General features: G+C 34.1%; 1 protein-coding gene across 2 annotated transcripts; it reads right to left on the minus strand.

Annotated features, from left to right (window-relative positions):
* Positions 1-6,238: 6,238 nt before the first annotated feature.
* LOC128982811 (thioredoxin reductase 1, cytoplasmic-like) lies at positions 6,239-53,687 on the minus strand. 2 transcript variants are annotated; one of them, XM_054401827.1, is made up of 10 exons: positions 53,583-53,687; positions 52,845-52,872; positions 46,478-46,701; positions 22,352-22,494; positions 20,571-20,827; positions 20,085-20,323; positions 19,381-19,563; positions 13,547-13,741; positions 12,206-12,414; positions 6,239-6,443 (listed from the first exon to the last, which is right to left on the minus strand). In XM_054401827.1, exons 1-10 carry the CDS (start codon positions 53,634-53,636, stop codon positions 6,314-6,316), a joined length of 1,662 nt encoding a protein of 553 aa, XP_054257802.1. In that variant the 5' UTR covers positions 53,637-53,687; the 3' UTR covers positions 6,239-6,313. The 2 variants fall into 2 exon arrangements, with proteins under 2 accessions (XP_054257802.1, XP_054257801.1); XM_054401826.1 differs by having other exon boundaries at positions 12,206-12,486.
* Positions 53,688-72,089: the final 18,402 nt, after the last annotated feature.

Raw genomic sequence — 72,089 nt, forward strand, 5'->3', positions numbered from 1 at the left:
TGACGCAAATACAACTGCAGAGGTAAATAGCACATGGCAACACCAGCCCTCAATTGTATCCAGGAATTCGTTTCAAGAGAAGTAGTCTGTGTTTAAGTTTGTAACGAGCCTCGGAACGACCTCGCATTGTATACAAGAGCAAACACTAACCTGCTTCATTACAATTTATCAACATTTCTTGTTTACGTCGAGGTACAAACATCCTTTGAAACAGACCGCTGCCTATTAACTAGTGTAAGACTGTTGGTTAGGGATATTTTACGTAATATTGATGTTATTCCTGTGCAAAGGATTTTTACCGGTGGAAACTGGAGTACACGTAAAACATACAATGAAAAAACATTAATTTAAAAAAAATAGGTAGCTATCGTGACCATATAAAATGTCTATCTATAGCGTATGCTACTCATAGTGCACACACAATATGCCGACTATTAAGTTTTATTTTCATAATTAAGTGTGTAAGGAACTGCATTATAACTGGACGGGCATAGTTAAATCAATTACAAGACCACATGCTATTCGGCTGTAATTGCCGGGAGTGGTGATTATGTTGTGGTAGATTACTAACATTCAATCCTCAGAGAACTGCAAATACAGTACCACAAACAATGTACCTCAACAACACATTTATAGGGGAATGTTTATCTAGCGTGCAATAGTGTTACACCAAATTATATTTAACCACGAATTTAGAATTGCATTTTACTTGTTTTTATAGTGTTGATAGTTCTTTAAATAATGCAAGTGTAAAGCACCTAAATTATCTCCAACACCTAAACACCATCAACACAACAAATCAGTACACAATACCTTTTTTTTCACGAGTCGAATTGAAAAATCTTAAAGGTGAACAATAATAAGTAAATTTCCTTATTCCGTTAAAAATAAAGTATTTCTTATTCTTTTGAAAGAAACATAGCATTCCATTTTCTTATTATAACCTTGCTTGATCCATAGTTAATGAATATCGTGTTTGGTTTCCTCTGTTCTAAACCTAATCATACTAAGAATAAAGAATGTCATCGTTTTTATTTAATACTTCTAGTAAAAATTATTTCATTTTGAATTATTAAAACAATTTTAACTAGAATTAAGATAAATTACGAAAGTTCAAAATAATTATAGTTTGCATATCTATAATATTAAAACGAAACAGGGTTTTTTTTTTATTTCACGATTCTGAATCAACCACTTGACGGATTTTCATGATTTTTGTGTTGAAAGAAAAATAATTTTGAGAACTAGGGAATGTCGAAGCCATAATTTTAGTTTAGGGTTTCAGTTTTTTTGAAATTAAGTTTTAATTTTTAAAAAGTCTAGCAGCCGACGCTAGCAATTTAAAGTATTTTCAACGCTGGTTTAACTAACAGCTGGTTTATAACTGGCATTAAAATGTTTATGTTACGAGTTGTTTGTTTACAAAAATATTGTTCGTTGGTGTTTGCCTACATACTATTTCACTTTAAAATGTAGGTAGTTTTCCCCTACCGTGAAGGATATGCGTTATCAGGAAATGTATTATTTTGAACTAAACATCTCAAACACTTGCATTTAATCAAGTTTTGTCGTAAATGCAATCTGTGTAAGTATTTAGTTTATGCATTGCAAATTTCAACTCATATTTGGGAAATATTTTTTCAGCAGTTATCGCTTAATTGTTTAAGATATAAGTGGTTTACGTGTTGATACTTCGTTTTCTGTATGTTTGAATGTGAGTATGTCGGCATACTACAATTTTGGTTAGTAATGAAAGCGTCAATCGGTGTATTAGGTCTCTATAAAACTGTCAAATAAACTGCAGGGTGCAGCAGAAACCAAAGTCGACTCATACCATACCAACTATCCCCGCAGTGCTGATGATTCAGAAACTTGGGCACTGACCAAAGAACCGAAAAACCTTAATGCCGGGTTAGATAATAAAGTGCAGAGAAAATATACAGACCAGTTCAAGATAACGGCCCGGAGGTCGAAATAAAAAAGAACAGAGAGCTAAGGGAAATGTGTTAACACCCAAATATAGGGATGCTTTCCAGAAGTAGGTAAAGCTTGGATGGACAGACTGTGCATAAACTTTTAAAAAGTATATTCCAAGGAGTACCACACGATAGACGGGAAATATCAAGTTATGAAATGCATCCTCAGACTGATCTAAGTTTTGAAGAGGCAGGTGATAGAAGATATACGGTAAGTACATAAGTAGTACAGTATGCAATTGGAGGTGGCATGTAACTACTCTACTCAAAACCAGCGTGAATCGGTCGCCAATCTCACTTCAAGATTTTTCAAATCGACACAAATGCTGTTTTATGGTAAAGTTATCGGATTTAAAATGCATATCGCCATATTTTAGGTCTATATTCGAATGGAATAAATAGGTGGTCAAGTTACATTTGTTTATAAGGTGATCTTCCCCATTAAAACTGCCAGAATTTGTGTCTATGCGTGTAAACTAGATGTTCTGAATTATTCCGTTTTAGTTGACAACTTGATTCCCGTACGTAGGACGGGCCACCAGCTCGTTTGTTATAAATTTAAACATTTTTAACAGCTGATCCTTCAGTTAAATGTTTAACCACAATTTGATTGTAAACAAGGGATAAAAAAGTTAATAAATTTAATTAAAAGCTGGACGTAGGTACTTGGTAGAGGTGTCTACAGAAGGGACTTGGTCTGTAAAGGTGTCATGAAAAGAGAAACTATGTCAATTCCCTTGGAGCTCTGCCCCAGCGGCCTTTAAGTTCCCTTCCCGTGTTATTCTTATGAAGAAAAGAAGCTCGTATTTTGTATACCCTAATTTGAGAGAATAGTTAGGCGTAAAAACTTGGTAGATGTGTCTAAACAAAGGTCTTGGTGTCAGACGTGTCATCAAAAGAAAAACTATGTCAATTCTCTTGAGGCTCTATCCCAGTGGCATTTGAATTTATCTTGCCACGTATCAAGCATTAAGTTTCTACTTAGCTCAAGGCAACAAACATTTTATTATAAGTTAAGGTAAATACTGGTTTACTAAATTTAGCTTTGGTCTTAATCTAAATTAGTGTAATTGTATCCCTTTTTACCAAATTTACGCTTATATTTATATTTCTGACCTACTTAAAAACTACTTTTAGAATAAGTTTATGTTATGGTATTCCTCTTGACGAAATGATTGATATGACATATATACCCTACTTTATTTTTATTCCCTGATTTTTAAAGAGTCGCCATTGAAGTTTTTTCACGTCGTACAAAATTATTTATTAAACAATACAATAACTGTAAAATGTTAAGATTAAGCAATGTACAAACCAATTTAGATTAAATCTTCAACATATGTTTATTTATATAAAAAGCACACCTTTTACATAAAATCTCGAATCGTTGATTATTCAGCCCATTGCATGTTGTACTTAGGGCAACAATAACATTCAAATGTAAAAAAAAAATTAAAGTAAAATAATTTAGTAAACATCGTGAACATTAAAATAAGCTATAACAAAGCAGAAATGTTTTAATATATTTTCACCCACAATTTCTTTTATTTCAGCCGTCTTCCATTATTGTACTAGAATACTTATCACACGCTTAATAAACTTACATAAAAATACACAAATTTGTAAATTGCTAAGTAAAAATATGATTGACATCAACACTCTAAGACAGAAAGAAAACGTCTCAATAATTGACAACGTTATCCCTGCTTATAATATAGTATAGAGTACATTGCAGACAATTGACTGACAAATAAGTCATCCAAATGTTAATATTGCGTACTGGCTGAATAACGATCAGTTGTATTAAAATATACAAAAATCAGCAGTAAATTTTTTCTAATGCTATTCTTGTGGTGAACATTTTTTGTTTTATATAAATTTGTGTTCACCATTTTTCCTGCCGTCGCAGGATAGAGACCTTTAATTTTAGCCCTTTCCCGTCGTTTCTACGACTTCCCAGTCGCCTACAATTTTGACGCAAACAATCGCCTTACGTAATCTTATCTTACAAATATTATAAATGTGAAAGTTTTTGTGTTTGTTTGATTGTTTGTTTGTTTGTTTGTTTGAAGTTCAATCACGCATTAACTACTGGACGGATTGGGCTGAAATTTAGGATGATGATAGCTCACATTCCCGATCAATAGGCATATTTTTACCTCAAACATTCTTTCGGGATTCGCCCCAGTGGCTCTGCAGTTCCCCATGTTAACCTTATGAGTATTCATATATAAAGGGAATTAACGAATTTAGTCAGCTGTTTCAAATAAAAATGTTGGTTCTATGATATGCAATGGAATTATAAGTTATAAGGTTTACCCACAGGGTGCAGCCCTATTATTTTTGCATTTATGAAATCAGATAGTTTGAACTAAGCAGCAACAAAAAACTGTGATGCACAGTAATAACTGTCAAAGTAAAATTGTTTACAGTTATGTTAATGTTTTTAATTTCATGAATTATTTGTGATATTTTCGAATTTTAAATCATTTATTTTTCTCTATTGTTTAAGTGAAGGGGTAAAACAAATACTATAGTAAAGGCTATGGTAGATAAAATGTATACCGTAAATTCAAAGAAGCAAATTTTATCAAACTGTGTCCTCCCCCATTGCAAATGAAAGAGTATAACTTGAAATAGTATAACTAAAAGCATTATTATCTCCTTTTATCTATGCTTATATGCCAACCCCGTACGAAGGACGGGTACTCTGCTAGTTTAATATATAGATTTTCTACTGCATATTATGTTTCGTAACAATTGTTTAATCTCAACCAACTTTGTGCTTCTAAAATCGAAGCCTCAACGCAACTAAGTAACAATATAATATTAAATCATTTAATATGCAAAATCTCAATTTCAAAGGAACATTTAAATAATCCTTATCAAGTTAACTTAATACATTTTTAAAGGTTTTAAGTACCTTTTTGACTACATTCATGTATTATTTATGACATTACAGAAAGATCATCGGGAAGATACTTGTCAATCGTATGTTACGAACATTGGGAAGAATATTTGATTTTGTTGTACAATAAAAAATCATGCGTTGCCTGTATGAGCTGTGTTCACATTGTTGGTGAACAAATGGCAATCTGATTGATCTTTATTAGAAGTTCTTCGTGGAGAACTTTATAGAATATAGATGTATTTATTTGGAAATTGGTTTTAGTTTGTCTCCACTAAATCGAGAGATAGTTGGGCGTAGGAACTTGGTTTAGGTGTATAAAGAAAGGTGTATAGGATGTGCCGTCAACAAAGAAATACGCTTTATTTCCCAGTGGCTCCCTTTAAAGTTCCTTTTCCATGTTGCTCTTATGGAACAAAGATTTGTTTATATTTTGACCTGATGGATAATTGTAGACCTACACTATACTTAATTTAACTGTACAAGTGTTAAGTGTGTGTGTGTGTGTGTGTGTGTGTGTGTGTGTGAGTGTCCGTCCGGACGATTACTTGAGTAATTTTTGTATGATTTTGATAAAATTTTGTTTTAAGGTGTAAGGTGGGATGAGCTTGAATGAGTTCGCGAAGCAGCATGATCGGACCATGGGAACGGGGTTTAACGGAGGATTTATCGGGTAAAAATTGGGTTTTCTCCCTTAAAACACAAACTTTTTTCTCCAGACCTTTTTAAAGAGCTTAAAAAACAAATAATGAAGTATATCAAAGTGTTTTTGTACGGTGATTGGTTACGGAGAAAAAAAAATCATTTAAAATTCCCATGTTATTCTTATGGAAAATATCGTAAAATGTTGTAGTTGGCTTCTTTATGTCTTTATATTTTGGTCAAACTTAGCGGATTTATTTATTTCATACTAAGCTATTGATATTTTAATTAAAAACACACTTTATTAGTTTCCCTGTAGCACCTAACCTAAGTACTCGTTAAACATAAATGTTAATTTAATAGATTAATTAAAAATCAATCCAGGCAAATGTAAATTCGCTTAGTTGGCAGGTTTGCTGCAGCGGGGGTATTTGTTTACGTATTGAGTTTATATGTTGAGAAATTACCAAAACTGTAACTATTGTTTCTATACTTCTGTGTAATTTTATGATATTAACATATTTTGGAATTTGCATATCAGTTGGATCTCTATCAAATAGAACACATTTCTTTAATAGAAGGCCACATTAAATTTAAACCTAATATCACTTTTCTATTGCTGTATTTGAACACTTCGGTATGAGCATATTTTTACACATATGTATAAAACCTGCATGTTTTAATGTAAACGGTATAAGCCAAAAATATAGCATTTCAGGCTGATTGTTATTGCTTTATTCTCTGATTTAATGCATAGTTAAGTAGCATGTATGAGTGCCCCATGGTTTCAACTGCAGCAACTAGGTGGGATTGGTGATATCTTTGATGATTTCGTGATGAAGACCCTAGTAAATTCCTCCGCTACCGTCGGATGAATGCCAACTGTTTCTTGCAGCTGCTTGAAGGTTAATCCAGCCCTAAAATAGTATTTTAAGATATAATAACTAGGACTAGTAGAGATTGATAATTTTAAAACTAAGATAAACAAATTTGCTAACTTAATGCAGATATAAGGAAAATTGATGTAACATCAAAAATATAAAGACTCTGGTGATATCTTACTAATATTATAAATGTGAAAGTTTGTGTGTTTGTTTGTTTGAAGTTCAATCACGCATTAACTACTGGACGGATTGGGCTAAAATTTGGCATGATGATAGCTCACATTCCCGATTAACATATAGGCATATTCTTATCTGAAAAATCATTTCGGGCTCCGCCCCAGTGGCTCTGTAGTTCCCCCTGTTAACCTTATGAGTATATATATTTAAAGAGAGTTAAAGAGTTTAGTCAGCTGTTTCAACTGAAAAAGTTGGTTCTATGATATGCAAAAGCATTAAAAAAATAATAATAAGAATTACCAACAGGATTCAGCACTATTATTTTTCTGTATTTATGTTAACAGCTAATGTAATACGCAATGAGAACTGTCAAAGTAGGATTGTTTACAGTTATGTTTATGTTTTTAATTTAATGAATAATTTGTGATATTTTGTGACTTTTTAATAATTTATTTGTCTCTATTGTTTAGGTGAATTGGTAGAAGATTATGGCTATGGTAGATGTGTAATACTATAGTATACCGTAAATTTAAGAAGCAAATTTTATCAAACTGTGTCCTTCCCCATTGCAAACGCTAAGCTTGAGTATAACTGCAATAAGCATTTTATACTTATATACCAACCCCGTACGAAGGACGGGTACTCTGCTAGTTTATTTATAAATTCAAAGAAAATAAGTTTTTTTGGTAATTTTATAGATACTCACCCACTTTTACTTTTACTACTTTTACACTTTTACTTTTTTATAGTTGTATGATTCCATGAATCTAAAGTAGTGAGCAACACACGTTAAATGAGATTATAGACTTTTGCTTTTCTTACAATGATAAACCAAATCATAAACAGTTTTGCTAGAAGAACAGAAAATGCCTCGAGCTCAAAGAAGAAATATTGAAAACAGGAGGAGGAGACGTCTAATAAAAGATCGTATGCCTATGTGGAGAGTAGAATAAGAGAGGGTTGGTCTGACAGTACGGAATCCAGATAAAAACACACACACTTGGTGATATAAATAGTATGTGCCAGTTCTGCTATGCAACTTATTTTGGAAGTGAAAAAATACATGAATAATAATACACAAAATATATAATTGGTCTCAAGTCGAGGTATTACCATAAGGCCTAAGCTAATAGCTAATTCCCTATATGGGAAATTTGCTAAAATAAAAAATGAATTTTGATGTTTATTTGTTTTCACGTCCAGTGCCTTTGGATGACTGAAATCTGTCATCGCATGCTGATTGGTTCCTGGAATCTGGAACCCAATTTCAGCTGTCTCTAGTAGACATTTCTGAATTTCGATATGACTAATCAAAGTCATTTTAAACTTAATTGAGGTATAATTAATAAATATACATAGTCTCTGTGAAAATTTTGAAAAGTAGGGCACTCTTGACATTGTGGATTGCTAAATTCTTCCACTGTCACACAGAGTTTGTAAAAGCGAGTCGAACGCTCGTACTGCCCAGTGAATGCTGGAATCTCGTAATGAACACGTTCCACGCAAATCACATTTACTGTTGTCTCATGGTGGTCTTCGGACCTATCCATGACTGAAGAGACTAAAATAAAGTCGAAACAACAGAGCACACTTCTAATCCTGAAAGATGGATTAGTCGTATTGGACATAGCGCAGGCTCAATCAAATTTCGAATCTACAAACCACACACGAACATGGATCGTACACACCCGAGACGGTACGTGTGACAATCTCAATGCTCGGAGAGGTTGAGATTTTGGTTTTGTAATTTGAAAGAACATTCAAAAGAATGTAATTGAAAATTGGCAAGGGATTCGTCCCATTTACCTTCAAAAAGATTAACCTGTAATGAAGCGCTTGTCTTATCCCCTCACAATAACGCGTAACCGGGTTTTAGACGTAGGGCAGATGCTGATCTTAATTGCAGCTATCAACCACGAAAGCTATATGCTGTGGGAACCCTCACGATCGCCGGACAGGCAGATGCCGCCCACACGAATTGTGTAGAAGAGCCTAAACGTGCTACTGTTTGATGATATCAGTGATTCTAAAATTGCAGTCTGATTGAGAAGACTGACCAGCTCCGCTGGATTTGCAACTACATCACCTGTCACAATCACTTTAACCAATTAATAATTTTGAGTGACTTGTAACATTAGGTGCAAGTGTTTGGCTTCGCAACCTTCTAAATTCTAAATTAATTTTGCAGGTTAGATGTATTGGTCACGAAACTCGTTCTTGGGGTTATACGTGCGAAAAGACGCCCTAGTGGCGGAATCACTCTTGCAACGTAAAAGGTGCGATTATACGCATAGCGATATCATCTGTTTCGGTCTCAGGGCTAAACAGCCCATACCTCATCAGGTGCACACTTTAGTGCACGACAGATTGAATTATAATATGTTGAGGACGGATTAAATTTTTCATCGTCCAACTGAAATTTTGAATTTTGATGTTTCTAAATTTTGAAAAGATGAAATTGTCAACTTAGAGTTGACCAGGCACACCTGAGTATTTACTCATTGTTCTTGAATTATTGTGGACGGACTCATCAATTTTGATGTTTATTTGTTTTCACGTCCAGTGCCTTTGGATGACTGAAATCTGTCATCGCATGCTGATTGGTTCCTGGAATCTGGAACCCAATTTCAGCTGTCTCTAGTAGACATTTCTGAATTTCGATATGACTAATCAAAGTCATTTTAAACTTAATTGAGGTATAATTAATAAATATACATAGTCTCTGTGAAAATTTTGAAAAGTAGGGCACTCTTGACATTGTGGATTGCTAAATTCTTCCACTGTCACACAGAGTTTGTAAAAGCGAGTCGAACGCTCGTACTGCCCAGTGAATGCTGGAATCTCGTAATGAACACGTTCCACGCAAATCACATTTACTGTTGTCTCATGGTGGTCTTCGGACCTATCCATGACTGAAGAGACTAAAATAAAGTCGAAACAACAGAGCACACTTCTAATCCTGAAAGATGGATTAGTCGTATTGGACATAGCGCAGGCTCAATCAAATTTCGAATCTACAAACCACACACGAACATGGATCGTACACACCCGAGACGGTACGTGTGACAATCTCAATGCTCGGAGAGGTTGAGATTTTGGTTTTGTAATTTGAAAGAACATTCAAAAGAATGTAATTGAAAATTGGCAAGGGATTCGTCCCATTTACCTTCAAAAAGATTAACCTGTAATGAAGCGCTTGTCTTATCCCCTCACAATAACGCGTAACCGGGTTTTAGACGTAGGGCAGATGCTGATCTTAATTGCAGCTATCAACCACGAAAGCTATATGCTGTGGGAACCCTCACGATCACCGGACAGGCAGATGCCGCCCACACGAATTGTGTAGAAGAGCCTAAACGTGCTACTGTTTGATGATATCAGTGATTCTAAAATTGCAGTCTGATTGAGAAGACTGACCAGCTCCGCTGGATTTGCAACTACATCACCTGTCACAATCACTTTAACCAATTAATAATTTTGAGTGACTTGTAACATTAGGTGCAAGTGTTTGGCTTCGCAACCTTCTAAATTCTAAATTAATTTTGCAGGTTAGATGTATTGGTCACGAAACTCGTTCTTGGGGTTATACGTGCAAACCATGTTCGTGTGTGGTTTGTAGATTCGAAATTTGATTGAGCCTGCGCTATGTCCAATACGACTAATCCATCTTTCAGGATTAGAAGTGTGCTCTGTTGTTTCGACTTTATTTTAGTCTCTTCAGTCATGGATAGGTCCGAAGACCACCATGAGACAACAGTAAATGTGATTTGCGTGGAACGTGTTCATTACGAGATTCCAGCATTCACTGGGCAGTACGAGCGTTCGACTCGCTTTTACAAACTCTGTGTGACAGTGGAAGAATTTAGCAATCCACAATGTCAAGAGTGCCCTACTTTTCAAAATTTTCACAGAGACTATGTATATTTATTAATTATACCTCAATTAAGTTTAAAATGACTTTGATTAGTCATATCGAAATTCAGAAATGTCTACTAGAGACAGCTGAAATTGGGTTCCAGATTCCAGGAACCAATCAGCATGCGATGACAGATTTCAGTCATCCAAAGGCACTGGACGTGAAAACAAATAAACATCAAAATTGATGAGTCCGTCCACAATAATTCAAGAACAATGAGTAAATACTCAGGTGTGCCTGGTCAACTCTAAGTTGACAATTTCATCTTTTCAAAATTTAGAAACATCAAAATTCAAAATTTCAGTTGGACGATGAAAAATTTAATCCGTCCTCAACATATTATAATTCAATCTGTCGTGCACTAAAGTGTGCACCTGATGAGGTATGGGCTGTTTAGCCCTGAGACCGAAACAGATGATATCGCTATGCGTATAATCGCACCTTTTACGTTGCAAGAGTGATTCCGCCACTAGGGCGTCTTTTCGCACGTATAACCCCAAGAACGAGTTTCGTGACCAATACATCTAACCTGCAAAATTAATTTAGAATTTAGAAGGTTGCGAAGCCAAACACTTGCACCTAATGTTACAAGTCACTCAAAATTATTAATTGGTTAAAGTGATTGTGACAGGTGATGTAGTTGCAAATCCAGCGGAGCTGGTCAGTCTTCTCAATCAGACTGCAATTTTAGAATCACTGATATCATCAAACAGTAGCACGTTTAGGCTCTTCTACACAATTCGTGTGGGCGGCATCTGCCTGTCCGGCGATCGTGAGGGTTCCCACAGCATATAGCTTTCGTGGTTGATAGCTGCAATTAAGATCAGCATCTGCCCTACGTCTAAAACCCGGTTACGCGTTATTGTGAGGGGATAAGACAAGCGCTTCATTACAGGTTAATCTTTTTGAAGGTAAATGGGACGAATCCCTTGCCAATTTTCAATTACATTCTTTTGAATGTTCTTTCAAATTACAAAACCAAAATCTCAACCTCTCCGAGCATTGAGATTGTCACACGTACCGTCTCGGGTGTGTACGATCCATGTTCGTGTGTGGTTTGTAGATTCGAAATTTGATTGAGCCTGCGCTATGTCCAATACGACTAATCCATCTTTCAGGATTAGAAGTGTGCTCTGTTGTTTCGACTTTATTTTAGTCTCTTCAGTCATGGATAGGTCCGAAGACCACCATGAGACAACAGTAAATGTGATTTGCGTGGAACGTGTTCATTACGAGATTCCAGCATTCACTGGGCAGTACGAGCGTTCGACTCGCTTTTACAAACTCTGTGTGACAGTGGAAGAATTTAGCAATCCACAATGTCAAGAGTGCCCTACTTTTCAAAATTTTCACAGAGACTATGTATATTTATTAATTATACCTCAATTAAGTTTAAAATGACTTTGATTAGTCATATCGAAATTCAGAAATGTCTACTAGAGACAGCTGAAATTGGGTTCCAGATTCCAGGAACCAATCAGCATGCGATGACAGATTTCAGTCATCCAAAGGCACTGGACGTGAAAACAAATAAACATCAAAATTGATGAGTCCGTCCACAATAATTCAAGAACAATGAATAAAAAATGAATTGAAACGAGGTTTAAGGGTATTGCAATTTTGCTAAGTCTAAAAAATATAAGAGTTCAGTGTGCCAATACTAAATTATCAATAAAATTTATATTATGCTATGTATTGATACCTTAACGCAGCGGCGAATCCTTGCATCACTTCCCCAGCCGATGGACCCAGTATATGCATTCCCAAGATCTCGCCTTCAATTTCCTGCTCTCTGTGTAATTCTTGCTGTACTTCCTTTCCTTGCTGTTCTTGCTGTTCTACCTTTCCTTGCTGATCTTCTTTTACTTGCTTTTCTTTCCCACTTTGCTTTTTGGGTGTCTTTACTATAACCTTCAAATAACAACTATTTTGACCTCTATGTGCAACTGTAAACTCCAAAGGAGTGAATATAGAATGATATATCTGAAATCAACAGCAATCTCTATCAACTCCTATAATATAATATCACTCTCTTTAAAATCACCATCCAAAAACATATTGCAAACATGCTTATGATGACATATTATTTGTTTCGATTCCAACAGATATCGTTTTTATCTCCTTGTCTCGAGTGTTGACCCACCTTCCCACATTTCTTTGTCAGCGTCCCTTTACGCTAAACTAACCTTATTATAGTCTACTTTATATAGATCTACAACTATAATCATAGTTATAATATTAAAAAAATGTCACCCATTGTGTTTTATATTCGTTAAGTTTGTATATTCTCAAAGTCAAAATGATTTAGTTATTAAAATTGAGTTTTAATACTTAGTAGTTTTACAACCGTACTAGAACAGTGCATTGAATGAAATAAAGTGTGTAAAGTAAATAAACGGTATCCTCAATCTGACACATACATTCTCCTATTAGCTTGTCAGCGTAGGTAAGCTGTGGGAGTTGTTATAATACTTTATAGGAAAAATCGCTAAAGTTTTCAATAGCTTTTTAAATGTAATTTTTAAAGCATTAAGGGGTTGTACAGTTTTGTTTAGAGCTTAATGAATTATGATATTCTAAATTTTAAACAAAACCATTCAGCCACTGTCGTACAAAATCTATTTTTTAATTATTTTATGAAAAAATCCAAATTAAAATTCATAAAATCCGAAACAATTTCGAAAATAAAATATTGGACACTTCATTGTATACGCATAACAAATATCATTGAAATCGGACCACAGTTGTGGTCTGTAGCGCTGTACACACACGCGCATACCCACACATGCACACACACACACACACCCACACACACACACACAGAGACAACACTTCGAAAACCAATTTTCTTGGTTCAGGGGACCCAAAGCAGATATTTAGCTACTGTTTACACCCAAAACTCGTACTCCTAAATTTTGACGAAAACAATACTTTTCCATGTAATGTGTATAAGAAAGAAATAAATTACTAGCCTATTACAAAAGTATTTGCTGTGCTAATATGCTGTAGTCGTGTAAAACTTCTTTATGGAGTGAGAACGTACCTCAATCGTGTATGCTGTACCACTGTAGGCATTTTTTGCACTATTCTCAGTCTTTCCCACGAAGCTGTACTCGAGTGGGGTGAACACTGTGGTCGGTACGTTCTCATACACCATTTGCACTTTACTGTTACCGAACAGCCTCCTCACCAGCAGCTGACCAGCTTTTATAGCCACTGGCGTCAACTCGGGCTTGTTCTGTAACATTCAAACTTACAGATTTCACTGTTCACTTTATTTTAAATGCAATACAATGAGGAAATAGTTAGTCGGGTAACTAGTGCGCAAAGTTTCACTTTGCGTTTGTGTTATGCATTGTATTTTTCCTACACTTACTATAAAGCATACAACGGGGGTTCGCCGAATTTCATGCTAACATTTCGTTTTGGGACAGCTCAGCTAATTCATATGTTAGAGAGATGATTTTTGCGTTGAATGGTTCCTTAATAATAGCATTTTTGTTTATTATAAGTTGTTCAAACTATTCAACATTTCTAATGGAGGTGGCATACAAATAAATAATGAGTGAAATATATGCAATGTCAAACTGTCGTCGGTTATCGTCAACTCGCCATCACCCGGTTGCAGCTCCCCGGGTTCCAGGCCTAACGCCTTGTTATTTCTGGTTGTGGGGCTACTTGAAGAGGAAGATTTTCACCACAAAACCCCAAACTGTTGCAGATCTTAAGACCAGTATTCGTAAGACATTGCCGCAGTACCAAAGCCCATGATACGACGGGTAATTGCAGGGTTCAAAAAAAGATTTGGAAACCTGCTTGGATGTCGGTGGATATCATATGAGATATGTCATATTCCATAAGTAAAAATGGTTTAAACTATAAAAGGTATCAAATTACCTGAGTACTGCCAGAATGATCCTGTTGGTCCTTACGGATTACGCATTTCAAAGAGCTTAAGTCCTCATCATCAGATCTTGTACAAGAAACACATCTATCACTTCGAAAAGGTCGTCAAAAGTTTAAATATACAACACGGACACATAATAAATAAACACATTTTACAATTACGGGTAGTCGAAACGCGTAATCCGTAAGGACCAACAGGATCATTCTGGCAGTACTCAGGTAATTTTATATCTTTTATAGTTTAATCCATTTTTACTTATGGAATATGACATATCTCATATGATATCCACCGACATCCAAGCAGGTTTCCAAATATTTTTTTGAACCCTGCAATTACTCGTCGTATCATGGGCTTTGGTACTGCCCCCTATAAAAAAGTAATTTCTGGCCATATATGGCCATATCAAAATTCCATATATGGTTTCATAAAGCCATATATGGTTTTTTATGGACATATATGGAAGCAGATATGGCCAGATGTGGTTGTATCCATATATGGTGGTGTCCATATATGTAGTCTATATATGGAATTATTGGCCATATATGGCCATACATGTTTTCTATATATGAAATGATTGTCCATATATGGCCATACATGTTTTCTATATATGAAATTATTGCCCATATATGGCCATAAATATCCTCCATATATGGAATCATGGTCTTTATATGGCCATATATGACTCCCAGGTATGGAATTAAATTACTCATATACGGAATAATAATTTTCCATTTATGCTAATGTATAAATGAGTTTTTGACAATAACTGGAATTATTATAAGGAATAGTTGCCACATTTGGATTTTGTAACTGGACTCCCAAACACTTCTTATAATATATATAATACTATAAATCTTAAAGTTTGTGAGTTTGTGTATTTTCTTGTTGCTCTCGGAAGCACAAACTACTGAACTGATTGAGTTGAAATGTGGTACAGTGGGGGGGCAGATAATATAGGCATTTCTCATTTAAAGTAATTAGTAGTAAAGTAATAAAGTATCCAGATTTGAACCCAGATGACAAAATCCTGTACATACATCTATTGTACAATTTTATTATAACGCAACAAAATCTTAAAACTGACGTATAATTTTAAAATTGTAAGTGTAGTAGGCCTAAATAAAGAGAATATTATATTAATAATTAATTTATTGTACCTTTGCTATCAAACAGCTGCAAATATCTATGTCACGTAGTTATTCTATATTAATAATAAAATTCTTCAAATGACATAAAATGTCTAAGAAAATCTTGTTTTACGAGACCAAATACAGCTTCTCTTATTCGTAATGGGTTTTGTAAAGACATCTGATATGAAGCGGTTGTGGTGTAGTGGTCAAAGGGGGTAGACTCCCACGCTGGAGTCCCGGGTTCAAATCCCAGTCGGCTACTAGAAAATTTTGTTTTGAAATTTTCAAATTAAAAATTTTTATTATGGTTTTAATGCATAGTTTATAAGATTTAATGTGAAAATATGTTTAATTGTAATTTTTTTATTTATTTATACCATAAATAGTACCATAATCAGTGCAAGGAAGGCCACTTTGTCAGGGAACTGTAGGAAAATAACTATTGTACGTATGGCGTTTTAACTGGATTAAATTATGATAACTGAACTCCATCTGTAGTAGATAGGTTTTTGGGCTGTGGCTAAAATGTAGGGTGTGTTTTTAGTGCAAACAATAATCTATTATCTATTATAGGTCAAAAACCTTAAGTCAACAGTTCAACAACACTGTGTACTTCAACAAGAGGTGGTGAAACTCACGACATGTTACGCCTATTCAGGCATCGTCAAGTGATATTTACAAGAATGTTTCATCCAAATTAGATTCGTCATTACAGTCAAATAAATACACATTAAAAACGCAACGAAAACCCATTTAAACATTTAGAGTATGCCGACAATGCCAGTCACGGTACGGAAGCAAACTGGCTGGAATCAGTAACCCCGATCCCTCAAACCGATCATTTCTATTGTTGTTGGCTATTATGGCGTTGGAAATTGAATGTGATTTGAAGTTAAGCTGGTGGTTTAAAATATAGGGTTTACTGTGGTTTTCTTGGAAACTTTTGTATTTAATTTTAAAATTCTTCTAGAGAATCTAATTTATTTCATTTTTTTCAAATATGAAGAGTTTCCAGGTTATTGTTGATTATATCTACGGTGTGAGTTTTCTCCAATAAAAGCTGGGCAATAGTGGCTGCTCTGGGTTCGGGACCATGTCCTTTGTGCCGTTGGGTAAAGGTCCTGCACGTTTGTCTGATGTAAAAATCAGGACAATCCATACATTTTAATTTGTAGACTCTAGATTTTCGAGTTAATTACCATGGAGATTTTTTTACTATAGGGATTTTCTGCTCTTATTGGTATTTCTGACGCTCTATCTGGCATTCAGAAATTTCTGACTGGCAGGACCCTTTTTGCTGTTTGTACATATTTTAATTCAAAGATGTATAGTTTATGTTCAACTAAACCAAAGTATAATAAACTATTGTATGTTTTCTTTTACAGGACATTACAGGGGAAAATCTTACACTAGTGATGAAACAAAAAAGAACTGGTTGGTTGTAATAATAAAAATAAATAATAAGATAGGCCTGTAACATTTTTCAAAAGTAGAGTCTTGATAAAAATACAAAATATTTTTTTATTAGAAAATAAAGATATACAAAACTTTTGAAAAATAGTTTCTTACAAAAAAAAGTAAATAAATCATATTTAAAACCAACTATTTGTCCAAAAAGTGCACAAAACGATAAACCACTGAAAGTATTTTAATAACTACATCACTGAAAATGTTATTTCATGAACAGTTGATTGGTGCCAAGTACTTTGTAAAACACTTTCATACAACATAAATATTATAGACAAATCATCGACTGGTTCAAATCGGTCGTTTGCCAGAATATAAATCACATTTATGTGTTTACACAGACCAAATGAAAAATTTGTACAGCTAAAGAAAAGAAGTAAACAAACAAAGCAATATATGTTCTTGTAGACATTGAAATGTACTACACAGTTAGGCAGATAATTTATTTCCCAAACGAACTTTGCCACCGGATAACTATAGGTGAATTTACAGTGATTTACGGCGATAAATTACCATTGAAAGTAAAGTAGTTTTGTTTTAAAACTTCTGTTAGCAGTGCCATCATTTTGTGCAGATTGTGTACCATTGTTGGGCTATTAGTACATGTGGGCCAACGAGATCCAATACAATTTAATTTGGATGAAACGTTCTTGTGAAGATCACTTGACTTGACGATTCTTGAATAGGGAATAGGCTAAACATGTCGTGAGTTTCACCACCTCTTGTTTAACTTATGACGTTAGGTATCCTTATAATACGTGAGGGCGATTTCTACGAAACACTACTCCTCCGTTAATAATGAACGGATTTTTACAAGCGATGTGTCAAAATAAAGTATTTTTTTGTGTAAACGCCCCCTTTTACCAATTCCTGTAATAAAGGTCCTCGGGCTTTGCCCCACAGGCCATCAAAATATCAATGTACTTCTTATTAAGAAAATATTGTGTTTACTTAAAGAGACAAATGTTATGTTAATTACAGCTGTTCATAGTAAACACATGATACACACAAGAGCTTTCGTTTTCAGAGTGAGTTCGTTTCCAGTTTCGATAACTGGAGTGGAGTGATTGATTACATAATCTTTGAGTTGACTTTTTTAATTAATCGGAAATTACTACTGTTATTAGTTTTGAACGCCTGTAATACTTTGCAATTGCTCGAATTCGAGAAACAGGTGCACTAGTGTACCTATAATAGTATAATTAAACAGTTCAGGGGCCACACAATGAATTTATCATATTTCATGTATCTATTAATTTAAACTATATTTTTAAAGTACATGATCTGAGGGATGTTATCTAGATGTGGCAGCTACGTATCTTTACTTCTATCGTTAGTCTTGAATACTGCAGTTTTATACAATTCACCTTATTGTATAATCAGAGCCTTTTCAGAGGTATACTAAATATGTTGTTATTATTTTCAGGATGATTTCTACATACAGTTGTAAATGTTGAATATATTGTGTTTCATTATCAGAAGGCCGCATTTTATAAATGATTTATTCTATTTTTTAGTCTATGAAACACTAATAAAAATAAATAATAAAATTATTCTAGATGTTAAATACCTGATTGTTGCCACTGTAATCCCCTGTCGTCTGGATGGCGACCGGTTTCGACACTCATGGTGTCATTGTCAAGCCGTAAAGACGTGTTGTCACTCCTAGGAGGTCGTCATAAAGTCTTGAAAATATTTAGAAAATATTTATGACGACCTCCTAGGAGTGACAACACGTCTTTACGACTTGACAATGACACCATGAGTGTCGAAACTGGTCGCCATCCAGACGACAGGGGATTACAGTGGCAACAATTAGGTATTTAACCTCTAGAATAATATTGTTAAGTAATCCGGAAAGCAACACCTCAAAAAATTTAAATAATAAAGACTGAAACACCCACTCACTATATTAACAGTCATCAACCTACCTTAAACATTCAGCTGTCCATAACGATTGTAAAATCTTGTGAATGGCATTGCGATAGTTGAGTGAATTACAAACTCATGGTAATTTAGGTGCCAGATTAAAACACGTAGTTGGATTACAACACGTGTTCGGTTTTAGTCAAGTGACCTAACTGATATTCAAATACGGTCATCATAAAGTAAATGTTGAGTAGTTCCAATTGGTTGTTATTTCTTAAATACTACAATTGTTTACTGTCACCTAAAGTATTATAATTTTACAACAGTTATGATGTAACATTAGTATTCCGCTTTAACGCATGTATTGCTAGCCAGCAACAGAAGTCAAACAAATCAAACCTAATTCATTCCGTGAAAAATAAAAATTGTTTACAAAAATTACAATACAGTAATTCAAAAAAATAATGGATACTGGAAGTACTCAGGGAAGTACTAGTGACTTACATACAACACATCCCCTATGGCATATATGTCTTCTACATTTGTTTTATCCCCTTCCTTAACATCTATGTGTCCGTCTTCAGTTTTGTCAACTCCCGCATTTTCCAGCTTGAGTTGCGCAGTCTGCGGTGTCCGCCCTGAAGCCACCATAACAGTGTCGAAGCAGTCTACTTCCTCCTCCATGCTCTGATAAGGATGAGAACTGTCATATGTATTGTTTTGATTTCATATGCAATACTTGTACTTTTAACATAAGTTTTTTCAAACATCAAAAAGAGGCATCTCTTTGCCTAAATTTAAAAAATCATACTTTATAGCTAACATTTTACGTTGTTGGCTCTCGCAATACAATAATGTGTTTAAATCGTAAGCTTTCTGGATTCCGTTTATTAAGAAAGATCATTAATCCAAGGAAAATATTAAGAAGTAACAGATCAATGGTATTTGTCAGAAATTTTGATTCAAAACTATAGTAAAAACCGATCCTAAGCTAAATACTTTTTAAGTTACCCTAACTTGTTGGACCTCAATCAGCTTCATATTAAATGGTACGTGTTGATGTCATCACCTAGCAAAACCAACCATACAGTTACAAAAATTGTACTATTCGTGTTTTGTTAATTAGTTAAATGTTTTGAAAAATACGAAATTCTTATCACAAAAAATATCCGCAAACATTTATGTACTATTATTGAAAAAAAACTCACTCTAGTTTTCCATGTCACGCAGCGTTTCAGTCTTTTTCCTAAGAACCAAGACCATCCTTTCTTTTCGACAATCGAAGTGGCTTTAGTGTTTAGTAGAATTTTGACGTTCCTAGATCGTAGGTCCCGTACCATCTTTGCTACCATTATTTTATCCATATCCTTCAACACCTTATTTCGTACTATCACGGTTACGTCGAAACCCATTCCATTCAGAAAACCTGCAGACTCCATAGCAATATCTAAGAAAGGGTTAGTTAAGTAAAATATGAAAACTATGAAAAATAAATGTAAAATATGTCCAGTTTTAAACTTAAGAGTAGGCTTAATATGTAACTGAAAATTACTTATTCCATACACGAAGTAAAGGTCACTATTGCAATACTCATGCGTGTCAGTTATCAAAAATTTTATATACCTACTTTTATGGCTATTGATTCCTAAACTACAAATTAGCTTAGAATAGTTAAGATCAACTCAAAAGGATACAGCCGCCTCCTATAATGAGGGTTTTTCCGGGTGGGTTGCTGAGGGAGAACAGGTCGTCACTAGTAATAGCGTACTGGAGAGCTCCTGGAATTTCAGGATACTTCGGCCGTCCTCCTACAGCGATCAGAATATACTTCCCTTTGACTATTTTGGTGTTCGTTGACAGCTCGCCAGTTTTACTTTTCTTTTTCACCAAGGTCACCTTTACAGTTTTTGCATCCACAAACTCTCCCAGGCCATTGAGGTATTGAGTAACGCTGTACAATAATAACTATCAGAACATTAAATTCTATAGAATTCTATAGAACACAAATAATAAAATATTCACTAAATAAATTACTGTTCCTTTTACACAGATTATAGATAATGTACATAAGTACACCGTAAAAAGGCTATTAACAAGTGCAATCCAAATATACTGATATTATAGGCCTATATAAGTTTGAAACATTATTCCGTACAGTTTATTTTTAGTATTTTAAAGTCACAATCTAAACGGATCTTAAGGATTTGTTTATTACATATAATAAAATCATAGTTTTTTGTATACATCCCGTCTATATGGACCAGCTGTCACCAATGTACCTACAAAAGAACAGAGTTGTGTGAGCCAGTCACAGAATGTGCTAGAGTCCAAAGTTCTATCGTCTACCTTATTTTTTGTTGCTGATAAAGTTTATGAGTTATAACAGTTGCTATAGCTCACAATAAGTCATTCCATCAGTTTGACTTGGTAAACAAAGTTCAAGTATTCCACAGAAATCTGTATCAATAGTCAAAGATAATACAAAATACACTCACAATAATTTCTTATATATTACTACTAACTAAATTATTAGAGGATTAATCAATTAGCCGCATGGAAACACATTTTTACGTTACCAAAACTTGATCGAGCATGTAGAATTCATAAGGTGAATAGATTAACTCTTACTCATTGTTGTGGCTTGCCCCTGAACTGGTAAGACAAATATAAAATAATAGTGGTTTATTTACCTTCACTTTCGTCCCAGTTCAATAAAAGTTGTAGTAACTACAGCCATGGTTTCGACGCTAGTTGCGTCATGGTCATGTAGTTAGCAAGTCGAGATATATCTTGTCATAGTCAGTCGCTTGGACGTCGTCATATTCACACAAACACGGACACGGACATTATCACACACGTACATTCTTAAATAGATAAAAATAAAAATGAGTGTTCTCCTGCCGGCTCCCGCGACGGTACAATTTGATAAATACTGTTCATCACAGGCCTGTGTTCCGTCCACGAGAACCTTTTATTTTAATCTATTTAAGAATGTACGTGTGTGTTTATGTCTGTTTCCGTGTTTGTGTGAATATGACGACGTCCAAGCGACAGACTATGACAAGATATTTCTCGACCTGCTAACTACATGACCATGACGCAACTTGCGTCGAAACCGTGGTTGTCGATACTACAACTTTTATTGAACTGGGACGAAAGTAAAGGTAAATAAACCACTATTAAATCAACTTTTTCCAACATTAAAAACTTGTACGTGCAATATTACTGTACTTTTTATAAAACTTTACACACCAAAACGTTTGCAACTATTCTTAATTCATAGCTCTTTAAGTAAGAATAGCAGGATATGTGAACTGAAACAATCGTTCAAAGAATAGGTTAAACTGAAACGTAGGTAACCTAAAAATATGCCTAGAACATTTTTTAGGCATCTACCAAAACAATTGCTCTTTTTTAAGACGTTTCTGGTCTCTGCAAAGAAAATGTTAGGTGTTCAATACACATGTCATCTTACATTGTTTCCTTATCTCCCGTTAGCTGGTTTCGTGTTAAATCGCTGGTACCTTGTACGTGATCTTGGACTGCACGAACCATTTTCTTCCAGTTAAGCTTTACTTCTTCAGGTTTATTGATTTCCCACCCATAGTGTGATGCATCCTAAAATCGCACAAATCACTCTAGATGTAAAGAATCACAGAAAAGGGAATAAGAAATTATTCCCTCGTCTGGTAGAATGCACTAAAAGGGTATTACAAATTGCACCTCGTGGTAAAAAATGCCCTATCCCCTTTACTAACTCCTCCTCGCGGTCGAAACGACCATGCCTAGGGTATGGGAAATTGCGCAACAAACTGCGCCTCCCGGATAAAAAAAAAACATCCATTTATTTCTACTCGCCACCTAAGATGTTTATGCGAGTAATGTAATATTTAAGTTTGTATAAGAACAATACGCCTTTAGTAGGTCATCCAAGCAAGCTAAATTTGTAAAAGATACACAAGGTAAATGTAGACCTTTACTTTGAAGTAAACACAGGTACCCCTCAGCTTTAGGGGTCGACCTTTACCTAATTTTAAAACAAAATTAATTTAGATTATTAGTGCTAAACGTTGATTTTGAGAAACCAGGGCTAAATATTTGTAATCAGTTTTCGGTCGAGGTATAGGCTACACAATATAAGTAGGTAAAGGGATTAGGGTGTTAGGCCCAAAAATGAAAGTTCAGAAAATCTATTTAATTAGAAAATGGAAAATCTAATTTACTGGAAACATTTTCAAATCATAAATCTTTAAAAAATACAAAAAGTTGTTGTACCACAAGCCAATTCTTTATTAACACACCATACAATTCTCAAAACATTTTCAACAAATGTAAAGTAAAAAAAAAAGTTAAACTAAATAACAAATTCAAATAAGCAAAATGTTTGTTAACCATATTTAAATAAAAGAGTATCTTTATTTTTTAATGTTTTTATTTCATAGTTATTCAAGTATAAATCATTTTTGTGGAATTCCCTATAGGGAAGTAGCTATTACCGTAGACCTATTATTAACGGTATTAACGGCTATTAACGGTAAGACCTAGGCCCGGGACCGATTTACTTTTTCATTTTGATGTCCCCAGAGGCCAAAAACACCATTCGTTCAAATTTATATACAGGGTGACAAAAAAGTCTGGAAACGGCTTGATATATTTTTAACTAAATTCGTGAGAAAATTCAAACCTTTCACACCAACTTATTTGTATGAAAACTACTTTTTGCAAGCATTACCATTTTTTTTTACCTTCACCAGGGGACGGCCCATGAGGAGTAGGTAAATAATATTTAATGTAAGCATAGGTTGATATGCACGTCATTTTAAAGGTCTGGTTAAGTGGAGTTCATTGCCGGAAACCGCGTCAAAAAAGGATAATCCGTTACAAAATGGCGGCAGTCCAAAGTTCTTGCGGAATATACCTGCACAGGCCTAAGTATTGGCATTGACTATGAGGAATGAATCCAATGAGTCAATGGTATTGGTAAAATACTCATAGTCAACATTAGCCGGGAATTCTGAAACCCGATTGAATTTGTTTTGGGGATTGAATAAACTTAGTCAATGAGCTAGTTGACTTAAAAATACAATTTCAGCTCTCAAGCTAATGTTTAATACGAGTATTTACCAATACTAAGGCCTGTGGAGGTATTTTCCGCAAAAACTTTGGACTGCCGCCATTTTGTAACGGATTCACTTTTTTTAACGCGGTTTCCGGCAATGAACTCCACTTGACCGGACCTTTAAAATGATGTGCATATCACATACCTATGCTTACATTAAAAATTATGTACCTACTCCTCATGGGCCGTCCCCTGATGAAGGTAAAAAAATGTTAATGCTTGAAAAAAGTAGTTTTTATAAATGTAAGTTTATGTGAAAGGTTTTAATTTTCTAACTGATTTAGTTAAAAAGATATTAAGTCGTTTCCAGATTTTTTTGTCACCCTGTATATAAATGTGTGTGTGTCTGTGAACGCGATAACTTGAGTAATTTTTGTCTGATTTAGATGAAATTTGGTTTGGTAATGGAAATTTGGTGGTATTAACTTGAATGGGTTCGCGAACCAGCATGATCGTACCATGGGAACAGGGTTTTACGGGGGGTTTTATGGGGTAAAAATTGGTCTTTCTAAATTTTTGACCCTCAAAACACAAAATTTCCAAATTTCTCTCATGACCTTTTTGAAGAGTTAAAAAACCAAACAATTTAGTATATCAAAGTGTTTTTTTTACGGTTATTAGTAACGGAGAAAAAAAAAAATTGTACATTTAACATTTCCATGTTATTCTTATGGAGAATATTGTAAAATGTTGTAGTTTGCTTATTTATGGATATATTTTGATCAAAGTTTGCAAATTTGTTTATTTTATACTAAGCTAATAATATTTTACAAAAAAGTACGCTTTATTAGTTTTCTTGTAGCAGCAAACCTAGGTAATTAAATCTTTTGTTATTTAAATAGATTTCATTGGAAATCAATTCAGACAAATGGAAATTCGCTTACTCGACAGGTTTGCTGCGGCGAGGGTATGTTTATGCAAACAGGTGAATAAATGTATGATTTCTTTAGCATCTATATATCAATTACGTAAGCCGATTCTTTTCGTCAAAATTAATTGTGGGTGACTGGGATGTCGTAGAAAGACGAGAGATCCCCTGACGGCGGGAAATGAGTGGAATTTCCAAAACTTTAACACAAAGTTAGATATAACGTAAAATACTGTCCATAGGAATAGCATTAGAAGCTATTTACAGCTTATTTTTGTTTACTTTTGTTAACATATGTTATATTCACATTTTATTTCTAACATGTGTTCAAATTATTATTATTTTGTTTACTTTTTGAATTGTTTATGTTTACTTACAGATTGTGATTCAATAAAAGCCTACTATCTATTTCCTTATACAAAATGTGAACTTCAATTAGTAAAATTAGTGGAATCAACAATGGTGACGAGTAAAATGGTAAGTAGAAAAGAATTTGACTTATATCTAAAGAAAATAAAATTACTAGAACTACGCTTGAACAAACTCAAGGATGAGTAGTGACAATAGAAGAATATTACGGCACTTGGGGCGTTTTTTCACATAAGATTAACATGGGATCATTTTTTGGCCACCAAAACCAAAAATCCTGATCTTTGCCTAAATATCCCTATATAATTGTCAAACCCTATTTCTTATTTATTCCCCATAAATATATTCAATATCAAGCTAAAAAAGCTATTTCTTACATTTATTGACCCTTACAAGTGTGTATGTAAAGTAGTGACAATTGAAGAATATGATGACACTTTAGGCACGTTTTTCCCATGTTATTCTTATGGGGATTATTTTTGGCCACTTTTTTTAAGACCCTGCTCTCGGCCTATAAAAGCCTATATTAATGTTCAATACCATTGTACAACTTCATTACTATTTCTAATCAACATCCATTCACATGTATATTCTCAAAATCACCGACTTGACAGTGCGAGGTTTGTACGCGAACTCGGGCGCTCTCCCGACCTATGGTCGGGCTCCTGCTTCTTGCCTCTAATGGCGAGGCTGTGAAATGGTATCTTTTGTGGAAATCCATGAATTCTGGCTACTTGGGAACCCAAGCCATTTGACATACAATAAGTCACCCTTTCTCCTAATTACCTTCTCTACCAAATACATGTCTTTATACTTGGTCTTTAACAACTCCTCTGTATAGAATCCTCCCCTGATTATATTACCATTTTCATCTTTTAAGATATAAGTCACAGGCTTTGTATTCTTAACTTCTGCTATTGTAAAAAGCTCCCCTGTCTAATTTGGGGTATATCCTTTACTAAAAACACGTTTATACTTAGAAATCCTTACGCTATCACCTAACTTATATCTTGGCTTTTAGCGAATTTCCCATATAGAGAATGAGCTAGTACCGTAGTACTCATGGTAAGACCTGGACCCGGGACCGATTTACTTTTTCGTTTTGAGGTCCCTAGAGGCCAAAAACGCCAACCGTTCAAATATATATATATATATATATATATATATATATATATACTATTATATAAAAATCTAATGGTGTCTGTCTGTATGTGTGTTACTAATAGGTACAACAACTACTGAACCAACTGGGCTTAAATTTTACAAAAATATAGCTACCATACCAAGAACCCTTATAGGATTATTCACATTTTGATACTGACCGTAGGCTTTGCCCCTTTGGCTTTAAAAGTTCTGAGGGGAACATTTTAAAAGTAAATATTGATTGGTCTCCTTGACTGCGATTAGAACACTAAGAACACTATACATTTGCTTTGACATTTAAATGTAAACAAGAAGAACTGCTAAACTGCATATTTCACAATTTCAGACAGCTGATACAAAGAAATTAAATATAATATTTTCCATAAATATGAGGTAGGTTTATTTTAATCTTACCTTTTATCATGGATTATTTATTCTAAAACTATGTCAATGATTATAGAACAAAAAATATTCTATAACCGTTGCTGTATCAACTCCGGCTCTGCTTTGGATTTTTTAAAGCGTCTAAGTTATGAAAATAATGTTATCGATATGTTATCATGGAAACAGTATAAAAATTACAATATATAGATGTTTTGTATGAATTTGGAGGCTACTTTAAAAAAATTCTAACTGCTTGACATGTGGTAGATTAACTTAACATAACTTGCACATCACATTGTTTTTTATATGTATATTCAGGTAAATTAAGTTATTGTGTTTTGCTTAACCTATGCTTAAATTAAACTAAAGAATATCATCAATAACTAAATTGTAAGTAGTTGATTTTTGTTTCCTAAAATCAAAATCAAATCTTAATTTGCACAAAACATTTACATGATTACACATTGTAACCTTAAATAGGTGCATCGTCAATACAATTTTTTAATTATCACATAGAGACAATACTCATTCAATACTAAATGAAACAAATGATATTTTAGTCAAGATGGCGTCTACCTGCAGAATCCCAGTATTCATTAAATTCTGAAACTTTGTACATGGACAAATCTATCAAAAACTGTTTTAAAAACCTTCTAAAATTAGTTAAATTGAGATTTTTTACATGTTCAGGCAATCTGTTAAACATTCTTTTACTAACCTATAAAGTTGAATTAATAGTTCTTTGAAAATTACATTGGTTGATTCTTAAATGATTTTTTTGTCTTGTTCCATAATTATGAACAGAACTATTAGTTTTAAACTGATCTAAATTAATTAAAATATATACTAAACATTCAAAAACATACAAAGATGGAGCAGTCAATATCTTAAGTTTCCTAAAAAGTGGTTTACAATGAGATCTACGTTAACATTTAAAATCAATCTTAATGCTCTCTTCTGCAACAATAACAGCTTTCTTATGTCACTATCACAGCCCCTAAAATCTGTTGTGTATGCGTAACTATATTTACTTATCAAATGGTAATACAAAATACTCTTATTTTATCTTAACATAGATTTCAGTTCAAATTTACTTTATTTGATACATTTATTATTTGTGTTTTGCCACACCACTAATTAAATTAAACCAAGGAAAATATCATAAAACTAAGCACACAGTGTTCTTTTGTTTCTAAAATCAGTGAAATATCTGTTACTATGTTTACTTAATGGTAAGTGTGAAAATGTAAAGGCAATGGATGATGGACTGATTAAAAGAACTGGTTTGTATATTAAGTTGTTTGTTGATATTTTTGTAGAGTAGAATCAGAGATGCAATGAAACGTATAAACTGTATTTGCTATTACATTTTTTAGTACTTGATGCATTAATAATCATATTAGTTTTGTCTGCTGTCTTCAATGCTAAATTATTTGTTAAACATTTTTTATAGTACCTATAGATATAGTTTCTTTAATATTTCAAAAGACCGTATTGATAAGGCACTGCAATATTTCTAAAGTTTATAACAGCTGACTAAGTTTTGCTAATGATTTATTGTGAGTGAAGAAACTGAAGATGGAAGGATTTGTGATTTAATATAAAGAAGAGTGAAATAAAAAAAATTTTCATTCAAATTTAATAGTTAGTACTTTTGCAACTTCAAAATTGAAATTGAAAATGTCAATAATAAATTAAAAGATATGTAACTAAGGTAAATCATGTATGTCAAAGTTTTATGCAGATTTGGTCATTTTTTCTCATATCAGCCAACACAAGATTTAAAATTAATCAAAATCTAAATGGTGGTATCCACTACTTACCAGTTAAAAAAGTCATAACTTAAACGTTTCTATTAAGGCTATAAAAGTTGAATTTTGTTTCTAAAAGCATTGGCAGATGTGTAACTATTATAATGCAACAGATGTAAAGATTAAAATGTTTCTATTTGGTGTCCTCTTCCCGTTGCAAAGCACGGGTACAACAGCTAGTATATATATATATATATATATATATATATATATATATATATATATATATATATATACTATATACATATATATATATATATACATATATATATACTATATATATATATATGTGTGTGTGTGTGTGTGTGTGTGTGTGTGTGTGTGTGTGTGTGTGTGTGTGTGTGTGTGTGTTTGTATTCACCGAATAGTGGCATCCTTCACAGGCACACGGCCGTACTGTGGCACCTTCAAAAATTGTGGCACCTTTTTCAGGGTGCCACAGCTAATTCGATCATTTTTGAGGTTTTCCAGCATTATTACGTCGTTTAAACATCACATGCCACAATTGAGTATTTTTGAACTCGTTGATGTGAGTTTAAGTAGCGCAGGTACACACCGAATTGTGGAACACGAAACCATACAGGTAGCTAGCGCGCCTCGCGCCGTCCGCCGGAACTATAACTTTCCTAATGCTACGTTGCCAATTCTCGCGCCAGCCTACACTCGAAATAGTGGCACCATGCCACAATTCAGTATATATCAACAGTGTGTGGACAGGATGCCACTTAATGAGTTGTAGAGCTTGAGCAGTGTGTAGAACAGTGCAACAAGCAACTAATAAACTAATAATACTATACTGCCACGTACTATAAAACAATTTAAGTACCATAAATAATATACTTTTGCTCCGAGTGGTGAACAATGTTTTACATTACAAATAATTTGTGTAGTAAATAATAATTTAAATTGATTTTACCTAACCCGCCATGTTAAACTTCCCTATCCCAAGCGTGATGTATACAACTTCCTTACTTCTCGAGTGATGTAAAGTATCAAAAACTCACTCGGTGATGTAAAGAAACCCATTTTAATAACATTGAGTGCTTAACTTAAAAAATATAACTCTATGGAGCCAACGATGTTCAACGCTAGAAATCAGCTGTGCGCTTGAATGTTATTATTATGCTTTAAAGTATTTTCCTACCTAACCTAGCTTTTGTTAGTAAAAGAACGTTACTGATAGAAAATGAGTGAAATGGATAATGAAAAATATTGTACGTAAACCCATGTTTATTGTCGGGTCAGGTAAAATCTTGTACGTTACACGTTACGCAAGAGCGTGCTGTTTACATCACTTAGGTGAATTATGCAACTCGCTTACGCTCGTTGCACAACATTCACCTGCGTGAAGTAAAAACGCTCTTACTACACTTGTAATGTAAATAGCTATTACGCAACCATTAAAAAATTGATTTTTGTTTACAAACATAAATTGGTAACGTAGTTATTTTGTATCAATTGAATTTGTACACTGAAACAATAACAATGTTTGAGGTTAGAACGCTATATAAGTTTTCCTAGACTGCTTTTTTTGATCTTACAAACTATTTCGTGCTGATACATCTATTTTTTTAACATTTTAGTCATATTGACAAAATATTTTGCAATTACATTTCTGAATCAGTCAGTAAAGGTAGATTTCGATGCATCATTGCTGAAAGTTATGTTTTGCTTCTCACTCTCAGAGTATTCCAAAGACATCTAATGTTTCAATCCATGTTCAAATGTTATATGAGGTAAACATATAACCGAATCAATTAAAGTACTTAAATTAAAATACATATTATTATCAACACGCATAATCTAGTTCAGATTATAATATCATCTCACAATCATATTTGTAAAACCTACTGTGGTGTTTTAACCGGTCCCCACTAACAAAATCATAAAATGAAAGGTCCTAAAGAGGTTAACATTGAGTCATAACAAAAGTAGTTTAAAAGTTGTAACCGTGATACTGTAAATAATTTGATATTGTTAGATATGGTACGATCGTTTTACAATTTTGTCAATCTATCTGTTACTTTCATACAAATGTATTTTTATTATTCAATGTTTTGTTTTGTAGAACCTTTAGTATTCTCAACTTTATTAATAACTAGTAGAATACCCGTCCTTCGTACGGGGTTGGCATATAAGTAGAACATGATCATTGCAGTGATGGGAGAGGAAACGGTTTAAGAAAATATCGTATTTTAATTTATACGGTATCCTATAGTGTAGCACACATATACCTATAATAAAAGAATGTGTTTAATGGTTTGCACTGTAAACGAAAACCTATCACAATAGTTCCAAACATGTTAATAGGGCAATTTTCTAACAAATTTTAGTTAAATTATAATCAGGCAAACGGGAATTCGCTTAGTCTATAGGTTTGCTGGGGCAGGGGGATTATATTACTGTTTACAAACAAATAAATCAAAAGAATATACCTCATAACTCAGGATAAGGGCCTAGGTTGATAAGCAATATAGAATGTTGATTATTTCCTATATCCATTGAATGATTTATTTTACAATGAATTATTATAAAAATAAATAAATATTATTACAACATTTCACAAAATTTAGTATATTTAAGTATAATTAACAAACAGACTCAGTATAGTTAGATCATAAACAAATGAAGTACTGTTACCGAAACAATCCTATAATAATGAAATTACATTTACATATGGTTTGGCAGCTCCTTTAGGTAATGTTAAATAATGTTTACATTCAGGCTAGTGACATCATTATTTTAAATTTATAATCCTTACCCTCTCTGTTCTAATATTCGTGCAGTATTTAATAAGGTTTGAACCAGCTGTGTTGAATTGTGAAATCAAAATCAATTTGACAGTTAGTTAGTTCTGCTTGTTTACATTTTTAAACTTAGTAGGTTTGTTCTTTGTTACCATGGATACCATCAATCAATATTTACTTTTAAATCTCTCATCTCAGATTTTTGAAAGCCCACGGGAAAAAGCCCTAGGTGAATATCGAAGCGGCAATAGTTCTATATTATGTATGCTCGGAGCTGTAGCTTCATTTGTGTGCAATTTGAGCATAGTCGGATCAGTATTTTTTTAAATTAGCTCATACAAACACACACAGAGACACCACCTCTTCTTTATAATAGTATAGAATAGAATATAGAATAGAATAGATAGATAGATAAACCTATTTCAACGTACAATATCAGTTTTAGGAAATTCCTATTAAGGTTGTTAGAAGTATACTGGCATCCGTGAAGTTTGTGTAATGTTTTTTTTTTTTTAAATCACTGTGGGATATATTTAACTTCACTTATTATTTATTTAATATGTTTCTACTTCTTGAAATTCTCAGTTAACTGGGAGGCGGAGCAAACAGTTTGTTCTAAAATGAACTTGAAAATTTTAAACAATCTTTTTCTTTTGGTTTACTTAAAGTATATAATGTTCTACTATGAATGCAAATCTTTAATATAGTCAAAATTTCCAGTTTCACCCTCAAAAACTATGATATTTAACAGTTGAATCTTTATAACGTATAAACACATTATTTTTAATCGGTCATCAAACTGATCCTTGAATTAGTAGTTGCAAGAGTACGCAAAACTGCAGAGAGTCCTTGAAAATGCTTGTGCAATGATATAGTTTTAAATTATAAAAGAAACCCTTCAAAATATTGTATTAACAGGACCAGAGGACCAATATGCACATGGTATTTCATTTGTATAAGGCAAAAAGTTCAAATCATATTAACTTATGATTGCCAATAGATTTTGGGTTTCCTTAAAACAATTATATAAAACTGTCTGCAAATGTCAATAAAACTAATTTTATAAGAAATTGTAGATTCTTCTGTTGCTCTGTAGGCGACCATTTTGGTCACACAAGGAAGTCCAAACTTATATCTCAGTTTGAACAACGTCATCTTGATTTTATATTGCTCAAGATACAGAATCGACACATAGGCTTTCAAAAAAAAATAAGTAAAGAAAGTAACTAGTGATGGACCGCGCAGACATATTAACAGTCTAGACTTGCCTCTTACTGACGTTTTCCAAACGAATATAGAAGTTAGATCTACATTCTTCATTTTAGGCTTGAAATAAATTTGTTTGTGGGTAAGAGCGAATGAGTAAGCATGAACAATAATTTTACCCTTCTCCCCGACACGCCACCACACCACAGCATCTTACTAGCAGAGCTCAAGGTCATTGACGTAATTGTAATGTACTAAATTTAGACTTCCACCCCCCAATGTCACCAATGGGCCCTAAAGGTTGGTATGTAACAATTCATGACGGTTGAACAATGGCCTTTAAAATACGCTTTTAATTTGTTTTCTATCGTTTACCGTATCTTAGAAAAAGTTAGTTTACAATAATTACAAAAACTTGTTGGGCGAAAGAAAAATTCTAAAAAGCTACAAATTGGTTTATAATATATGTATCTATATCGTATTAAAGTGTGTTAAAGGTTTAGCGTTTGGTTTACAATGTAAAAATTTTCAAAGTCACAAGATGGTTTCTGAAACTCTTTATACAACTCTCCTTTATAAAAATTAAAAAAAAAAAATATTATCCAAGATATTGAGCTCTTTAGCCACAAAATCCACCGTTTTTTTCTTACCTGAAGAAGAAATAAAAACAGTAGCAGCCGACGAACTTTGTTATGTCATATTTAAAAACTCATTTAAAAGTACCGACTTTATTTCAAGATTTAAAATAGAAAATATAAACTTTTGAGCTTTTAATTAGAACCAATAGTGTCCTAGACTAATTGACATCTTTCACACGAAGTGTCAACGATTTACCTTTAGTCTAAATGTCAAGTTATTTTGAAGCTGGACATTGAGTTTTGGTGCCGTTTTCATTGGGATCTACCACTTTTAACCTGCACTAAGATGGCGGACCTGAACTGCTTGTATGTTAGTTATATAGATGTGCTCCATCTATTGGTCGTTATTTATGTGATCGTTGATTTAAACTAACGGAATTCTGATGCAAATTTGATCATGAATTATTAGCAGTTTTGCAGGGATGATTAACAATAGTTTTTTTTTTTATTTAAATTGCTTGTTAGTTGGCAACAAATCTTAGAGATGTGTATACATTTTTAGGACAAAATTGAATTGGCAGATGCCATGGTAAAGAAGCGTACTAGAAAAAGTTACTGTCGCTTCATCAAATTTTTACAGCAGTCAGCTGTTGACATGCTAGGCGAGCAACCGCGACAGTGAGGACGGGGAACACCTGATTTCATGTACCTAGTTGGCAAATTGTCTGCTAGCTACTAACGTACACATGCATAAGCCATCAGCGGTACAACAGTAGCCTCAATGAATATATAAACACTTGTGTTAAGGTTTAAATACAGTAGTCAATGTTATTACTGAATTTGATACTATATATTGTTACTAATATATGAAATGGAGAAAAACGTTACCTTAAAAATACAAAATTTCCCAATTTATATCCAGACCTTTTTAAATAGCTTAGAAAACAAATAATTTAGTATATCAAAGTGTTTTTGTACGGTTATTGGTAACAGGACAAATTCAAAAATTGTAAATTTAATATTCCCTTGTTATTCATATAAAGAATATTGTAAAATGTTGTAGCTTGCTTGTTTATGGATATATTTTGATCAAACTTGGCAAATTTATTCAAACAATTACAAATCTATTTGGATCATGAACGGTACTCTAGTTTTCCCAAGGTAGGACACGTGAATTGGAATTTTTGCGTTACAGGCACAATGACAGTAACAATCAAACAAACGTACAGATATTGACACAAGACTCGTTTCGGCTATCTTATTATATACAACGTAGAAATAACCAAACACTTCATGAGTCTACGCAATGTACAGACAAAACAGTAAAGACTTTATAATCTTATAACTAACTATCTGCCCATGCTTCGCAAAGGGTGAGAATCTTTGGGTCTCTAAATCCACCTGTAAAAAAATAGTATATTTCGTACCTAGGGCCTAGAGTGAGGTTTTGCCGACTCGATATCGGGTTTTAAGTTCGGGACGAAGTCGAGAACGTGAAACGATCGAGAGCTGCAAACCCATTTTGGTTCGTGGTACGTGCGCTATTTTTCACCCAAGTATGTTTTGCAATATAACGTCCCTCTTATTTATGTGAAATATTTTGAGGCATCAGTAAAATCAAAAATAACAATAAATAGTTGTCTAGGCAGCTGTGACAAAAACAAGTCTATTGCAATGCCATGGATACAGCTTGTGCATTTAATATACATTAATGTTTTAAGTAAATAGGCGAACAAGTGATTTTGCGGCCCTAGGGATGTAAACCCCTGTTCGGTCCCCATATGACGATGACAGCTGGCATGGCCAGCAAAACGTAACTTTCAGCCACCAATATAAACCAGCTAAATGTATCTAAAACAGCTAAAAACATCATAGTGAGGTGAAAAATTCGTTACGCATACTTTTACATTACCATGAATTAATTATATGCATACAGATAAAACGGAATCATACTAATTGCGTATTTTAATGTAAACTAGTGGCTTGTATGGACATAGTCCCTAAAAAGCTACGGAAAAGGAATTATTGTTGGAATATTTAAACAAACTCAGAATCAAATTATCTATATGTCAGGATAGGCCTAGATATCCCACTACAACATATCTTTTGTGCAAAAAAAAAAACAAAACAGTTTGTTGTTTGTCTTTGTTTGCTTTTGTTGATAACGTTATGTTCAATAAAGAATTTGAATGATTCCAGAGGTTTAACTTCTAAAGGCAGCAAACATGTTTATGAATAAATATTGGTTTATTAAGGTAGCTTTGGTTTTTTGGTTAATGCTGATAACAAGGCTTCCCCGATTGAAATACAGTATCGGAAATTGACTTCGTCAAATAAGAAAAGGCAAAAAATGGTGTGTTGAGATACCCTACCCAGTTATTATTTCTAAGTCTATGCTCATTTTGTAAAGGTTTAACAAAATTATTCTTAAGTAAAGGCATCCCATTGACTGAACTTGGACCTAAATTTGTTTGTGATCAACATTAAAAAACCACTATTAGCCTAGTGTAAGTATGTGGTGTTAATCCTCCTAAAGGTGCGATTGATTTACATATTCTACCAAAAAAGGGTCTAGTCAACGTCTAATTACTAACTATTTTGCGGCTAGTTAGGGTTCCATTACCCAGTTATCGAAACTAATCACGACATAAATATTTTTGGTTCGTTTAAATACCTGTACGAACCTACTTCATCTCTATTCCCAAATTGTTTTCTAAGAGTAACCGTTGAGGTTATTCCACTTCATACAAAATATTGATTAAACACTACAATAAATCTCAAATATAAATGTTAGTAAATTTAAAAAAAAATTGGAATGAATCTTTTACATATGTTTTGAAAAAAAAAAACAAAGAAGATCTTCTTTTAATCTTGAATCGTTTCTTAAATCTTGAAAACAATTTATTTCAACTTTGACATAACTAAAAAGTCTTAATTATTAAAGGTAACGTTATCCCTTTATATAGTTGGTTTTATATAGTATACATTACATTGCAGAATTGACTGGCAAATGAGTAATCCAAATGTAAGCTTACTTGCTAATGATAAAATCACGATTAGCTAGATTGAAGTAAACAAAAATCAGCAGTAAATGCCTTCTAATGCTATTCTTATGGAGAACATTGTACGTTATATCTAATTTTGTGTTAAGATTTAGGGAATTTCACTATTTTTCCCGCCGTCACGGGATAAAGACCTTTAATTTGAGCCCTCTCACGTCGTTCTACGACTTCCCAGTCGCCCACAATTTTGACGCAAAGAATCGGCTTACGTAATTAATATATAGTTAGAATAGATTTCTTGTATATTCCCATGAAACTGATAATTTACCCTGCACATTGGGCCTTTATTCCAAGTATCTCAGTTCGTAAACCATACATACAATGTGACGATAAAATATCAACAAAATAGCATGTAGTTTTATGTAATCCTCACGACATTTCATTTGGTCCATTGACTTTAAATCCAATAAGTGTAAAAATTATTGGAGCTTTGAAAAAAACTTCATATAAAATCCTTACACTAATAAAAGACGACGTCATGAGCGCGGGAAATGAGCTACAGCGGCTAGGGCATAGCCACATGAATACAGAACGGAATGAAGGAACTAGAACGGAGAACTGGCAACAGCGCACGCGAGAAGTAGGGGGGGCGCACACACCGCTCAAGCACTACAACGCATTAGTGGCATCCTGTCCACACACTGTTGATATATACCGATTTGTGGCATGGTGCCACAATTTAAAAACTGGAATGTTAGATGTTAAAATGGAGTGTTCATTAAAAATATCGATGCAGACATGTTTCTACCACCTTCCTTCATCCACTGGTGGCCGCAGGTTGAAAGATGCCACAATTAGGTGTTTGCGAGTATTCGGTAAAACCCCGTATGTGTGTGTGTGTGTGTGTGTGTGTGTGTGTGTGTGTAGCGTAATTTAAAATTGCCATGTTATTCTTATGGAGAAAATGAAAATTGTTGTAGTTTACTTGTTTATGGATATATATTAATAACATTTGGCAAATTTATTTATTTCATCCTATACTATTGACGTATAGTCAAAAAAACACTTTTTACCTTCCCCGTAGCAGTAAACCTAAGAACTCGTTAAGTCTAATGTTATTTAAATAGGCAATACTTAAATATGTCTTATTTATGGAAATACTTTAGTAGGAATGTAATCAGACAAGTTGAAATTCGCTTAGTCTGCAGGTTTGCTGCGGCGGGGGTATTAATATGTTCCACCATAGTATGCTCACTATTGTGAATGAACTACCATAAAAGTAAAACTGTACTTAATAAATAAAAAAAATGCACTCAAGTGAAATTTGTTTAAATAATATTGCTATTAAAGTGCCAGAAGACCAATCTTTGCTCGTATTGAATAAAACAGTCAAAGCTGAGTTAGTTAGCCAAATTAAAAATATCAATGATTTTTTCCTACAGTTACCTAACAATGTACATCTTCTCTCACTGATTTGAGAAAGCAAAGTGGCCAATTCGCTCACCAGTGAGACAATGTTAACATTGTCTCACTCTAATTACTTTGTCTCACTCCAGACACGTATAGACACTCCCCCCTCAAACACGTATAGGTGTGTGTGTGTGTGTCCGTAAGCACGATAACTCGAGCAAAAATGATCCGATTTTGATTAAATTTGATATAAACGTGTAAACCTACATTTATTCGAACGAGTTTGCGAACCAGCATGATCGGACTATGGGAACGGGGGTTTATGGGGGGTTTTATGGGGTAAAAATAGGTTTTTCCCATTTTTGACCCTAAAAACACAAAATTTCACAATTTCTTTCCAAACTATTTTGTAGAGCTTAAAAAAAACAAATAATTTAGTATGTTGAAGCGGTATTGTGCGCCTAATGGTTACGGAGAAAATTGCAAAAAATTGTAAATTTAAAATTACCATGTTATTCTTATGGAGAATAAGTCAACTGTTGTAGTTTGCTTGTTTATGAATATATTTTGATAGAATATGTAAAGTACATTAATTTCTTACTAAACTATTAACATTTTAAAACAAAAAACACCTTTTTACCCTCCCTGTTGCAGCAAACCTAAATACTCGTTAAACTAATTCTATTTAAATAGGGAATAAATGTGATATTTTTCAGGAGGCATTTTAGTGTAAATCCAATCAGGCAAATGGAAATTCGCTTAGTCTGCAGGTTTGCTGCGGCGGGGGTATTTAACTTGCACTACTTTAGAAGTCAACTTCTCATGCAAATATTTACTATTCTTAATACTCACTTGGTTAGGCTTCATTCCTATAGATCTATGCACTTTATTATTATATTTTCGAATTAACTTTGGAAGTAAATCCAACCATTTATAACTTCCCTGAGCACTAAATTCCCTATATAACCAATTCTTTAAAGTTCTCTGGAACCTCTCCACAATTGCAGCCTTAGTTGTAGAAAAAGTGTGATAGTTATCAATATTTAGTTTGCTAAAATATTGATTAAAAAATTCGTTTCCATTGTCAGATTGAATGTTTTAACCCCCTTTGGTAGAATGGTTTTAAAGGCTTCTGTAACTACCAACCCTGTCTTATTCTTTAGTGGAGCAGCATAAGCTTTTTTAGAAAATCTATCTATTGAAGTTTAAATATATTTATTGCCGGATTTTTAACCATTTTGCCATATCTCAAATAGTTTTCGAAGTATATTTAAACAATATTATGGACTAAAAAAATGTCAATGTGTGCAAAAATGTAAAAAGGGCTGGACTTTGAAAATTTTCATGATAACTGTTATTTGTACCCATATAAAATAATGTAATAATTTTTTTTTTAATTTTTGATTTTTAATGTTGTAATATTGTTTATACTCAAAATCTGACACCCAATCAAAACCGTTTTGCCAAATCTCAAGCCGTTTTCAAGATATAAGCATTTTAAAACAATATTATGGACTTAAACAATTTTAGGTGTGTAAAAGTGTCAAAAAACTATGAATAAGAAAGTACTATCTTTTAATGATGGCAAGAGGCTTATTCTGGAAGATGACATTAATACTCTTGCTCTTAGTAATTATAAAATTGATCAAACATAAATCTATAATTGCCATCATTATTTAGCAAGATAAAACAAAAAAATATTACCATTTTTGTCAAAAGGTCGACATAAAAATATTGACTGTTTTTACTTGTGTAATTCTTGCAGAAAAGTACACAAACATTTCTGTAATAATGTAAATTTCCTAATATTATCCAAACAAGACAATTTAAGTTTTAAAACATGTGTATAACAATCATGTTGGTAATGACGTTTCATTTAACCTATTTAGCAATCTCTTCCTCTAAAGTTGGGATAAAACTAAATATGGCTTTTTCATAACAGACATGGAAAGGCTAAATAATGATGGCGATTATAGATTTATGTTTGATCAGTTTTATAATTACTAAGAGCAAGAGTATTAATGTCATCTTCCAGAATAAGCCTCTTGTCATCATTAAAAGATAGTACTTTCTTATTCATAGTTTTTTGACATATTTGCACACCTAAAATTGTTTAAGTCCATAATATTGTTTTAAAATGCTTATATCTCGAAAACGGCTTGAGATTCGGCAAAATGGGTTTGATTGGGTGTCAGATTTTGAGTATAAACAATATTAAAACATTAAAAATCAAAAATTCAAAAAAAATTATTACATTTTTTTATATGGGTACAAATAACAGGTATCATGAAAATTTCCAAAGTCCAGCCCTTTTTACATTTTTGCACACATTGAAATTTTTTTAGTCCATAATATTGTTTTAAAAATACTTATATCTCGAAAACTATTTGAGATATGGCAAAATGGGTAAAAATCCGGCAATAAATATATTTTAACTTTAATAGATACATTTTCTAAAAAAGCTTATAGTGCTCCACTAAAGAATAAGACAGGGTTGGTAGTTACAGAAGCCATTAAAACCATTCTACCAAAGGGAGTTAAAAACATTCAATCTGACAATGGAAACGAATTTTTTAATCAATATTTTAGCAAACTAAATATTAATCACTATCACACTTTTTTCTACAACTAAGGCTGCAATTGTGGAGAGGTTTCAGAAAACTTTAAAGAATTGGTTATATAGGGAATTTAGTGCTCAGGGAAGTTATAAATGGTTGGATTTACTTCCAAAGTTAATTCGAAAATATATAAATAAAGTGTATATATCTATAGGAATGAAGCCTAACCAAATGAGTATTAAGAATAGTAAATACGTGCATGAGAGGTTGACTTCTAAAGTAGTGCAAGTTAAAAAGCCAAGATATAAGGTAGGTGATAGCGTAAGGATTTCCAAGTATAAACATGTTTTTAGTAAAGGATATACCCCAAATTAGCCAGGGGAGCTATTTACAATAGAAGAAGTTAAGAATACAAAGCCTGTGACTTATATCTTGAAAGATGAAAATGGTAATATAATCGGGGGAGGATTCTATACAGAGGAGTTGTTAAAGACCAAGTATAAAGACACGTATTTGGTAAAGATGGTAATTAGGAGAAAGGGTGACTTATTGTATGTCAAATGGCTTGGGTTCCCAAGTAGCCAGAATTCATGGATTTCCACAAAAGATACCATTTCACAGCCTCGCCATTAGAGGCAAGAAGCAGGAGCCCGACCATAGGTCGGGAGCGCGCCCGAGTTCGCGTACAAACCTCGCACTGTCAAGTCGGTGATTTTGAGAATATACATGTGAATGGATGTTGATTAGAAATAGTAATGAAGTTGTACAATGGTATTGAACATTATTATAGGCTTTTATAGGCCGAGAGCAGGGTCTTAAAAAAGTGGCCAAAAATAATCCCCATAAGAATAACATGGGAAAAACGTGCCTAAAGTGTCATCATATTCTTCTATTGTCACTACTTTACATACCTTTTATGGCTGTGAGGATGTACACTTGTAAGGGTCAATAAATGTAAGAAATAGCTTTTTTAACTTGATATTGAATATATTTATGGGGAATAAGTAAGAAATAAGGGTTGACAATAATATAGGGATATTTAGGCAAAGATCAGGATTTTTTGTTTTGGTAGCCAAAAAATGATCCCATGTTAATCTTATGTGAAAAAACGCCCCAAGTGCCGTCATATTCTTCTATTGTCACTACTTGTGAACATTTTTAAGATACATGCACTTACTACTCAATTAAACTTTTAGCAATATGGACTGAATTTGAAGTTACACAGTCAAATATTGAACTTCACAAAAATTCAGTAGAAAGTGAATTAGAAATTCGATGACAGTTATAAGAAATATATAGAGAGATACGGACATTCCTTGAAGCAGAAAAGAAAAAGTACATTACACATGCAGCAATGTCTGCTTCTGCAACATCTCAAAATGTATCTAATATTCCTTTCCAGCCGTATACACCAGAGGAAAGTTTTCAAAACTTTACTCGACGCTTTGAAAACTACACAAAATTACGGGGAAACTTAAGTCCAAAAGTCAAAGTGGATTTATTTTTACAGGCAATCACCCCACAAAGACATGAACAGCTATACGATCTTTGCTTACCAGGTGACCCACATAAAAAGCCATACGAGGAATTGATTCACATGTTAATGGCTCAACTAGAACCAAAATCCAGTATTTGGGCTCGTCAGCACAAATTTACGACACGTACCCAATTATGTAATGAATCTGTACAAGCTTACGCTAATGCTTTTAGAAAGCTCAGTGTAGAATGTCAGTTTACTTGTACAAGTTGTAATGAATCCGTGTATGAAATTCTACTTCGAATGCAGTTTGTCAGGGGACTAAAATACTCTGATATACGTCTTCAACTTCTTCAAGATAAACTATTGCAACCGTTTAAAGCAGTAGTAAAAAAGGCTGCTACATTGGAACTAGCGAAAAGTGGGAGCAGAATACTAAAGACAAATGAAAATCAAGAGGAAGTACATCAAGTATCGAGCAAGAACAAACAACCAGATAGTAAGTCAAGTAAACAACTCTCTGAATATCAATCTCGTTTGGAGAAACTAAGGAACAAATGCTATAGATGTGGTGATGATTCACATAGAGCACATCAATGCAAGTTCAAAAACACAGAATGCAACTATTTTAAACGTTTTGGTCACTTAGCAAGAGTATGTCTAAGAAAACCAAACAAAGAAGTAAAACAATCAGATGAAACCGCAGAAAATACAAGCGATGACACTCATAAACAGAGAAAAGTTGATGAGGTTAAACAGAGAAAAGTGTAAGTTTTTCCAGGCCAAAATTGAGTACTTAGGTCATGTAATCGATGGCAAAGGACTACACAAGTCAGATAATAAAATACAGAGCATTTTAAAATGCAAAAGACCAGAGAACGTAACTGAACTCCGAACTTTCCTAGGCCTTGCGAATTATTACAACAAATTCATAAGAATTTGGCTACACTGCTACATCCTTTGAATCAGCTGCTACGAAAAGGAAAAACTTTTAAATGGAGCTTTGCTTGTGAAAAGACTTTTCTGAAGATTAAGGAAATTATTACAAGTGACGAAGTTTTGGTGCACTTTGATCCTAGCTTGCCACTGGTCTTAGCTACTGATGCTTCGCCGCTAGGTGTGGGAGCCGTTCTTTCGCACCGCTATAGGGATGGAACAGACAGGCCAATTGCCTTCGCCTCTCGATCTTTGTCAAAATCAGAACAAAAATACTCTCAAATCGATAGGAAGCCTTGGGAATATATTGGGGCCCGAAAAAGTTTTTCCCGATTTGTTATGGTAGCAAATTTACTTTGATCACAGATCACAAACCGCTAGTATCAATTTTTAATCCAGAAAAGACCTTGCCAAAAATCTCGGCAACACGGATCTTCAACTATGCTCACTATCTCTCCAGGTTCGATTATGACATAGTGTACAGGCAAACTGCTCATCATTGCAATGCAGATTATCTCTCACGTTCCCCTATCGAAGTAGTTCAAGAACATTCTGTAGATGATCTCTCGAAGTACCACATAAATCAACTGGAACACTCAATATCAACAGTACCGTGGTGGCTAAGGAAACTCTCAACGATGCTGTTTTAGGTTCAGTCCTACAGGCCTTAAAATGAGGACAATCTGTTAAGCAAGACGGATTTTGCGATAACGAGCTGTCCATTCAAGATGATTGTGTACTGAAGGGCTGGAAAGTCATGATACTTCAATCTCTCAGACCTCATGTGCTTCGAGAACTAAATGTAGCTCATTTAGGAGGAATACAAATGAAGACGTTAGCTCGCAGTTTTTGCTGGTGGAAATGTATAGACAAGGATATTGAAGAGATGGTAGCTGAATCTCGACAATGCATTGAAAAATGAACCCGAGAACAACTATCCATCCATGGGAAAGTTCAACATGGGAACAACCTTCCAATCCATGGGAGAGGGTGCACATTGATTTCTCAGGACCAATGGATGGCCAACAGTACCTGATATTAGTGGATGCCATAAGTGGGTAGAGGTGATACAGACAAAAACAACTACAAGTACATGGACAGTCCAAGAATTATGGAAAATCTTCTCAACTTTTGGGTTTCCTCGCATCTTAGTTTCAGATAATGGAAGACAGTTTGTTGAGTGGAGCGAGCGAAGCTCTTATACGTCGACCCTTATGCATTTCGTAATACGCAAACTCCTCCTAGACGGCTGAATCAATCGTTTTCAAATTTTGCATGGTGATAAAGACCATATCGGTGAGTGTCAACATCTATATGGCGTTAAAAAAATCTGTCAGGAATCCGCCCCACTGGGTTTCAGAGTTTCAATGTAATCCTTATGGAAGCAGTAGTTGACAAATAAACAAAGATCAGCTGTTGACTTTGAATGCAGTAGATAAAGAAATAGCTGATAGCATTATTCCACAGATGTTAGAACAGAAATGGTATGGGTCATAAATCAAATAACGACACTAGCTTGAGGTCCGTGACGTAGGAGGTGATGAAGGAAGTAGTAAAGGTGAGCAGTCTGGAGTGTGGAAACTGTTTATGACGATTAGATTTAGGTGTCTGCATTCCTAAAATTCTATGGGAAGGGAGGAAAACAGGTCCGCGATGTAGGAAGTGGTGAAGGAAGTAGTCAAAGCGAGCTGTCCGGAGTGTGGGAACTGTTTATGACAATTAGATTAAGGTATCTGCAATCCTAAAATGCTATTAGAGGGGAAAGAAACAGGTCCGTTACGTAGGAAGTAGTAAAGGCGAGCTGTTCCGGAGTGTGGGATCTGTTTATGACCATTAGATTAAGGCATTTGCAATCCTATGATGCTATGGGAAGGGGTCAGGTCCGTGACGTAGGAAGTGGTGAAGGAAGTAGTAAAGGCGAGCAGTCCGGAGTGTGGGAACTGCTTATGACGATTAGATTAAGGTATCTGCAATCCTAAAATGCTATGGAAAGGGGGAAAACAGGTCCAAGACGTAGGAAGTGGTGAAGGAAGTAGTCAAGGCGAGCTGTCCGGAGTGTGGAAACTGTTAATGACGATTATATTAAGATATCTGCAATCCTAAAATGCTATGGAAAGGGAGGGAAACAGGTCCGTGACGTAGGAGCAGTAATGGCAAGCTGTTCCGGGTGTGGGATCTGTTTATGACGATTAGATTAAGATATCTGCAATCCTAAAATGCTATGGAAAGGGAGGTAAACAGGTCCGTGTCGTAGGAAGTAGTAAAGGCGAGTTGTTCGGATTGTGGGAACTGGAAACCGTTTGTAGCAGTTAGATTAATGTATCTAAAATACTAAAATGCTATGGAAAGTGATGAAAACAGTTCCACGACGTAGGAAGTGGCTTAGGTAGTAGTAAAGTATGAGAATAGTGTGAGAACCGTCTGTGGCAGTTAGATTAATATATATTCAGTCCTAAAATGCTATGACAAGGGAAGGAAACAGGCCCCATGACGTAGGAAGTGCTCAAGGAAGTAGTAAAGGCTGGCAGTGCAGAGTGGGGGGCCGTTTGGGCAGTTAGATAAATGTATCTGTAATACTTAAATGCTATGAGAAGGGTAAAAAACAGGTCTATGACGTAGGAAATGTTGAAGGAAGTAGTAAGGCTAGCAGTGAAGAGTGTGGGAACTGTCTTTGGCAATTACATTAATGTATTTGCAATCCTAAAATGATATCGGAAGAGAGGGAAACAGGTCCACGACGTAGGGGGTGGTGAGGGAAGTTGTAAAGCTGAGCAGTGTTGAGTGTGTGAATGGATTAATGTATCTATAATGCTAAAATGCTATGGGAAGTGACTGTAGACTGTCGGTTAAAATGATTACGAAGCGCGAATCGATGCATATTTTAGATAGGTACATGCAATCGTTTACAATCGAAATTAACAACTGAGTTGACAACAGCTGATTTTTACTCCATAGAGGCAAAAAACGATTTTTACTCCCTGAAGAGTAAAAACGCTACTTTAGACCCGCAACGCATGCATTAAAAACGACTGTTTTACTGCAGTATGACAAAAGCAATATAATATGAACCCTTGATGACTCCGCTCAATTCTGTGGATGCCTCTGCGAACGCCACCTAGTTTCCCAAGAGTTCAACTTCATGAATGAATGTGGGATTATTTACAGAACCACGGCACCATACCATCCAAACTCAAACGGCCAGGCTGAAAGATACGTGCAGACTGTCAAGAAGGTGTAAAAATCCATAGAGGGAGAAAAAGGTACTCAGCAAAATAAAATCCAAAGATTCTTAATGCAACTCAGGCAATCCCTGAATTCAACTGGTACATCAGCATATCACCTAATGTTTGGAAGGAGTGTACGAACAATCCTCGCAATAATTGTACCAACATTAGAACCGAACAAATATCAGAAGAAGGCAGTCCAAGTCGGCATAAAAAGGAATTTCAAAGTTGGAGATAAAGTGCAAGTGCGGAAATAATGTCAATGGTTCGTCCAAATGGTATTCGGGCTATATAACTAAAACGCAAGGACATGTAATGTACGTAGTTCAGCTGGAAGATGGACGAATAATAAGAAGACACGTCAACCAGCTGATTCTTCGTAAAGTGCACAGTAAATAGAGGAGGAGGTGTTAACATATGTGTTATTTTCATTTTATTTCTAGCATGTGTTCAAATTATTATTTTGTTTACTTGTTGAATTGTTGATGTTTACTTAAAGATTGTGATTCAATAAAAACCTACGATCTATTTTCGTATACAAAATGTCAACTTTTATTAGTAAAATTAGTGGAAGAGACTTTTCACGCAAAGATATCGTGTACAGGGATCTAGACAAATAAATAATTAGATTCTTAGTTTGTTTAAATATTACAATAAATTGTTTTACATTTTAAGCTTTTTACGGACTTATGACCCTACATGCCACAAGTCAATAGTATTTACATAACTTGCTTTTGTGTTACAAAAAAAGAAAGATTTAACTTCTCACCTTTATCGCCTGACCGAGGAGGGCTGCTTGGTGCATGAGCTTTTTTGGAATGCAGCCGACGTTGACACACGTGCCACCCTCCCTCCAAAAGGACTTCATAGGGGACGGAGCTACATAGTCCACTACCAGAACCCTTGCGTTGTGCTCTTTAAACGCTACTCTGGCAGCAGCTAGGCCTCCCGACCCTCCCCCAATCACTATTAGGTCGTATTCTTCTGGGTTTTCTGTGAGAAGATATTTTCTTATAAATAGTCAATAAACTTTGCATTCATTGCTGATAATATCAGCAATAACCATAATTGAATCTCCTATTCAATGATGGTGCAAATAACTCAACTTACAATTGACTTTTTACCCAGTGCGGCAGTTCAGTACCTTGTGTCTATAAATCGATTAAGCTACATTTAAAACTATTGGAACGCTTATGATAGAGATCATCAATAATTTGAGAGATGGCTAAACAGGCGGAGGCTTAGTGATATTTTCTCCCTAAATTTCTATATAAGCTGTGTTAGGTCAAAGCAGATGTGTTTTATTTTTGTAAGGAGGGGGGGGGGGGGGTTACAGTTATTTCGATTGTCAGAGAAATATCTATATGGTACGATTATTAAGATTTTACGTAAAATGATGATAAACTTTTTGCATTTATAACATGCATTCGCCAACCCATATCTATAAACCGAAACACACTATGTGTTCCTTACCTCACTCATAGACCACCTACTGTCCGCGTACAGATGAGCCCGAGAGAATTGGTTAACCTTGACTGGAAAAGTGCCAGACCGTCCTATAGCCTACCTGTGTTATAAGAGTTTTACATGATTATTGTTTTTGTAAATAAATAGTTTTGATTGAGTTTGCTTAAAATGAGTTAAAAAAAATTATTATTCTATATTGGTTTTAGCAGTTGTGGTCACTGGAGCTGTTGAGACAAATTTGCCATAATTAACACCATAACTATGTGATGCTTAACATTGTCAATATGAAGTTTAATTTTGTATTTATTTTAACGTATTACATGTTTTCTAAATATTCAAAACACAATACATTTAATTTATCCCTAAGGGTTCCAAGACCAGTCAATCGATACATTTTCTGGTGTATAAGCTGCTTAGGTCTTTGCGAAAACCAAAATCGTCAACAGTTATATCTGGTCAAATCTGTATTCTCAAAACGTGAAAATCTGAAATCTTTTGAAAAAGCTTATATATAGTGTTTGGTAAAAGCAAATCTATAATATTAAAACGAAACAGTGTTTTTTTATTTCACGATTCTGAATCAACCACTCGACGGATTTTCATGATTTTTGTGTTGAAAGAAAGATAATTTTGAGAACTAGGGAATGTCGAAGCCATAAATTTAGTTTAGGGTCCCAGTTTTTTAGAAATTAAGTTTTAATTTTTAAAAAGTCTAGCAGCCGACGCTAAGATTCTAAACTAGCTTTTGGCATAAAATAATTTGCTTAACATAACAGCTGTAAACATTCAGCTTTTGTGTCACAAATTCAGCATTTGCATAAAGATGTAAAGACATACTTAGGGTTGACTTATTTATATTATGTGTAATGCTAATCATTGATACGTTCAATTCTTCTGTAAGAGGATGACAGATTAATTAAATTATACATAGTAAAATACTAGGATGTTCAAATTATTTTTAAAGCAATCTTTGTAATCTTCGATTTGTTTTAGAGCAATATAATTTGTTTTAACTAACAGCTGGTTAAATATAAACTATGGAACTATGAGGTTATTTTATTTACTCTTATTTTGTCATTGATTATAGGAAATAAGTCAGATTAGTAGAGATAATTAGACCACAGTTTAAAATAGTTTGGACCAAAATTAATTAAACCACAGTACAAATCGAGGCTTTGTACACGAGGCTTAGTAAAAAAGGATAAATGCAAATTATTTTACTGCTCCACTTTTCAAGGAAAGAATAGAAAAATAACAATGTTTACATATTTTATGAAATCGTGTTCAGTTGTGGTTACGTTTGGGGGTGCCTATATCAGCGCCCCCAAACGTGAAAATATCACTTTTATTTAAACTATGAATATATTATTGTTATTCATTGTGACCCTTGGTTGGAAATATAATTGATAAAATGGAAGAATTACCTTATCCAACCACAGTTGCTAGTATGACAACTAGTTTCGTTCCTTAGAACATCGTCAGGTCATTGTATGCAACCACATCTTCAATGTATGTATGTACATTGTGGTATGTCAAAAGATTCTTTAAAAACACTGTCAGAATCACAATAGTAAAAACTAGTCATGTTGATCAAACTATTAAAATTGAATAAAAAGTGATAAAACTGGTTAAAACTGTAAAGGCTGGCCAGCACTCTCTTTATCACTGTCACTGACTAAATAAAACTGACTGAATCATGAGGTGTCTTCATCTTCATCTCTCCAGTGCCACCTGTATTTCAGTTTGTTTTGTTCTTCTTATTTGATACTTCTTTGATTTGTAGCTTGTCAATATATGTATCAAATATAATATTTGACTGGAAGGAAGTCTGATCATTTAAAATGTTGAATGGGTCGAGTTTTTTAGCTTTGTAGATGGTGAATTCTTCTTTGACATCAAGTTTAAAACTTTTTGGTAATACTTCAACTATTTCCATGTTCTTGTCAATAGATGTGTAGTTGTGTGATTCTGATATTAAATGTTCGGCATAACTGGATAGCTGATGTTGTGATCTTTTAGGTATATGTTCTTTAAATCTTTGTTTGAAAGATCTTCCAGTTTGGCCGATGTAGTACACATCTATTGACAAGAACATGGAAATAGTTGAAGTATTACCAAAAAGTTTTAAACTTGATGTCAAAGAAGAATTCACCATCTACAAAGCTAAAAAACTCGACCCATTCAACATTTTAAATGATCAGACTTCCTTCCAGTCAAATATTATATTTGATACATATATTGACAAGCTACAAATCAAAGATAGACAAATAAGAAGAACAAAACAAACTGAAATACAGGTGGCACTGGAGAGATGAAGATGAAGACACCTCATGATTCAGTCAGTTTTATTTAGTCAGTGACAGTGATAAAGAGAGTGCTGGCCAGCCTTTACAGTTTTAACCAGTTTTATCATTTTTTATTCAATTTTAATAGTTTGATCAACATGACTAGTTTTTACTATTGTGATTCTGACAGTGTTTTTAAAGAATCTTTTGACATACCACAATGTACATACATACATTGAAGATGTGGTTGCATACAATGACCTGACGATGTTCTAAGGAACGAAACTAGTTGTCATACTAGCAACTGTGGTTGGATAAGGTAATTCTTCCATTTTATCGAATATATTGTAGTTTAAATTAATATGGGAAATTACGATGTACATTTATTCAATGAGGGTGGGTACTTATCAAGGATAGAACTGATATCGGTATGGATAATAAACATTGACAATTACGTCATTAGCTTTACTAGCGTGTTTACTTTTTATATTCCTGCTACATGTGACCAGTTCTTTTTTTCAAATGAATGTTATTTGAACCAAACAGCTGTTTCAAAACAAATTGTTATTGTTTTTACTTTTCTTTGTTTAGACTTATTTATTTAGTAATTAATTTTTTTTTTATCAGAATTTATTTTACAATCTGTTCAAACTTCAAATATGAGAACAATAAGTAAAACATATATCAAAACAATATCAGGAAGCAATTACCTGTTCATCAACAAGTCTTGCCAAAAATTGGATCAGTCATTTAAACATTTACAGAAATCTGTAGCTTAGGTCCAGCACATGCACAACACTTTTTAACCTGGTAATGCACTGACTATTGTCCAGCAGATTAACAGCAAGACTGTTCGGATGATATTCTATTTTTTCTTGATAATTTTTGCTAAGGTCTGTAATTTCTTCTTTCACTGATTTAATTTTTAAGTCATTCCTAATTGTAGTGTTGGACACGAACCAGGGTGCGCCAATAATTCTTCTCAGTGCCTTAGCCTGAAATCGTTCAAGAATTTCGATGTTGGATTTGCTCGAGGTCCCCCAAAGTTGAATTCCGTATGTCCAAATTGGTTTGATCATAACTTTATACAGTAAAATTTTGTTAGCCAATGATAATTTTGAATTCGTACCTAGTCTTTTTAATTTCAGATTCTGTTACCTAATAAAAAATACGTAGGCCTACTAAGCGTTTTTAACCTAACTAGGTGTGCAATGCAGTTGTATGCTTGCAATATTGAGCGGAGCTAGCATATTAATCCAATACTTTTCTAAAGTCAATTTTACATCTGTTCCTCGCAAATGAGATTAAATACTTGCAGATCCAATGTTAATGGTATATATGGTTCACTTAAATGGAATGTCTATTTGCAGTATTCTAAGTCAATTACAAGTCTGGTTCACGCAAATGAATTGTCTACTTGCAGGAACCAAAGTTTATGTTTCATCTGGTTCTCATATATTAAATGTCTAATTACAGTATCCAATGCCAATGATACATTTTTCGACTACGAAGTTGTTCACATCCCGGGGAAAGAAAATGTAACTGCATATTTACTATCAAGAAGCCCTAAAATTTCACCAATGGATCGGGAGAATGAGGTTATCGAGAATCTGGAGGAAGAAATGTTTGTAAGAAGCATAATTGATGCATTGCCTTGTTCTGATAAACGGCTGTTGGAAATTAAGAACGCCCAACATGAAGACCCAGAACAGGGGGATGCTTTTAAAATGCATCCAAGAGAATACATGGCGGAAAAATTCGGTATTCTGGAAGTATTGCAATGAACTCGCTTTGGAAGATGGATTAATTGTTAAGGGGAGGAGGATGTTCATTCCAAAGGCCTTGAGAAAAGAAATCTTATCAAGATTACATGAGGGACATTTGGGTATAGTGAAATGTCGGTGGCGTGCTCAAGAATCTGTTTGGTGGCCAGGCTGTTCAACAGAAATTAGTACTACAGTGGAAAATTGTCCAACATGTATAGAACACAGACTACAGCGAAAGGAGCCTCTGATGTCTACACAGCTTCCTCAAGAGCCTTGGACCCATTTATGTGCAGATATTTTGAAATGTAACCAAAACTGGTATTTGGTAATACAAGATTATTTCTAACGATTTTTAGAGCTCATCGAACTCAATACTTAGACTTCAGCGGCAGTTATTGGAAGGATGAAAAAAACATTTTTGCACGACACGGGATCCCTCTAGAAATTCGTACAGATGGAGGTACTCAGTTTACTTCTGACGAGTTCAAAGGTTTCGCAAAAGAGTACGGATTTAGTGCTGTCACTAGTAGTCCACACGTTCCTCAATCGAATGGAGAAGCTGAAAACGCTGTATCTATAGCCAAGAGGATTCTACTAAAGTGTCCGAATCCCAATCTTGGTCTATTAGCTTACAGGACCACCAAATTGGAATCGGGGCTATCACCTGCAGAGCTGCTGCATAATAGAAAACTAAGAACAACTTTACCTTCTCTCAACGACTTTCAAGTGGTTGGAAAAGATCAAATAGAATCCTTTCGAAACTGTGACAAGAAAATAAGAGCCAGAGTGAAGAAAAACTTTGACAACAGAAGAGGCGTCAAAGAACTTCCACCTTTAGCAGTAGGAGAGAGAGTCTGGGTTAAAGATATAAGTGCGAAAGGAACCATAAGAACAACAACCAATCTACCTCGATCCTACATAGTATCAATGAGTAATGGGAATGGTGTAAGACAAAACAGATGGCATCTCATTCCCCTACCAAGAAAAGAGAATGATGATTCTGACGATGTCTACCGTGGAGGGAGGGTGCAGCCAAACCACAATGATGGAATAAGAAGATCGAGCAGAACAGACCACCAATAAGATATGAGTAAATATAATGAGGAAGGGGAGATGTAGTGTCATTCATATGCCTTTGCATTTAACATATGTTTTATAATTTTGTTTGTTGTTGTGGTGATGATGACTCTTGTTGAATAATAAACACATTCTTTACTTTCAGCATTTATTAGAATTTTATATTATCATATATTTTTAAGGAGACATTTTAGTGTAAATCCAATCAGGCAAATGGAAATTCGCTAAGTCTGCAGGTTTGCTGCGGCGGGGGTATTTTTATATGAAAAGTAGTTTAGTTTTCTAACTTAGTTTGTTAAATAATGTTGACATAGCCTATGACGTCTTTTCAACCGTCGCTCATTTTCCGGCCTACTGTATTCTTCGCTTTGGTCATGAAACTTGAGCTCGAGTCGAGAAAAAAACTTTACGCCCTAGTGATGAAATATACATTTTATTACTGTAATCAGTTGCTAGAAAAGTTGTATTTTTTCATCAGGTAACACTAGATTATTTGGAGCTGTATTATTTGTTGTACTCTAAAGTGTTGCAAGTTACTTACGAACATCTCCATTGGCAAACACCAGCGCCTGTAAAAATGAACCTGTCTCAGTACTAAAACAATTCGTTAAGCATAAATCGAATAAAGAAAAAATAACTGTTTCTAATAGTTAGTAACATAGGCCTACCTGAAACACGTATGACAGTAACCAACAATTGAGTGTACATATTTTATTTATTGAGGAACATATTTTTAAATGTCTTAGCGAGTCAAAACGTACCATGATTATAGCGTTTGAAAGTTTTGGCACTCAACTTTGGTTAACAATAATATGCTAGCATTTTATTTAAAATATAATTTATCAGAGATATTGCTGAGCTTTATGCTGCAGAAAAACTTGAGTAGACTATGTGGATTGAACTTATCCATATATGCGAGAGTAGGCCTAAATCTTTGATCAACGTAATGCCATTTTGCACAAACTCTTTCAGGTAAATTAACGTTACAGACAATAACGTTACAAAAATGAAATTTTTATCGATAATAATTGACCCTATTTCCCATAATAACATCAATATCATATGGACAAACTGTTTGAAATTTGTTTTCATAAAGAGTTCAATAATTTTAATAAACCTTTTTATTGGCATTTCTGGAATTCAAAATATATCTGATGCATCCTACTTACTTAACAATCTGTTTCGATTTGCAATATTTAAGAAACAGTACACACACAATTGTATTGTATCATAAGTAATATTGTATTTATAAATGAACTTTAAGTGATTAGTTACTTACAGTGATCAAGAGAAAATAGCGAGTAAAATCGTACATGTTCGTGTTCTGTGACATTCTAGAGTTTGACGAGTGGTACGGAGCGAAATATGAGCGATTGGCATAGTTAATTGCCTACACTTGTGATAACATACATACCCTCGTGCACTCAGTCTTATCCTAAAATATTAATGTAATAGTGTGTTTAAAATGATAATTGTCAAAATGGGTTTTATCAAAGATATCCACAGTACAATAAATAATAATTTACAAAGAATGCAAATTTAAATATTATACTATGGAGGAAGTATTTTTTTTATAAACATTTTCGAATATTGTTTTTATGTGGAATTATCTGTTTTGGGCTCCCCTTTACCAAAACGTGGTTTTATGAGGTGATTTCTGCCTGCGTGCGCACTTGTATGACTGTATGTGTGTTTGTGCGTGTAGCTACAGATTACACCTGTGGTCCGATTTTGATGAAATTGGGTATGTACTAATTCATAGCATCTAATAGATTTGTTTTCATTTTTTTCTTGGTTATCCCATATAACTCATCAAATAACGGAAAAAAGTATTTTTCAAAAAAATGGGCCGAACGATTTTGTTTTAAATCTTCTTGAGCGGAGCGAAGCGAAGTAGTGAAGCTCTTGTACTACACTCCTGATTTTGTTTTACAAGTACTCCTCCTGAACGGCTGAAGTGTTCTGCACGAAATTTTGCACAGTCATAGTAACTAATCATGGGAAAGTGTAATCTGGAATGGTACAAATCGGACTACGGGGCTTTTGCCTCCGTAAATTTAAACTTTTAGAAATTGGTCGTGATGACATCAATTATCAATTATCAATCATTTGCTGGATAACAATAAAAAGGCAAACAAGAGTCACATGTTAGACAACGAATCATCTTAAATAGCGCATTATAAATACCGTACAGAGAAAAAGGGAAGATCATTCGGATGCTATTGGGCATAATTTACTACAAAATTAATAACAAATAAATAGGGTCGCTGGTGTTAGGCTTTAAACGCTTTTTAAATTTGACTTAAAATATTTTTTTGAATTCAACGTTACATTCACATTCCCCCCTTCCCCCCCCTGCCCACAACTTAATTTTTCTTAAATAGCAAGGTACCCCTTGTGACATATCAAATAAAAGAGCATGAAAAAAGAAAATTTTTGATGAAAAAAAATTAAAAATCGGTTCATAGATTTGCGAGATATTTCCCCCTCCCCCTCCCCGGAACTTAATTTTTTTTAATAGCAAGGTACCCCTTGTGACATATCAAATGAAAGAGCATGAAAAAATAAAATGTTTGGTGAAATTTATTTTTCATTTGATATGTCACAAGGGCGGGTACCTTGCTATTAAAAAACAAGTTATGGGTAGGGGAAAAGGGGGGGGGATTATCTCACAAATTCATTAGCCGATTTTAAATCTTTTTTCACCAAAAATTTTCTTTTTTCACGCTCTTTCATTTGATATGTCACAAGGGGTACCTTGCTATTAAAAAAAATTAGGTTCCGGGGGGGGGGAGGGGGGAATATCTCACAAATTTATGAACCGATTTTCAATTTTTTTCCTACAGTTACCTTACTATGTACATGTTCTCTCACTGATTTGAGAAAGCAAAGTGGCCAATTCGCTCATCAGTGAGACAATGTTAACATTGTCTCACTCTAATTACTTTGTCTCACTCCAGATTTGCAACGTGAAGGCACGAAATAGTGAGCGCGTAACATGCAGGCAACGTCGTATGCGCGCGAAATACGTTGGCAGCACTGGCTGTAAATCAGCTGGTCAGATGTTGTACTGTTGTATTTGTCACTTCACATTAAATGTTATATTAAAAGTTCACTTCTGTGTAAAAATAGGTTATGTTTCTTCACCAATTTATTTGTTTTATGGTAACTGTAGGAAAAATATAATGTGCAACTCGAGTTCAAAGTACAATTGCCTCACTCGAGAAACCATTCCTCACTCGCCTACGGCTCGTGAGTAAGGATTTCTCTCGAGTGAGTCAATTGCTCACTTTTCTCACTAGTTGCACAAATAACGATTTTTCATCAAACATTTTCTTTTTTCATGCTCTTTTATTTGATATGTCACAAGGGGTACCTTGCTATTTAAAAAAATTAAGTTGGGGGCAGGGGGGAAAGGGAAAGAATGTGAATATAACGTAGAATTCAAAACAATTGGGCCCCCTACGTCAATAGATGATTCCCGCAAACTGCATATTTCTATCAATTGCGGTTTTAACTTAAATAAAGATGCAAGTTTTTAAAAAAAACACCCTGTATATATAAATATACCCCCGCCGCAGCAAACCTGCAGACTAAGCGAATTTCCATTTGCCTGATTGGATTTACACTAAAATGTCTCCTTAAAAATATCACATTCCTTATTTAAATAGAATCAGTTTAACACATACTTAGGTTTGCTGAAACAGGGAGGGTAAAAGTGTTTTTTTATGTAAAATGTTAATAGTTAGTAAGAAATAAAAACATTTTCCAAATTCGGGCAAAATATGTTAATTAACAAGCAAACTACAACAGTTTACTAATTCTCCATAAGAATAACATGGGAATTTTAAATTTACAATTTTTTGGAATTTTCTCCGTAACCATTAGGTGCATTATAACGCTTCAATATACTAAATTATTTGTTTTTTTTAAGCTCTACAAAATAGTTTGGAAAGAAATTGCAAAATGTTATGTATTTTGAGCCAAAAATGGGAAAACCCCATTTTTACCCCATAAAACCCCCCATAAACCCCCGTTTCCATGGTCCGATCATGCTGGTTCGCGAACTCGTTCGAATAAACATAGGTTTACACGTTTGTACCAAATTTCATCAAAATCGGATCGTTTTTGCTCGAGTTATCACGCTAACGGACAAATATATACAGGGTGAGTTTTTAATGAGTTCCCCCCCTACTTTTTTCTACATTTCTTAAGATATCATCTCCGGACCACATCAGATCATTGTAGAGTAGTAAGTACTTCATTTTTACTGGGTATACATTTTTGGCTGCCATTTTGGATCCGCCATATCGGATACAAAGTTTTTTTTTCAAATATAAAGGTAGGGTTGTGACCAATTATTTCAAACTAAAATTTTACATTGATTAAAATGTCGCAATTAGTTTTTTAAAATCTTGATCCGTTCTAAAGTTATGAGGACTTTTTAACACTTTATTTTTAGCCCATTTTAACATTTTGCATTTACAAACTAAGACCATAATCTCAAAATAGTGCTAGATAACGATAATTATACACAACTAATTATTTGTCTACCTATTTTCACTTGGTTATGACAGTTGTAATTATTTCGGCCGCCATCTTGGATCCGCCATTTTGAAATGTGATCAATTAATTTAAATATGAAGGTGGTGTTGTGACCCATCATTTCGAGCTACTTTTTTTATGCTGAACTTAATACCGAAATCTGTTTTTCATTTGCATCTTTGGTTTTTTAAATATTGAAATTTTAAATAAGAGAATATTAATATTTCATCAAGAAAGCTTGATAACCAAAAACATTGGTTGATTGCGGCATTGAGTTCAGTATACCCTGTTGGTAAACCTTGTAACTTTAATGCTATTGAACATCATAGAACAGAACCAACTTGTTTAATTGAAACAGCTGTTAAGATTCATCCATTTAAATATGATTACTCATAAGGTTAACATGAAACTCCAGAGCCACCGGGGCGGAGCTCGAGAGTCCGATTAGAATAAAAACAACTTAGTTTTCCTATTTAATGCCTTAAGAATCAGTATACCAAATTTCAGCCTCCTAGGTAAATTGGAAGTATAAGAGAATTAGTGATGAGTGAGTGAGTGAGTCAGTCAGTGAGTCAGTGAGGGCTTTGCCTTTTATATAGATATAATATATAATATAGATTGGAAGTGAGTTGAAAGTTGAGCGATTGTACTGTAAATGCCTTTTTAAAAAAGCTGTAGATTGTTTAGGGATTGGTAGTGTGTCTCTGATGTCTTTACTATTATCATTTTTTTAGGATTATGTCTGTGGGATTTGTTTTGGCAGATGATCGTCTATTGTATATAATATTACATATGATTTTAACTTTATTGACTGAGTTGTCTATTATCTGATAAGTGTCATATGGCATAATTTGTCTTATTAAACTTATACTGATTTTTTTTCTTTTTTTTCATGTTGAACCAAGTAGTGAGACGAATCAAGATTGTTTTATTTTATTATATAGGGCAAACAGGTGTTCCATAAATTTAGTCATTTAAGTTATAAAGTTTTAAATGGCAACCGTTTTTTTTAAATCAAACAATATTTTGAAATTATATTTTTTTATGAATACATTATGACTTGATAGAATTGCTTACAAATTTTCATAAATATATCTTAAATAGTTTTTGAAGTATGCAATACACAAGATGGCGGATATGTCAAGACGATAATTTAAAAAACAAACTTTAATCTATATTTTCTCAACAAACCTATTCCTGAATTCTTTGTACATTCTTATCTGTTTATTGTGTAAACAAATGTGTTACATTCAAAGGAAAATATAAATAATTATAAAAAATTTGGTATGATGCAAATTTCATATCGCAGCTGAAAGGTATTTATTGCTCCACTACTCTATTTTAATTCATTTTCCCGCATTGATTTGATTTAGTATAAAAATAATTGAGATAAGCATATAAGGCGGCTATACGGTACACGGTATGCTGTTGGTTGAGCGTGCACCAACGCACATGCAGTTAACTTGTTCTGATGTTCACACAATAAATCGGGTTTACTAAAAGAACAATAAAATCAACTATTTTACTTGGAAAAGGTCGTGAGCAGCGTTCTGAATCTATTAGTCTTCAGTTCGCCTTTTTTATCAAATTCGTATACCTTAAAACCTTTTATTCTGCTTCGCCTACGTTTATTCTGGTTGTTAGTATTTTGTAAAGGTCTGTTCCTGTTGTAAAGGTGTACACACATGTTACCAAAATAGTATATGGTCAGGTATTCTATAGAACGACTAGGCATTTTATATCCTCCCCAAAATGAATCAGACAAACTATGAAGAACATTATATACTTTGCCTAGTCATTCTATAGAATACCGTTGGCACCTCAGGTAAAGTAAAATACGCTTTCGTAGGACTTTTGTTTTCTTGTTTCAATAACTATTCTAATTTAAAATAAACTAACCTTAACCAAGCAAACCTAATGAAATACCAAACACTTCATTATTCTAAAGGACTTTTTTTAATTTTTACTCCTTTTCCAGCAAAAGGCAATATAATTAAAAACATTATTCTTTAAATTAACCTAAAATTATAATACAATAAATACTTCAATATTTTTAAATAAAATTTGCTTACGAATATCTCTAGTTTTATATTTTACCTGACACTTTTGTGGACATTCTAAAACGCCTAGGTACCCAATGTTTAGGCAATATGTATAATATCACATTTTGATAGCTCCATTTCATACTTTGCCAAGCTTAAGGTAAGTATAGAATGTCTGCATTAACTACTTGGCCTATAATATATATACATATAAGTACAGTACCCATAACTATGATACATGTATGTAATCTTGCTATTGTATAAAGTGATTTGTTTCAATTATATGCTATAAATCTGCAACATAATCAAAAGGTATTGTTTCAAAAAAGCCACGAAGTTAGTTGTAATATAATCATCTTATGAGATGAAAGGGTTATAAAAAAGTTACTAAGTAATTTTTATTCCGCATTATATTTTAATTTGAGAAAATGTAACTTGTACAAATTATGGCACAAAGTACTTAAGTTTTACATAGTATTGGAAATATGTGCGGAAGACTTCCGATAATACGGTATTGTTTCCTGATATTGCACAATATTGGGTTATAATATGATTGGCCACCGACACCAGTACACCCGGGGAAACACACTACACTAATAATAACATACAGCAATATACAACAACTGCGTCTGAACTATTCATTAGATAAAACAAATGTATTATGATGTACAGTGGTTAAGTAGGTTGCGCCAGTGTAAATAGCTCTGCGCAGTTAGGTTAGGTTATAATATATTATTGTTTGTTTAATATACTACAAATGATAACCTAAAATCAACTAACCTAACTCCTCACAGCACTTCACTGTGGCGGTCCTATTATGGTGGCATCTGTATAATCCATAAGTAACAATGAAAGAGTGAAGGCTAGCCTAAATTAAGTTAAAACAGATTATAGTACTTCACCTTTGCTTAATATCAGCCATTTCTCTCTGGGAAGAGGGAAATTTAATATAGTTCTCCAGTATTGGCTCCATAGCATCGCAAACAGAGTGCAAACAATTGCTCACACTTGATTGTGACATTCCAAGGTATCTGTTTTGGCCAATACACTCCTGGTAGCTTCCTGAGGCCATGTACCGAAGACATGTCAGAACCTAGAATTAGATAACATTAAAAACACGTAACAAGCTTGGAGGTTTTTTTTAGCACATAGCCATATTTTTCTCAAATAATTAAATAATTTACGTAAGATTAATCAAGGAGTTAGTCCAAATGACTGTATATGTACGCTTAAGTGTTTTCACTGGACCATAGTTACAAGTTTAACTTTACTACAAATAAAAATTTAGCCAATCAAAACATAGCTTCTTTTAAAAATGCTGAGTCAGAAAAGAATATATTACCCACTAAGGTCAAATTTATGCACCGCAGCAGTTAAATAGGTCAACATTTAGTCGAATGGGTGCATTTATGAATGGTAAAAGTAAAAAAATATCTTTAGAATGACTGGGCGGTCTCTAAATAAATACGAACAGCTATTTAAGAACCCCCGCTGCAAAAGTGTTACTGCTGCGGGACTGATCGGTCAGCCCCCAGACATGAGGCGACTGTCGTCGGGCGACTACTGCCAGATCATTCATAAAACTAGCCTAACTTATTTCAGACACAACCATCAATTGCCATATTTTTTAATTTAGCCTATTAAGTTAATAGCAAATTAAAGTGTATTACCGAGGTCATTGACTTGACTTAATGATTTCCCGAAAACGATTAAGGCTAAGTTAGTGGCTAATCGAATAAGTGTGGATGCCTTAAGTTCCAACCATTAACAATATTTCTTGACAAAAAGACTAACTTACCCTAACCAACATTTATATCTTAAGGTTTTATTTTCTAAACTAAATTCACAACTAAACTAAGTTAAAGTTTATCATGATCACTGGCTCTTCTGTAACTTGGAATGGAACTGGAACGATGTGCTACTGGCAGTCTGGGCTCTAGCTCATAACAAAGGTCTCTAGAAAGAGTTTTTGTAAGCCTAAATATCTTTACAAATCTTCTATCTTGCAGATCCCAGGGTGACAGTCTGTTGTTGAAAACGACAGGTCCTCTGTCGTCATTTTCAAACTGAAAACAATTCATTGTTATGAATCACTCTATCACTTTTGTATAGAGCATAGCCTACCAAACTTTTATTTAATATGTGCATAAATAAACAAGACAAATAAATTATTAAATACAAATCTTTCTTTATATGCTAAGTTAAATAGTTGATTGTTTTATTCACATCATTTGACATTAACTTAACAATAAATTTATGTAAATTTGTGGTAGGTACTGGTACATAGCCTATCTTAGTAAGATTGATACAGGAATGTACCCTCTAAGAGAAAACTTTAGAAGTAGGTAGGTGGTTTATGTTTTCAAGTTAAATTTATTTATAAAGTAAGTTAATGTAGGTTTGCCCTACTGCTTAAAACTTGCATCCTATTTAGTGTAAATTAGGCCTAAGACATATAAATTAACCATTTTCTGCTCATATTAAAGATCAAATATATTGGCTGGAGTTTGACAATAATCCCACACTAACTTAAGTTAATTTCAGAAAAAGGTACTTCTATCAATTAAATACAGAGGCCACTTTTAAGTTTATACAGTGTGATGTGACAGTTAGGTTGGTTTATGTTATAACTTAAATGGCAATACTCTTTAACTTTGCCTATTGCCTTTAAGTTACATATTCCCAAATTTGACATTATTATTAGAGCTATTTAGGTACCTACCAGTTATTGATTTCTAATTTCCAAAAGGCAGTCATGTCAGGGAGAGAAACTTGAAGTTTAATGTGTCGCCACTATACACATCTGCTTTAGACAATTCCTGACCATGAGCGTACTTGAAGGGGATAGCTTACGGAAGAAACTAACTTCTTAGACCTAGATATGATTGGATTTATAACACGAGAAGGAAAGTCCTAGCTTAGGTTACTTATCATAACTAAGAAAAAAACAAACCACCACAACCTTTTGTTAGATATTTAAGGGTGGCCTCCATACAATCTATAAGTACAAATGATAAATTATAAAAAATATCTCATTTAAATAGGATCAGGTTGGATTAACTTTGCGCGGCTTTAACTTTATGATAGTCCTGCTGTTCAATAATTTAGCTTTGTTTATTTTGGACCCTGCAAACAGTAGGATAGTTAACTTTTACTGCTTTAGTTTTTGTATTAAATACCTCCATATAGATAGTGTCTTCCCGTGCGGTAACGGGTTAGAATAGCTCCGCAGCCTTCTTGTCGTAAGAGGCGACTAAAAGGGTGACCGACGAACTCACTGAGAGTCCCTGGGAGTGCCCTTGTTGTGTTGCAGGGGTTGATGTGTGCTGTGCACTGCCGATGGGTATTCTTAGTGGGTCGTGAGAAGCCAGCCACTTCGGTCCTTGGTCAGGATTCCGTCTTCCGAGCGCCGAGACTCCCGAGCGCCGCGTCTCTCCAGCGCCGAACGAGTTACCTGGCATAATCTGACAGTTTTGACAGTCGAATTGGAATTCACAAAAGCAACGGACCACAGTAAAGTTGTGTGCCCAATTGAGCATTGTAGGCGAGTAGGCATAGATCAGCAGTCAATCTTGAATTTAGCCACTTTTATATTACTAGAATGATTTGGTTTAACCACAGACAATAGACCATTATACTTTGTCTTTGGGTATACTTTGTCTATGGTTTAACATTACAAATCAAGTCCAGTAATATAAAAAGCGGCCTTCTGGCTTTTTTATTGTTATGTCAATCCTTATATATAATACGTGAAGGCAATTTCTACAAAACACTACTCATCCGTTAATAATGGACGGATTTTTACAAACGATGTGTCAAAATAAAGTATTTTTTGTGTAGACACCCCCTTTCACCAATTCCTGTAATAAAAGTCCTCGGGCTTTGCCCCACAGGCCATCAAAGTTGGAGTTTCTCCCATAAGATTAACATGGGGAAATCTAAATATTTAATTGGATACTTTGTCCCCACTAATTTGAGAGAACGGCTGGGCGTAGAAACTCGGTAGAGGTGTCCAAAGAAAAGTCTTGGTCTGTAGATGAGTTATCAAAAGAAAAACTAAGCAAAATCCCTTAAAGCCCCGGCCCAGAAGCCTTTAAAGATCCCTCCACAGAGTTGTTTACATTTTGGCCATGTGAATAATACTTTTTAATGAAACAGCTGTTCATTTTTTAATTGTATTTCAAACAACACACATTTATTGGGAGTTACTGAATTCTACCAAATAAGTATTTGCAATGTTATTTTCTGATTTTAAAATTGATTTTCTTCTTTATCATGTCATGTTTTGCAATATAACGTTCCATTACGAAATCAGTGGAAAATCCTTTTATCACAGATATTCTTAAATTATTTCTTATTGAACTATCTTATATCTATTGTACGGGTTGGTGTCTGCCTTTTCACCACTTTTGCCTACATTTTATCATATTAAATACACATATCAAATATTTATGTAGAAATATCTGCTCTTATCATGTCTAATAAAATCCAAACATAGAAACCTTGCCTAAAATGGTACCCATCTTGACAAATTATTTGCACCTGCCTATATTACGGACTTTGGCACTCTGGTTTGGTAACATTATTGAAAATAACACAACATTTTGGCTGTAAAATATGGTACAATAAAGAGAAAATAGGCCTACTATTTAAGCAGCTACTGTCTTGACAGAAAGGTCATATTCCTTTTAAACTAGATCACATAATCCTTATAAGATACCGTACGTTGATTAACAATATGTAAACGTCAATATATACGTAACAGCCAATTTACAGTATCTTTGCTTTTTGGAAATGTCCCATTGCTATGTCATTTGCATTATTTGTTGCCAATGAAGCCGCAAGACCATATGAACTAGGAGGCCCCTAACAGTTCAAGAATAAAAGCCAACCCTTCACTTCAAGTATTCCACTACACCTAACATTCCGTAGAGAGATTATATTGACATTGACAACTTTATGTTATTGATAAGGCTGAGACAACTAACTGACATCCCCCATGTCAAGGAATCCCAGCTTTAACAGTAACCCCACAATCAATTTCCCAAAACTATGCTAGAGGGTTCACTCATTGGCACAGAAGTACGATATGAACTGACGTGACGTGGCGAAGGAAAAATCTATCTTACACTGTAACGAATACACCTCCATTTGAAGTTAGAACATGTCTTCCCAAAAATATTTTCTTTTCAAAATTACACTGATGAAATCACGGAAGTGTTTAACTACAAAAGATCCACCAATACGATTTTAATACTATTTAAAGGTTCTTCCAAAGGAAGAGATAGCCTACCATATAACATACTAATAATAACTCCTATGACGTACGGTATGGGGAATATTTTATTCATTGAATGATCAACAAATTTGGCAAGTAACGCAATTAATATTATTATTGTTTTTACACTTATTACTCTTTAAACAATACTAAATGCTCAAAATGGGTATACTGTATTTCACCCAATTTATCGCAGTTAGATGAATTAACGTAAGCCTTGAAAGTAACCGTCGATTTCGACGGGATTTTCCTAGTGTTATTAGATCTGTGTCAAAAAAGCTAACTCACTATTTATTATAATACCTTTTGCATGAACTTAAAACATTGAAATACTTTTAAAATATAACTACCACCCGTTATAATTTGGTATAGGGGCCTAACCATATTGCACATGCAATTATTGCATGCTAAGCTTAGAACTGGCGTTGTTATAAAAATAATATATTTCCAAGAACCTGCTATTTCCTTAATCTGCTAAACTCTTAAAGTAAATTCTGTTTGCCTTCTACATTATTTATAGACTCATATTTGTTTGTGTGAAGTCATTGGGCATTAATATAGTCAATGATGAACTTAAAAATTAAAACACTGACACAATTCAATTATGCTCGATGCTAAATAAGAAAATAAATACTAGGCTTGAAACTAAATAATAAATTTTGTTTCTTTAAATGTTTGTGTTTTTCGTTATATTGATCTCATGATAACTTTACTACATTTCAGTATTATCGAATTTACTGCAATCCGCACACCACCCGCGGCTTCATCCGGCACACACCTATTAGTACAGGTAAAATTATACTAAAAAACCAGTAGAAAACATAAATACCCCCGCCGCAGCAAACCTGCCGACTAAGCGAATTTCCATTTGTCTGAATTGATTTTCAGTTAAATATATTTTTATAACATTAGGTTTAACGAGTACCTAGGTTTGCTGCTACAAGGAAACTAATAAAGTGTGTTTTTGAGTAAAATATTGATAGCTTAGTACAAAATAAATAAATTTGCCAAGTTTGATCAAAATATATCCATAAACAAGCAAACTACAACATTTGACAATATTCTCCATAAGAATAACATGGGAATTTTAAATTTACAATTTTTTTAATTTTCTCCGTTACTAATAATCAAACAAAAATACTTTTATATACTAAATTATTTGTTTTTTAAGCTCTTTAAAAAGGTCAAAAGAGAAATCGGGAAATTTTGTGTTTTGAGGGTCAAAAGTGAGAAAAACCAATTTTTACCCCATAAAACCCCCCGAAAACCCCGTCCCCATGGTCCGATCGTGCTGGTTCGCGAACTCATTCAAGTTTATCCCGCTTTACACCTTTAAACCAAATTTCATCAAAATCGGACAAAAATTACTCAAGTTATCGCGTTCACGGACGTATATATATATATATATATAAGTCTATATATATATATATATATATATAAATATATAAAAATTTGAACGAATGGTGTTTTTGGCCTCTGGGGACATCAAAATGAAAAAGTAAATCGGTCCCGGGTCTAGGTCTTACCGTGCCACCTACGGTAATAGTTACTTCCCTATAGGGAAATTCGCTAAAATTAGTCCATTCATGAAACTTTCAGGAAACGTTATAATTACCATTAGGTATTGGAATCTGAAGAGTCCCTAGTGATTGTGGGGGTGGAAGTACCATTTTATGGGGTTTTAAGTTTATGGGGGTAGTGATTTTGAGAAAATTTTTATTTATGGGATCCAAGCAAGTGGGGTGTCGTTTTCTATGTTTCTTAGGATGCAGAATCGAAAACGAACATAATAAAAGCAATAAAACCGACATTTTATCAGAAAAAGACTAATTTATTAATGAAAAACTAAATATGACAAATTAATTAGGGTAAAATAATCCAGTTAATTAATACCAATCACCTATTACAAAATTGATCATGAGTCTGTGTCACATGTTAAAGTTGTGAGGAAAATTAACCAAGAAACTGGTAGTTCCGCCTCTTAAACCACCACGTGTCATATTGTTCATCAGCTACTGATGCATCATCACCTTCCATGGAATCGTCAGGGTCTCTAACTCGTTCTTCTCCATCATCGTTTTGACTTAACACTGACAGATTAGTAGTGGGGATGGGTAGCAGAAAAATATTTCAGTTCTGGCGGTGATCCTGCAACTTAGGGTGAAGATAATATATAAGACCAAGAATGTAAAACCGCCCAGACCCCAATTTTTAAGGACCTTGGTCGCCCGTAATGACGTCATCAATATGGCGCTCGTAAGAGGATGCTGGGTCGCTATGAACTGGTTATTATACCAAAATGCCTGAACCGATTTTAATGAAATTTGGCATACAAGTGCTCAATCACGTCCTGGTTGAAGTTCGTCCGCTACGCTCACTCACCTTTTGGTTGCAAATTAGCTGTTGTCATAAATGTAAAAGAAATAAAAGTGCTGCACCCTGTTGGTAATCCTTGTAACTTTAATGCTATTGGACATCATAGAACAGAACCAACTTGTTTAATTGAAACAGCTGTTAAGATTCATTAATTCCATTTCTCAAAGGTTAACATGGGAAACTCCAGAGCCACTGGGGCGGAGCCCAGAGGTCGGAGGGTAAAATCCTTTCTTGGTGAGCGTCTACTACCCAAAAGGAAGATGCCTGCCAAGTTTCAGGTTCCTAGGTCTTATGGTTTCTGAGATTTCGTGATGAGTGAGTGAATGAATGAAAGAGTCAGTGGTATTTGAGCTTTATATATATAGATAAGAGAAGAACATCGGATTAATATCATTGAACAGAATTTTCTTAAAAATTAATAACCAATTATTAGGGTCGCCAGAATTAGGCCAATGCACCTTCGAATTTAGATACCCCAAATAGCCATTCAATTTATGTAAACCAAATATACCATTTTTAGATACTGCAAGTAGATTTCTCATTTATGTGAACCAGATGTACCATTGACTTTACATACTGTACGTTGACATCTCATTTACGTGAACTAGATTTGTCATGGGCTAATGGTATACATCCCATTTACGTTAACCAGATGTAGCATTGACATTGGAAAAGTATTTAATTTATATGCTAGCTCCACTCGATATTGTAAGTAGACAACTGCATTGTACACCTAGTATTTACATAGTATTTAGTAGCAACAGTAAAGAGATTTTAATTGGTAACACTCACATAATTTAACTTTTCAGGTAGTATGACTCGGTTAAAACTGTTGACTATTATCATACGCAATCTTATATTGGGTCTAGCAATGTCGTTTCTTCCCTAATCTTGTCTTAAGAGTGTCAATATTCTTCTTTACAATAGTTAAGCTAAAACAATGACGCAAACAATAGAAGTAAATTGTATTTTACCTACGGAATCTATATCAACGACATTCATTCACATATTTTATTGATATTATCGCTCTCAATTGGAATGGACATGTATCAGGTTCATCTATGATTTTAAAATTGCTAATTAACTATTTTTTAGCGAATTTCCCTATAGGGAAGTAGCTATTACCGTAGGTCTCATGGTAAGACCTAGAGCCGGGACCGATTTACTTTTTCATTTTGATGTCCCCAGAGGCCAAAAACACCATTCGTTCAAATTTGTATATATCTATATATATATTTATATATATATATATGTGTGTGTGTGTGTGTGTGTGTGTGTGTGTGTGTGTGTGTGTGTGTGTGTGTTTGTATTCACCGAATAGTGGCATCCTTCACAGGCACACGGCCGTACTGTGGCACCTTCAAAAATTGTGGCACCTTTTTCAGGGTGCCACAGCTAATTCGATCATTTTTGAGGTTTTCCAGCATTATTACGTCGTTTAAACATCACATGCCACAATTGAGTATTTTTGAACTCGTTGATGTGAGTTTAAGTAGCGCAGGTACACACCGAATTGTGGAACACGAAACCATACAGGTAGCTAGCGCGCCTCGCGCCGTCCGCCGGAACTATAACTTTCCTAATGCTACGTTGCCAATTCTCGCGCCAGCCTACACTCGAAATAGTGGCACCATGCCACAATTCAGTATATATCAACAGTGTGTGGACAGGATGCCACTTAATGAGCTGTAGAGCTTGAGCAGTGTGTAGAACAGTGCAACAAGCAACTAATCTATATAATTAATACGCTACATGAAACTTTGTCGGTTGAACTCCTCCGCCATTTCTTAACCGATTTTATTCATTGATGTCTCATTGGAAAGAGCGTGTCGCGTAGATTTGCAAACTGGCCTTATATTTTTGAAAAAGTCTTTTGGGCTCTGCCCCAGTGGCTGTTAAAGTTCCTATGTTATCCTTATGGAGAACATAATTGTTTACATTTTGATCAGCTGTATAATTTAATTGGTGTTATTTATTTTTCAATTCAATGAAACGCACTGAGTACATTTATTTACTACTAGCTGTACCCACGGGCTTTGCCCCGTTTTACTTAATAAGTGAGCTCGTTCGCATGGCTCAATTACGTCCTGGTTGAAGTTCGTTCGCTACGCTCACTCACCTGTTGGTTGGAGCTCGTTCGCTGCGCTCACTTGCCTTCAGGTTAGCTCGTTCGCTACGCTCACTCACCTTTTGGTTGCAAATTAGCTGTAGTCGTAAATTTAAAAAAAATAGTGCTGCACCCTGTTGGTAATCCTTGTAACTTAAATGCTATTGCACATCATAGAAAAGAACCAACTTGTTTAATTCAAACAGCTGTTAATATTCATTAATTCCATTTAAATATGAGTACTCATAAGGTTAACATGGGAAACTCCAGAGCCACTGGGGCGGAGCCCGAGAGTCCGATCAGAATAAAAATAGCTTAGTTTTCCTATTTAATGCCTAAAGAATCAGTGTACCAAATTTCAGCGTCCTAGGTAAATGGGAAGTGGGAGAATTAGTGATGAGTGAGTGAGTGAGTGTGTCAGTGAGGGCTTTGCCTTTTATATATTTAGATTTGAGTTTGTGTAAACATAACCCCCAAGACGGATCGTGTTAGTATGGTTGTATCTTAAATTTATGTATTTATCGTTGTTTTGTGTCGCTTTGACGGATCGAGTTACCATGATTGTAGCTGAAATTTGTGCATTTATCGTTGTTTTTTGTAGCTATAATTTGTTTATTTGTTGTTTTTTTTCTTTTAATTGTCTCCAACGCGACGACAACGAAACATAGACAAGAGGCGTACCCAATCGTGATAACGACCGAACCTACCGAACATTGGCGCGTAATAGGCTTAACCATAGATAAAACATGCTCCTCAAGAATACATACTCCAATGCGCCCTAACACTACCCCAAAACGACTTTTCGTTCTCAATTGGCACTCTATCAATGACACGTGTTGCCTGTACAGCGAGGCATTTTGAGAAGGATAAAACCGGTCGGAATGCTTTAGGTTTATCATTAACGATGATAAACATGGTCTGAGTTACACACCGGCAATCTTTGAGTTGACTCTTTTAAACTCATTGTAAATATGACTGTTATTCGTTTTGAAATAGCTCCAGTAATACTTTGCAATTGCTCGAATTCGAGCAACATGTAAACTAGTAAACTAATAATACTATACTGCCACGTACTATAAAACAATTTAAGTACCATAAATAATATACTTTTGCTCCGAGTGGTGAACAATGTTTTACATTACAAATAATTTGTGTAGTAAATAATAATTTAAATTGATTTACCTAACCCACCATGTTAAACTTCCCTATCCCAAGCGTGATGTATACAACTTCCTTACTTCTCGAGTGATGTAAAGTATCAAAAACTCACTCGGTGATGTAATGAAACCCATATAAATAACATTGAGTGCTTAACTTAAAAAATATAACTCTATGGAGACAACGATGTTCAACGCTAGAAATCAGCTGTGCGCTTGAATGTTATTATTATGCTTTAAAGTATTTTCCTACCTAACCTAGCTTTTGTTAGTAAAAGAACGTTACTGATAGAAGATGAGTGAAATGGATAATGAAAAATATTGTACGTAAACCCATGTTTATTGTCGGGTCAGGTAAAATCTTGTACGTTACACGTTACGCAAGAGCGTGCTGTTTACATCACTTAGGTGAATTATAGATATACCAAGAACAAAACAACCTGCGCAGAAACGAAAAGATCACATGGTTCACGCAGGTAGGCGTGGCGTACCATTCTAACCTGCGCGGCTCGAAACGGCCCAGGGTTCTTTTGTTTCTGGTATTACTATATGCAACTCGCTTCCGCTCGTTGCACAACATTCACCTGCGTGAAGTAAAAACGCTCTTACTACACTTGTAATGTAAATAGCTATTGCGCAACCATTAAAAAAATGATTTATGTTTACAAACATAAATTGGTAACGTAGTTATTTTGTATCAATTGAATTTGTACACTGAAACGATAACAATGTTTGAGGTTAGAACGCTATATAAGTTGTCCTAGACTGCTTTTTTTTATCTTACAAACTATTTCGTTCTGATACATCTACTTTTTTAACATTTTAGTCATGTTGACAAAATATTTTGCAATTATATTTCTGAATCAGTCAGTAAAGGTAGATTTCGATGCATCATTGCTGAAAGTTTGTTTTGCTTCTCACTCTCAGAGTATTCCAAAGACATCTAATGTTTCAATCCATGTTCAAATGTTATATGAGGTAAACATATAACCGAATCAATTAAAGTACTTAAATTAAAATACATATTATTATCAACACACATAATCTAGTTCAGATTATAATATCATCTCACAATCATATTTGTAAAACCTACTGTGGTGTTTTAACCAGTCCCCACTAACAAAAGCATAAAATGAAAGGTCCTAAAGAGGTTAACATTGAGTCATAACAAAAGTAGTTTAAAAGTTGTAACCGTGATACTGTAAATAATTTGATATTGTTAGATATTATACGATCGTTTTACAATTTTGTCAATCTATCTGTTACTTTCATACAAATGTATTTTTATTATTAAATGTTTTGTTTTGTAGAACATTTAGTATTCTCAACTTTATTAATAACTAGTAGAATACCCGACCTTCGTACGGGGTTGGCATATAAGTAGAACATGATCATTGCAGTGATGGGAGAGGAAGCGGTCTAAGAAAATATGGTCTTTTAATTTATACGGTATCCTATAGTGTGGCACACATATACCTATAATAAAAGAATGTGTTTAATGGTATGCACTGTAAACGAAAACCTATCACAATAGTTCCAAACATGTTAATAGGGCAATTTTCTAACATATTTTAGTGAAATTATAATCAGGCAAACGGGAATTGGCTCAGTCTATAGGTTTGCTGGGGCAGGGGGATTATATTACTGTTTACAAACAAATAAATCAAAAGAATATACCCCATAACTCAGGATAAGGGCCTATAGTTCGGCCGCTTAGAAAGCGACCTCCTCCAGCATTGGTTTAGCATTAGCGCGCAGGTCGTTTTCTAAGCGGCCGAGCTATAGGTTGATAGGGCAATATAGAATGTTGATTATTTCCTATATCCATTGAATGATTTATTTTAAAATGAATTATTATAAAAATAAATAAATAATATTACAACATTTCACAAATATTATAACAGACTCAGTATAGTTAGATCATAAACAAATGAATTACTGTAACTGAAACAATCCTATAATAATGAAATTACATTAACATATGGTTTGACAGCTCCTTTAGGTAATGTTAAATAAATTCAGGCTAGTGACATCATTATTTTAAATTTATAATCCTTACCCTCTCTGTTCTAATATTCGTGCAGTATTTAATAAGGTTTGAACCAGCTGTGTTGAATTGAGAAATCAAAATCAATTTGACAGTTAGTTCTGCTTGTTTACATTTTTAAACTTACTAGGTTTGTTCTTTGTTACCATGGATACCATCAATCAATATTTACTTTTAAATCTCTCATCTCAGATTTTTGAAAGCCCACGGTGCAAAGCCCTAGGTGAATATCGA

Source organism: Macrosteles quadrilineatus, unplaced genomic scaffold (assembly GCF_028750875.1).
Source record: "Macrosteles quadrilineatus isolate MER2022 unplaced genomic scaffold, UCM_ALF_1.0 Scaffold_1__1_contigs__length_201487025, whole genome shotgun sequence".
Classification (NCBI taxonomy): Eukaryota; Metazoa; Arthropoda; class Insecta; order Hemiptera; family Cicadellidae; genus Macrosteles; species Macrosteles quadrilineatus.

Bases quoted from the DNA above. Each gene is read 5' to 3' on its own strand.
- LOC128982811 (XM_054401826.1), bottom strand. From the start codon at position 53,636: ATGTCACAGAACACGAACATGTACGATTTTACTCGCTATTTTCTCTTG. The intron at 52,873-53,582 runs GTAAGTAACTAA...TCATTTTTACAG, and splicing joins GCTATTTTCTCTTGATCACT to GCGCTGGTGTTTGCCAATGG. The intron at 22,495-46,477 runs GTGAGAAGTTAA...GTGCGATTTTAG, and splicing joins TCCTCGGTCAGGCGATAAAG to GATGCATCACACTATGGGTG.